This window comes from Myxocyprinus asiaticus, chromosome 33 (assembly GCF_019703515.2).
Source record: "Myxocyprinus asiaticus isolate MX2 ecotype Aquarium Trade chromosome 33, UBuf_Myxa_2, whole genome shotgun sequence".
NCBI lineage: Eukaryota > Metazoa > Chordata > Actinopteri > Cypriniformes > Catostomidae > Myxocyprinus > Myxocyprinus asiaticus.
Genome location: NC_059376.1, coordinates 18,672,216 through 18,744,304, shown reverse-complemented (window position 1 = coordinate 18,744,304; position 72,089 = coordinate 18,672,216). Strand labels below are relative to the sequence as shown.

The window sequence follows — 72,089 nt, the reverse complement described above, 5'->3', positions numbered from 1 at the left end:
ACTTTTGTAAACACTCAGATCACACTCAAACTAAGCACACCCACCTAGGCGGCTAAATAGGCAGCTCTATTTTTACCTTGCATTTTGATCCTTATGGCATACTTTAGAGTTATTATCTTTCTTTGTGTAGGTTTTGTGTGCCTTGAAAATGATGTAGACAGTAATATTAGAACTGATTTTGATTAAAACACTGATTAATTGGGTTAATTAATTCTATATGAATACAAACTGATCGCACTGTGAATTTGGCAACAGGTGACCGAAAGTTCTGCTGCTGAAATTGGTCTGTGCTTACCAAAATTTGAACCACTGCCCCCAGTGGCCAAAACTGAAAGTGTTGTTGAGGTGAAATATCCACAGGGATTTTCCAAATGCAAGTCAGTTGTAAACTATGCAATACAATCAATAGGAATGCATATTTTGTTTACTTTACTCCCTAACCTTAACTCCAACCCTAAACCCTACTGGCAGGGTAGTAAAAATGTAATTTTAGAGCAATATTACAACCTCCGATTCACACTCACCATTTTTTATGTAAACTAAAACCCATAATCCCGGATTGAATGTGATTACTTCCTGGTTTCCACAGTACCGGAACCCACGTCTCAGAGATTTCTTGTGCAACATGCTATCAGTAGCGCCACAGGCAAAGGTAAACATTTTGGAATTGGTGCAAAAATGTCTGATGGAGAATGGTGATTGTCAGTAATTTGTGAGAAGGGGAATGACGCTTGTCAATAATTCGACAGAATGGGGTTGATTTCAGTATACATGAACATTTGGAAGCAACATGTCGATTTCTTTTGCAATCATGGAGATCAATACATTGCGAAAACCCTTTTATTTATCAGAATCTCCATCTTGTGTGCAAGTAAAAAATGTTTAGAAATAATTTTTGGAGCTTTACAGTTTCTATATCGATTCACTTTTTCTTTTCTTTTCTTTATTTCTTTTATTTTATTTATTTATTTTATGGGACTTTATACAAAACATCTCCTTTTGTTTGCCACAGGAGAAATAAAGTCATACAGTTTGGAAGGAGGGTGAGTAAATAATTAAAATGATGACATAATTTTCACTTTTACATAATTCTCAAGATAAAAACAAGATAAATCTACATAAGAAGCAAAATTCCCAACTTTTGAGACTTAATTTTGAGATAATATAATAATATAGTATAATCCTAATAAAATCTTAACAGATATTTTAGCTGAATATACACAGGAGATGGTTTGAATAATGTCCAAACTGTTCCTATATATATATTGTATTGTTCCATTGACAATTTAGCTTTTCTGACTTGTTTTATGAAGAGAACATAATGATACTCCAGTGAGGGAGAGTTGTGAGTAGAGCATCCTCTGTTTGTTGTAACAGGTTAATAACATGGTTTATCCAGTGTGTTGGAGATCATAGGAAAGGAAATATTGCAATATTTAGCACACAGATAATATACAGTATTTGTGTGTGTGTGTGTGTGTGTGTGTGTGTGTGTGTGTGTGTGTCAGATAGCAGCAGGATGTCTTCCATGGTGATTTAGCAGAGCATGATTGTTGGATTGTAAAGGTCTTATCTGCCCCCTCTATAATCCTCCCAAAACACACACACACACACACACACACACACACACACACTAATCTGCCCCTCTTTCTAATCCTCACTGCAAAGTGCCCTGATAATAAAAAGCCATCTGAATTCCAGAGCTGAGGAGCTCAATTGTTGCTTACTGTTGAGATGAGTCTCCATGCTATACTCACACATGCACACACACACACACACACACACACACACACACACACACACACACACACATACACACATACACACACACAAAGAAAGGGCCTTATATGTTCACCAAAACACTTTCTCCCACAAAGCATCTTCAAGAAAACCCACACATCCCTCTGACCATATAATCTGTGCTCCACCACTCATAGAGCTAACAGACACCTCAAAGAATCTGTGATATCGAGACAGGAGCAAGTAGCCTTGTAGTATGTGTGATTTACTGCCAATTTCTGCAGTGTTTCTATTCTTTTTGTCATGCTTTAGAACACCCTGTACTTACAGACAGAGATACAGATGTGCTGAGTGGGCTCTGACTGACATGCTGTTTACCTGAAACTCCACTCCCCTCAGGTCACATGATGGTAGTCCTCAGTGATACCTTTGAGTGACCCATATTTTTGTATGGAAAAAGTATGCAGTGGCAGGGTCACATCTTACATAAGTAACAGTGATTGCTAAGGCAAGCATTAGTATTACATTAGAGTTAAGGATTTTTCTAAACTTTTTATTAAACTTCGGTGCATAACTTGTCCTACACTGTGTTCGCTATGGACACCTTGTTGAGTAGAGCTGTGCTTTTACTTTTCTAAGTGAACAGACTTATGATTTTCCCCTGCATGGTGAATGCGAGGGCTGGGTAATAAATTAGATTTTCAAATTTATTGTGATCTGCACTTGAACAATCCCGATATTGACTCTTAAAATCCCAAGATCTATCTTTTTCTTTTACTTTAAAATTTACATCAGTTTTGGTTGTGTTAATTATTATATCTTTTAAATAAATAGCAATTAAACTGCACAGTTTTGGCCCTGTTGTTAATTTTAAATTTAATGTTTTCGGAATCAAGTTAGAAGGTTCCCTGTTTAATTTACAGCAATAGCTGAGAAAGAATTTCCTTTGTAGGTAAAGAAAATGGATGTTATAACTGAAATATACCCAAATGACTTAAAATCGAATCTAATTGAATTAAGAGCCTTTGATTTGGAATTAAACTGGCACTGGCAACCATTCTATCATTGTGGCAGCAGACTGCAAACAGGTAAACACCACTCACATTTTCTTTAAGAAAGAATGAGAATGTAGTTCCTTTCCTGTTTTTTTGAATCATCTGTCAGTCTGTTTCAGTTCACATCAAGATGTTGGCTCTTGCTATAGTTTAGGGCATGTGATCATGTTTGCACACTGTAAACTGTAAATGCTTGATGTCAGTGATTGTAGAATTGTAGATTGTAGAATGCTGTTGTGACAGCTTATTTGAATATGTTTTGAAAAGTTTGCACATACCAAAGGGTTAACATGTCAGAGACATTTGAGAGTGAGAGATCAAAGCCACTTGTAAATTGCGTAAGTAGACATTAGGGAAAGAGGTAAATATTTTTGATAACATCAAAATCATTATATCATACATGCTCACATACTGTGAAACGGTAATGTGTTCAGAGGAAAAAAAAAATGTTGTGTGACAATACTCACAATTCAGTTCTACAACCAAATATGAAACATGACTCAATTTAATTTGGTGTAACCTCCTACCCACCGATGTGCCTCTCCCAAAATCAACAACCACAAAGTTAAAACCTCCAGGACATGTTTTGTTTCTCATGACAGTATAGCCATGAAAGCATTGTAACGGATGAAAAATTATTTGCCATTCGTGCTTGGGGGGTGTTGTCTTCATTGTGTCTCCAAAAAAAGAGTATCATTTAGATATAGCATCAACCACAAACAGAGGAAATCTGTACTAAGGGCAAAATTTGCCGCCCATTTACACAAAGAGAACACCTGCTTCCCCTTTCTTCAAATCAAAACAGTCTCAAGTGCAGTCCAAAAAAAAAAGTTTGGTTAACATTGAAGTAGTGGCAGGCTTTCACATGCCGACCAGGTTGTGTCATAACCCTAGTGTGAAAAACAGTCAAAACTCAGACATAATTTTTAAAGACATAATTAATGTTTAAGGCTAAGGAGAGATGAGACAGTTCATAAGGTCGAGAACAGCTTATTGTTAAGTTCGAGTGTATTACCTGAAAACAATGGAGGAATTATAGGCTTAAAAGTCTATAATTCCAAACAAACTACTATGTATGAATTAATAATATTTCATTCTCTATTTCTCTTTCCCTTGAAGTAATAAAAACATTCTGGTGAGATACATCCAATAAGGATTTATTGAAATTATTATACAGTGACCCCAATAATTATTTTGGCACTAAAAAGGACAATTCACCCAAAGATGAAAATTCTGTCATTATTTACTCACTTATGTAGTTCCAAACTCATATAATTTTCTTTCTTTTATGGAACATGGAATTCATGGAAAAAAGAGCATCATCAACTGTTTCCAAAAAGTTCCATGGAAAAAAGAAAGTCATATGGGTGTGAGTAAATGATGACAAAATAGTAATTTTGAGGTGAACTATCCCTTTGAGTCACTCAAAATGTATTTCAGTCAAGACAACTCCGAAATCATTTAACATGTTAATGTGAGTATGACATTTTGATAGGATTTGGTCTTGGCAGACTGGATCTGCTACGATGCTGCTGCTGCAGAGCAAGTACGAAGACTTGCTACTTCTAAAACATACACAGACATACTGTGTTAGCATTTAGACATGCTGCACAATTAGATAAACATACAATCCCCATGTAGCAGATCTAGACATGTGATGGTGGGGAGGAGGAGGGTTTCAGAGAAAAACTCTCGCAGCATACTGCAGTGAAGCTGACTTATCTGCAAAACGGAGCAATGTAAATGTTTGACGAGGAGAGAATACACAAGTTGATTGGCTAACTGTGATAGGGACCAAGATGTCACAAGGATAATCACACCGTAGAGAAGGAATGGCGTTCCTAAAGATGTTTTTTTGTTGGAGGTGCAAAATGTGCAAATAAATAAGTGTTTAAAAGCAATCATAAAAACAAGGTTACATAAAAAACAGACTAAAAACTAGACCTGTTTTAGGTACTAAAACAGTACCAACCCCACTCTCTCAACTATGGAGGCCGGAGTTCTTTGCACTCAAGCAGTGCTAGCATAACCTTGTCCATGTGCTCAAACACTCACCATCCATCTTGTCTAGCGCCTCTAGTGACGGCAGGCCTAAATATACAAATTGTTCCTGCCTCTGCAAATTGGAGCATACAGTTTTTTTTTTTGTTTTACAGAAAATTAACTCTCACCTCCCCAGTTTTTTTTTTTTTTTTTTACACCCTTTCTCCCCAATCTGGAATGCCCAATTCCCAATGCGCTCTAAGTCCTCGTGGTGGTGTAGTGACTTGCCTCAATCCAGGTGGCAGAGGACGAATCTCAGTTGCCTCCGCGTTTGAGACCGTCAATCTTATCTTAGGTTTCATTTGATTACTTCCTTCAACAAATCCACGAAGTCTTCGAGTATCCAGTGGGCGGCCAAGAAATCTCTGTTCAGCTACTACATCTACGCCAGGGTCATCGATCAGCAGTGGATTATGCAGTTCTGTTCAGGACACTAGCAGCTCAGAGTGGGTGGAATGATGTCGCTCTGAAGACTGTTTTCCACGAAGGGCTTAACCTGAAACTCAGGACGGAACTGACCTGCAAGGGTGAAGTTACGAATCTTTCTGAATACATAACTATGGCCATCAAGATTGATGCTTCAGAATGCTTCAGAATGCTTCACGGCCTCAGTTTCACTTCACCTCGAATTCTACAGTCTCAGTACAGGCCCAGACATCCACTGTATCACCCAAACCCATGCAAGTTGCATACAATCATGTTTCCATGGAGGAACACCAACGTCAACGCAATGAAAACCTTTGCTTTTACTGTGGTTCAACAAGTCATTTCAATGCTGCGTGTCCACACAAGAAATCAAGTTCAAGAATCAAGAGTCAAGGCAGCACGTGAGTACTATGAACATTATATCACCCATCTCACATAATTTTCTGTTGCCTGTAGAGATCTCCATTGGTTATCATGTAAGATGTGTTACAGCATTAGTGGATTCTGGGGCTGCTGTTAATCTCATTAATCAGGAGATTGTTCAAGAACTTAACATACCCACCACTGAATGCTTTCCTAAGATTAACATCACTGTTGACAACGAACCTATTGGTACTGGTATAACACAAAAGACTTTTCCTATAACCATCAAAATTGGACTTTTTCATGTAGAGAATATCTCACTATATGTCATCAACTCACCCAAGCACACTCTTATCCTGGGTCATCCCTGGCTGGCCATCCACGACCCATCGATATTCTGGAATCAAGGTGAGCTCACACATTGGTCAAGTTTCTGTCATAAACATTGTCTCCATGTTGCTGTTTCCAGGCCTTGCCTTATCATCAGTATTGAGAGTCCTGAATCACAGAAGGAGACCACGATTCCCAAGGAGTATGCAGAGTTCAGTGAAGTGTTTAGTAAGATTAAAGCTATACAACTTCCTCCTCATCATCCATGGGACTGTGCTATTGAACTTCTATCCAATACAGCTCCACCAAGAAGCAAGGCCTATGCATTGTCACGCCCCAAAACCCTCGCCATGGAGAATTACATTGAGGAAGCCCTTGCCTCCGGTTACATCTGGCCCTCCACCTCCCCAGCTGCTGCAGGTTTCTTTTTTGTAGAGAAGAGGGATGGAGGTCTTCGTCCCTGTATCGACTATCGAGACCTGAACTCTGTCACCATAAAATATCGTTACCCATTATCACTTATCCCCTCAGCCAACATCTATACCAAACTTGATCTAAGGAGTGCTTATAACCTCGTCAGGATTCAAGAAGGGGATGAGTGGAAGACTGCTTTCATCACCACCAGGGGGCACTATGAATATCTGGTCATGCCGTATGGACTTGCTAACGTCCCCTCAGTTTTCCAGTCGTTTATCAATGAAATATTCAGAGACTTACTGAATCATTGTGTGGTGGCCTACATTGACGACATCCTCATTTACTCACAAAACATGGAACAACATATCCAGCAGGTCAAGACAGTCTTATCACGTCTCCAGGAACACCAACTATTTGTCAAGGCAGAAAAGCGTGAGTTCCATTCCTCTCATACCACTTTCCTGGGTTACAATATCAGCAATCAAGGTGTGGAGATGGATGTCTCAAAGGTAACAGCAGTCACCGAATGGCCTCGACCTTCTAAAATCAAGGAACTACAGTGGTTCCTGGGCTTTGCCAACTTCTATCGCGTTTCATTAGGAATTACAGTACCATTGCAGCACCACTCACGTCGTTGCTCAAGGGAAAGCCAAGCAAGTTGCCATAGAACGATGCCGCACACCAAGCATTCATCTCCCTCAAGTCAAGCTTCACGACTGCTCCGATACTGAAACATCCTGACCCCAATCTTCCCTTTGTCGTTGAGGTAGATGCTTCAGATTGTGGGATTGGAGCTGTCCTGTCACAATGTCATGGAACACCAAGCAAGCTTTACCCTTGTGCCTTTTTCTCCAGGAAGTTGAACTCAGCTGAACGTAACTATGATGTGAGGAATAAAGAATTATTTTCCATGAAAGCGGCACTTGAGGAATGATGTCACTGGTTAGAGGGGACAGTCAACCCATTCCAAGTTATCACCGATCACAAGAATCTTGAATATATCAAGGCAGCCAAGAGATTGAACCCAGGTCAAACACGATGGTCATTGTTTTTCACCAGGTTCAATTTTACAGTCACTTACCATCCTGGCAGCAAGAACAGCAAGGCAGATGCACTATCACGCAGACATGATCCACCTCACCTCCAACCTCACCCTGGGTCCATCCTGCCACCATCTGTCATCATAGCACAGATTAGCTGGGACATCATGGAGGAGATACAATGAGCACAACAGCATGAACCATCACCACCTAACTGCCCCCCTACCAAGCACTATGTACCCCAAGCTCTATGTCAGAGGACTATCCAATGAGTCCACACTTCCCTGAGCACAGGACACCCTGGTATCCAAAGAACTGTTACCCTTGTACGTAATTCTTTCTGGTGGCCATCGTTGATTCATGATGTGACTAAATATGTGAAGTCTTGTCAGGTGTGTGCCCAATCCAAGACCCCCAGAGAACTGCTCACGGGGTTGCTTCAACCACTGCCCATACCACAATGACCATGGTCTCACCTGTCCATCGACTTCGTCACAGACCTGCCAAACTCCCATGGATATACTATCATTCTGGTAATAATTGATTGATTTTCTAAATCATGTAGACTTGTCCCTCTCAAGGGTTTACCCACTGCCGTGGAAACCGCTAATGCTTTGTTCCACCAAGTGTTTAGGATCTATGGATTACCAGAGGACATCGTGTCTGATCAAGGTCCACAGTTCACGTCCCAAGTTTGGCAGGCGTTCTGCAAACAACTGGACATTAATGTGAGTCTCACCTCTGGTTATCACCCTCAGGCAAATGAACAGGTGGAACGTCTAAACCAAGAGATTGGCAGATATCTTCAGAGCTATTGTAGCCGTGAACTGGAGAAGTGGAGCGACTTCCTGCCCTGCACCGAATATGCACAGAATTCCCTCACTCATACCTCTACAGGTTTAACCTGCTTCCAATGCATGCTGGGATACCAACCCACAATGTTCCCTTGGTCAGGAGAACCTTCTATGGTGCCAGCGGTGGATGACTGGATTAGGCAAAGCGAGAGGGTGTGGGACAGCACACATGTCCGGCTACAGCGAGCAGTCTGAGCACAACGCTTCCAGGCTGACCGATGGAGGTGCCCCCATCCCAACTATCAGCCAGGACAGAGGGTCTGGTTGTCCACAAGGGATCTCAAGTTGCAGCTACCCTGCAGGAAGCTCAGTCCAAGGTATGTGGGTCCTTTAAGAATTATCTGTCAAATAAACCCAGTTACTTAACGTTTAGAGCTTCCTGCTAATTACCGCATCTCTCCTTCCTTCCATGTGTCCTTGCTGAAACCCATCCACCCGGCGTCTTGCTCTGGAACCACGGATTCTGAGCCTCCACCTCCATTGGAGGTAGATGGAGCCCCAGCGTATATGGTCAGAGAGATCATGGACTCAAGACGATGAGGGAGCCAGACGCAATACTTGGTGGACTGGGAGGGCTACGGACCAGAGAAGAGATCACTGGTAGCCGCCAAGGACATATTGGACCCATCCCTGATCCAAGAATTTCATCATGCCCATCCTAATCATCCAGCACCACGACCAAGGGGACGTCCCAGCAGAAGAACACCAGGAGTTGTTCGTGGGTGGGGGGGGTCCTGTAACATCCAAGGTTGTTACCCCTCCTACCAACCACCAGAGGGAGCCTTCTCCCGAATACTAACTCTGTACCATTTCTTCTTTGGTGACTTCCTGTTTAAACTATATAAATACCATGCTGTTTCATTTTGACTTTGTGAAGTATTGCCAGTTTACCCTGCCTTACCAAGTGTTTTTCCATTGCCATTGCTGATTGTTCTCTTGTTATGACCATTGCCTGTTTTCCTGGATTTACTGCCTTTGGATACCCCTTTGTTTTGTTTGCTTTGTTGGACTGTCTTTTTGGTTTATTGGATTATACCGCCTGCTTAACAACTACCTCTGTTTGCCTGCCGATTTGGATTGTTTGCTTGTGTACTTTAATAAACTTCCTGCACATGGATCCTAACACCATCTCCATGGCCAGTTCATTACACATAGTAAAATTCCATGATGGGAGACTGCTCCACAGGTTCGCCATCACACTAACTGATAACATGTCAAAGGACCAATCAGCTTACACCATGTGAGCCGATTGGCTTCAAGGAATATTCCAGGTTCAATACAAGTTAAGCTCAATCAAAAGCATTTGTGTAGGGATGGTTCTAAATTATTTTTTGTGGTAATCAACATTATGCCATAAATGTCAACTGAGAAAGATAACATAAAGTAGGTTCAAAGAATCTAACAGCTTGCGCCATGACTTTGCATTATATAAGAAAATATCAAACCAAGTGGCATTTCTTTAAAAGAAATATAGAATAAAAACTGTAAAAAGTTTTACTGCTGTATGTAAAGCAGACTTTTGATTTTAAACCCACATAAAAACGGCAGTGTTTTCTCACAAATGTTTAACACTTACGTAGTTACATCTAAATGTGATTTTTATATTAGCCTATTGAGAATTTTATTTTGCAGTATACTGCAGCTCTTTATATACACCATTGGCATTCAGTTATGTGTTTTTTTAATTTTTATTTTTTTTAGATGCCCTTGTTGATTTATACTGCTTAAAAAGGATTTGATTCCCCTCGAGAACAGCGAAAGCATTTGGTGGGAAGATTAGTACACTTACATTGACACACAAACAAAACAAACCATGCGTTCCCTTGCAGTGGTCCATGACTGTCCCCTTTCCTCTTCTGGAGACAATTAAGAGAAAATGCTATGAGCAATATCAGACTTAACAAATGGTCTTTGTTTCATGCTCTTTGTCTTTCCATGTCACTGCCTATGTTTGGGATGAAATGTTAGCTTGTTACTTACTGAATACTGTGCAGTATATCTGTATACATGTCTACTAAAAAAAATGGTATGTTAAACAAAATGCATTGCACTATATATATGTATATATATATATATATATATATATATATATATATATATATATATATATATATATATATATAGTATATTTAAGCAATATCACGCGAGCAAGAGTGCGATATGGCCTTACATCAGCACTGCTGTGATTCGGCCGTAGGTAATCACAGCAGTGCTGATTTAGGGCCAGATAGCATGATTGCGAGTGTGATATTGCTTATATACAACAGTTCAATGAACAAGTAAATTTTAAAAAATTAGGAAACACTGAGTACAGTCATAAAAACGCATTTGTGCATGGAACTACTTTCTTATGCGACGGATCAGAATCTGCCATTGCTGGTTCAAACCAAATGATGCGTCCAAGCCTTCATTAGTATTTCAAAAATGTCACTTCAGAAATAGTATCACGGCTTGTGCTGTTTCTAACACGTTATTGGATAAACAAGGACGGATGTGTGTGTGTGTGAGAGAGAGAGAGATAGAGAGAGAGACGGAGTGTGTGCGATCACCTGTTACCACTCCCAAGCAGAGATGTTGTCAGCTTTCTGAAGATCAGCTTTCTCAGTGGAAAAATAGCTGTCCAAGCGGGGTATTTCTCCCTATTTCACGGTAGCCGGTGCGCAAGAGTCATTCACAGTAGAAACCGCAGTCTCCTCTGCCATTTTGTCCTCTCCGATGTGGAAAGTCAGGTAAGAGGTAAGCACCTTGAGTTTGTGTAATTAATTAGTCTGTTGTGTCTCTCAGCTGTGATGAGCCGTAATGCTGAAGTTGTTCGTTTAAAGCCGTTTAAAGCTATTTCCTAGCTTTAGTAGTGCAGTAACAAGTAGAGCTGTTGTATGTAAACGCTGGCTGATGCGGATTCACTTCACGTCACCTAACTGGCTCATATTACAGACAAAAAAGATCTTTTGCCACCACCTGCTGGCTAACATATGTAATGTCAAAACAAAAAATACATGTAAAAAGAGACATACAGTAGCTCTTAACACGTATGCACTGCTCTTACACTTTAGTTTAGAATGGCACAAACACAAGCAGAGTGATACACACACAGTGAAGCATTGGAATGCTGATGGTGTGAGACCATCAGTGCTCATGGAACGTCTCTCGTCCAATCAGATTCGAAGACCGGAATTAACTGTTGTATATATATATATATATATATATATATATATATATATATATATATATATATATATATATACACTGTGAAGTGTGCGATTTGGGACGCACTTTTAGACTTAGATCTGTTCTGTGACATACAGGTTTGGCTTAACTGTGCTCAGATTGCAGTAACTACAAAGTCCACACTAAAACAGTGTTAGTTAATGCTTTTTGTCATTGTAGCGCAGTTAGTGTGTATCTGTTGGTCATCATCACACACTAGACACCACAAAAATGTGTGTTAACTAAATTGGTGTTTTGAGTGTGTTTTTATTTTTATATATATTCAGGTTTCAGAGTTCAGATTGATAGCAATGGCAATATGGTGGCAAGCTTTTGTCTCTGATGGTCCTGCTCTTGAGTTCAAGCATGTGGGAGCAGATTTGTTGTTTGTAGGTCAGCAAATTTCAGAGGAGGGAGATGAACTTGGAAGAAGTGTCAAATGGGACTGCATGGTACTTTTGGGGTTTTCTCAAAAGGGACAATTTGGACAGATCAAGTTCATTGATATTCAAGGATTTGACCTTTTAACTAGTGGAGGGTCAGTAAGGTTGAAATTACCATGCATCTGTTTGGAATGTGTCTACTCACACACACACACAAATGGTGTGTGAATCAAAACAAAAGGCAATACTTTGTCACTGTCATATTAGACCCTTCATTATCCCCCTCTCACTCTTTCTACGTCAATAACAAGAACCATGCATATTGTTTAGTTCATGTCAGATGCATCCCTTGAAGAAAACTATTGATTCAAAAACATTTTGGTAAAATAGTGATGCAACAAAAAAAATAAATAAAAAAAAAACAGTACTTAAAAATGACTAAAAAGAAAATACTGTAAATTAATACAAAAATGGAATAATCGCTAATAAAATAGTGCACAAGTGTTCTAATTGTTGCAGATTCAATGGCAGATTCTGGGCAGATTCAACTGAGCTAATACTTTGCAAAGATTGTAGGTTATCCTGTGCAGATGTGGCTTTCTTCTTAATAATCTTGATTATTTTAGATGTAAATATAGGTGTGCTGAGTGACTCCAGCCAGGTCTCCTAAGCAACCAAATTGGCCCAGTTGCTAGGGAGGGTAGAGTCACATGGGGTAACCTCCTCGTGGTCGCTATAATGTGGTTTGTTCTCGGTGGGGGGCATGGTGAATTGAGTGTGGTTGCCGCGGTGGATGGCGTGAAGCCTCCACACGCGCTATGTCCCCGTGGCAACGCGCTCAACAAGCCACGTGATAAGATGCGCGGGTTGACTGTCTCAGACGCGGAGGCAACTGGGATTCGTCCTCCGCCACCCAGACTGAGGCGAATCACTACACCACCACGAGGACTTAGAGCGCATTGGGAATTGGGCATTCCAAATTGGGAGAAAAAGGGGAAAAATCCAGAAAGTGTGATAAAATTAGTAGAAATACTAAAGTCATAAACCTGTGGCCTTGATTAGTTTTAAGGATAGCCTACAAATGCACACTCACATATACACATACAAACACGTTTCACTAACAGAGCTGGCAATTGTTAAGAAGAAACCGTAACAGCTGCTGCTGTGTCATCTGTCACTGTATTCTATTTTTCACATTTTTCAGTTGATTAATTTCTCCTCACCGTGGACACAATGCAAACCACACACACACACACACACACATACACATACACACACACACACACACACAGAGACTAATTTTTCTGCTCTGTAATTTAGACTGCCGGTAGCTTAATTGCTGTTCATATGAAAATGTAAAACAATCAGGTTCAAGTTTTTAAGCTTCATTTAGGTGATGTTTTATCTATTAAAGATTGTTTCACATAAGGAATGCATTGTAACTTTTACACTTGGTTTTATTTGTTCAATGTAATAATATAATCCGATTCAACACCTGTTCAGTGCTCAACAGAAATTTTAACGCATTATTGTGGCTCTCAATTTCCTAGACCAGTGCTCACTTGAGTAGGAAACGGACCTTGAAGGAGATGTGTTTAAAACACTGTAGACTCAGCTGTTGTGTCATGTCATATCAAATTCTGTAGAATATTTCATAGCACTCCACAGGTGTCAGTTTAGCAAATGTGTTTCTCCATTAAACAGAAATCTATGCTCAATATCACTATTGTGAACTGTTGTGGTCATCCTGTTCAGTCCTTTGTGATCTTAGATCTGCTAGCTGACTAATATTGCTGTGTAATGTGTTAATACGTTTAAATGTATAAAGTCGAGAGTAATGGTACGTATGCACAAGTGCAAAGTTGTCCGAAAGTGCTGGAGTTTCTGATGTTTAAATTACATTGTTAGATTAACTGTATAACTACAGTATATTTGATTTAGAATTTATATGCCGTTTGTATGATTTATTGTAGCTAGCATTGTCGGGGAGTAACTAACTAAAAGTAATGAACTGAACTACATTTGTAGCATGTAACTGGTTAAAATAATGATTCCTTATATTAAGCGTAGGGAACAATTGTAGAGTAACAATTAATTTCAGTGAGTCGGTTTGTTCGCACGGTTCATGTAAATGAACTAGTTCACAATAATGATTCACTAATTCATTTGAGCCCCAGTGCAGCCTTAAAGTGACTTTGGCAGAAATTACTTTCTTCTTTTTTGAAGCAAAATATTTAGTCAGTTGCAGCTGTTTATTACTATGATTCGATTCATTTATATAAAATATGAAGCTTTCTATTAGTGTATATATTTAGCAAACTTATCATGCTCAATTTCATGTTGTTACCCTAATTGTTTAATATTACCCTATAATTAAAGAACTATATAACTATCAGTTGATAATATTTCAATAAATGAATAATAATGGATCATATAATCTGATTATAAAAACTTTAAATATTTTCTTCTTTAAATAGCTACAAAGCTGTTTTCTACTTTTTGTTTGTAATGTGTAGTGTAACTACTTTTATAAAAGTCTAGCTTCATTGTTGTTTAACATCTTTACGTTATGAGTAGCTTGTAGTTTGGGAAGCTACAGTTTCAAAGTAGCTTTAACAAAAGTGTATTGAATTGACATGGATTAGAACAGGATATTTGAGATAATTTCATTCAATTTTTCTCTTGTGGAATATACTAAATATCTCTTATGGATCTCCATTAAAAAAAAGAAAATTACAATTTTTATGATCTCTCATTTTAAAATGCTAAACTTCTTACAGATTCTGCAAGGGGTGTAAGAGCACACCTATAAATATTTTTTTTTTTTGACTGTGTAATCATAGACCATACTTAAGACAACCACACTTGCTGTACATTTTATATAAACACCCTCCAAAGCAGCATTAAGCATATTTCTTCCAGTGGATACGTCCAGTCGACACATACCGTAATTATTCCTCAGGAAACATGACACAAATATTAATCGAAAGCAGCGTGCCATCTACTTACACACAAACACACACACACAAGTCAAAACAACACCTATGACTTTCTCCTTTGTGTGTACAAAAGATGAGAGCCCAATTGATCCATAAAATCATTACAGCTTCTGCCAAGGAGCATTTTAACAGGTTCCAAGGACCACGGCTTACTTTTTAAATAAAACATAAACAAGGAAAATATCAAACCCATTAATCTTTCATTAAGCTAGCCTGGATAAAAAAGAATCACTTAAAGTATCATTCGTTACCATCACTGCGAGAGCACATGCCCCCCTGCTAACTTCAAAGGTTTTCTCAAAGAAAAAAATAGAGGAATGAAAGCATGGATGAGAGAAAAAGAGAGAGAGAGACAGTTAGCTAGCTGCTTGCTACTTTGTGTTTGGTAGCGAACCAGCTTGTGGCTGCGTTTTTATCTTCTGTGAGCGAGCAAGCGATAGAGACAGAGACAGACAGAGGGTGAGATTGTTAGCCCCATAGGAACATTATCAATGGCACACACCCACCATAAATATAGCATAGGCTTTAGCTCCCAACAGCTAAAGACAATCTGCCTGGCAATGCCACCGCAGCAATGAGGAGTCTTTGACACTAAAGGAGATATCATTTCTTGGCTTGGTGAACTACTTAATGGTGACCTGCTGAAAAGACCAGCTTAGACCAGCATGAATTTCCATGCAGGTCCAAGCTGGTTTATGCTGGTTTGGTGCTGGTCTAGCAGGTGGACAAGCAAATCCATGTTGTTCAAAATGTATATCAACTGGCATGGTCAACCTGATGAAGCTGGTTGACTAAGCTTTCTGATTAAGCTAGTTAAAAAGCCCAGCTTCTTATGCTAAAAACCAGCATCCAAAACACGACATTCAAAACATATGCTGGTGACCCAACACTATCACACAGGAAATGTTGCTTCATATCGACATGTTGCTTCATGTTAAGTTCATAAACCCTGAATTAAAGTCCAAATGACAAGCAGCATCCCCCATCAGACATTTTTGCATCAATTCAAGCTTTAATACTTTCTTCCTATTACTCCTGATAGCACATTGCACATGCAATCTTCAAGACACAGGTTGGTCCTCTGGAAACCTGGAAATAATCGTGTTCACATAAACAATGATGAGCGTGATTCGGACTCGGAGGTTGCATTTTTACTCTAAAATTATATTTTACTCAACTGACGGTTAGGTTTTGGGTTAGGGAGTAGGGTTAGTAAAATGCATTTGTAACAGGGTTAAAGATGGGCAATGAGGAGGCTGAAGCATCAAAGTAATATTTTAATGAAAACTTAAACAAAAAGACAGAAACACAAATGCACATACGGCAGCTGCGTGTGGCACTCTCTCTCCCGAACTGCTGCATCCGGCTCGGCCATATCCCTCTCCTCGGCTGATTAGCCCGATTGGGGGCTGGCCGTGTGCATTCATGGCCCGGCAACGCCCCCCTCATCACAACATTCTTGTCAACTGTTTAACATCATTTACAACTAAAAATACAAATCACTTTTAGCACCACTCTAGACTATGGACATTTCACCCAGAAATTGGAGCGGACCCACTTTATATTAGGTGGCCTTAACTACTATGTACTTAACCATTTGAAACAATGTACTTATTATGGACATACATGTTGTTGCATTGTAATTACATTTAAAGTACTTGCATTTAATTACATTTGTAGTTACACTGTTAATCTTACCCCTAACACAACCCTTACCCCAAAACCTAACTCTAGCCCTAATACTAACCCTACCCTTACTCCTAAACCTACCCGTTACCTCAACCTCAGTAGCAGCAAATGTGGGAATTTTGAAGAACAACATGTAGTTACACAGTAAAAACATAGTCTTGTATGTATTTAATGTTATGACATAGTAGTTAAGGCCACCTAATATAAAGTGTGACCATTGGAGCTTACTTCCAGCTTTGACCAATGGAGGGCAGTGATTCAAATTTCAGTAAGCGCAGACCGACCTCAGCAGCAAAACTTTCAACCTAGTGTTGCCGAATTCACAGTGTGATCAGTCTGCAATACTGGTCTTTTCAACAGGGTTGGTGTGTAATTTCTGCAGCACTAGTGGCATCAAATTGCACAAATATTGAGTGTTTTTTAAACAGTTTTTCCAAAAAATGCCATTTTTTTTAAACAAACAAATAGTCCAGCCCCAAAGTCACGCCATTGGTTGAGCCACTTTGGCTGACATTTTTTGGGGTAATCAACCTATGAACTGCTTCCTTATATTGCCCTACAAAATCAAAACACAATACAAACACTGAAACTGAGAAAAATGACTTCAAAGCTTTTTATTTGTCCTGCAAATGTAGATTATCAAATTGTCACACTCTGTTTTCTCTGAATCTGAGCGTAGTTGAGCCAAATCCATCAGTCACAGGACAATTCATATTCTAAGACCCCATTTACATTTGCATTAACATCACTATTGGATAGCAATTTACGACATTAAATGACAGGTGTAAATGCACCCAAAACACATTCACTGTAAACCCTAATGTTGTCATTACTGACCTAGAATCGGTTATAAACTTTTTTTATTTGAGCTGTGTTATTGTAATATCTAAATTTGAGTCAATTCAACTAAAATTATTAAGCAGAAACAACAATATTTGAATAGCAAATCTGAGTTAAGTCTATTTGCATCTAGTTACCTTAACTTAATTAGTTAAGTTCATTCTAAGTGAACACCAAGTTAAGTGAACTTAATTACACAGGTTTTGGAGATGCTACTCAATTCAATTGAGGGAATGAGTTTACTCAATCAATTGAGTAAACTTATTAGGGGTTTCAGTGTTGCTATCAGATCGTGATCGGATCACTGAAACTACATTTGGAGGTGGTCAAGGACAGATTCTGACCACATTCAAAGAAAGTGTAAATGCAAATGCGTTTTCGTTATCATAAATATTGAATTATATGATGAGGTTACGCTACAGTCCTCCTTTGTTTAATTTTCTGTGTTGCGGGTTCTTCCCTTTTTCTGTTTATTCTACCATTGCAATTTGAAAAACACAACAGACACTGCTGCCTTGCAATCTTGTTACCTGAACAACAAACAAAATACCCAATACACATGCAATATCTCGTCTCTCGCCTCATTTTTGACTAAATGTGTAGTTACTGTGTTTTGCCTTTGTATTACAGTATAGTTTTCTCTGTGTATTAAGCTGGGATAGGAAAAAGTATTTAACAGTAGGATTTTTTTAAAAAAAAGAGAGACATAAATCACCTCTACACTGAATGTAGTGTAATCTCACCATTTTACAATTGATGTGTACACTTAACACTATAATGTAAACCTAAATCTTGCTTCAAGAACAGCTTGAATTTAGTAGCATCAAGCCATACCTCTCTCTCTCTCTCTCTCTTTCACTCTCTCTCTCTCTCTCTCTCTCTCTCTCCACAATGCTTGCCTTTGAACCTTTGTCTCCATGTATCATTAAAAATGTAAATCAGACCCCCATACTCACATGATTCTCACACACCTCTCAACATGTTATGAGTTGCAGCTGTAATGGACTGGAAACTGGGATTCTTGCTTTGATTTGGCTCACAGACCAGAGAATGGGCAAATGCTCCAGCTATCACACCTGTGCCAGTCTGATACGAGCTGCTTAGAGTGCCCGCTTTGTAGCTGTGCCAGCCTGGGAGAGATAGTGGCTAATGCAGCAGTGGTCTATGCTGGTTAAGCGGGTCAGGTTTTGATGCTCCTAGGGTGCCAAGTAGAGCAAAAGTGCAATAAGATGATCATTGGATGAGTTGTCATCCATGTCAAGTATTGTACAATGTCAATTTAGTAAGTTTTTTTAAATCTTAAATGTCAGTCTAAATTACACCATTTAGGACACCATAAAGGACATATTCAGTACCATATTGTTTATATAGGAATACATACAGTAAAGCATACAGAATAGGTTATACAGGTACCAAAAAACAAGTCAGTTTTCTTTCTCCTGTCCACTAAGTTGTGAGGAGAATATTGATTTGTTATGAACAAAGCTTTGTTTTCATATGTCAGTGAATCGGACTAAATCTTTGGTAGAGTAAGATATAGCCTGCCTGTGAGCAAGATTGCCCACCTGTAAATTAGAACTACAATTTTCTTATGGATTTTTGTGATTAATTTTTAACCAACTGGCCCCAAAGTAATTTTTAGTAGACATAAGTCAGTTAACCTCAAGATCACACTAGCAGAGGAACCACAGGTGTATTTCATCACATTAACTATGGACATGTTCCATTAAGTTCGACAACCAGAAAGCATCCAAATACTAATCTCTTAATTTTGAATAGTGTGTATATATATATATATATATATATATATATATATATATATATATATATATATATATATATATATATATATAAGCAGGGTTGGGGAGTAATGAAATACATGTAATGGGATTACATATTTAAAAATAAAATATAAGTAACTGTATTCCCACTACAGTTACAATTTAAATAATTGGTATTTAAAATACATTCAAAAAGTATTTTGATTTATATTGTTTTAGAAACAACACTGCATAAGATATTTAGGTTTTTCAGAGAATGTATTTTTAACGTGTATTTTGTCTTACTGTACTGGCAGAGTTTTTATAGTCAAAACAAGTGAAAAAATCTACCAGTGCTGAAGAAGTAATCCAAAGTATTTAGAATATGTTACTGACCTTGAGTAATCTAACGGAATACATTACAAATTACATTTTACCACATGTATTCTGTAATCTGTAGTGGAATACATTTCAAAAGTAACCCTCCCAACCCTGAATATATATATACTGTATATATATAGTATATACAGCATATACACTGGTGGCCAAAAGTTTGGAATAATGTACAGATTTTGCACTTATGGAAAGAAATTGGTACTTTTATTTACCAACGTGGCATTCAACTGATCACAATGTATAGTCAGGACATTAATAACATGAAAAATTACTATTACAATTTGAAAAAAAAAATAAACTACTTCAAAGAGTTCTCATCAAAACAATCCTCCACGTGCAGCAATGACAGCTTTGCAGATCCTTGGCATTCTAGCTGTCAGTTTGTCCAGATACTCAGGTGACATTTTATCCCACGCTTCCTGTCTTGTTGGGCACTTCTCACACACCTTACAGTCTAGCTGATCCCACAAAATCTCAATGGGGTTAAGATCCATGACATTCTTTTCCAATTATCTGTTGTCCAATGTCTGTGTTTCTTTGCCCACTCTAACCTTTTCTTTTTGTTTTTCTGTTTCAAAAGTGGCTTTTTCTTTGCAATTCTTCCCATAAGGCCTGCACCCCTGAGTCTTCTCTTTACTGTTGTACATGAAACTGGTGTTGAGCGGGTAGAATTCAATGAAGCTGTCAGCTGAGGACATGTGAGGCGTCTATTTCTCAAACTAGAGCCTCTGATGTACTTCTCCTCTTGTTTAGTTGTACATCTGGCCTTCCACATCTCTTTCTGTCCTTGTTAGAGTCAGTTGTCCTTTGTCTTTGAAGACTGTAGCACCTTTGTATGAAATCTTCAGTATTTGGCTATTTCAAGAATTGTATAGCCTTCATTCCTTAAAACAATTATTGACTGTCAAGTTTCTAGAGAAAGCTGTTTCTTTTTTGCGATTTTTGACCTAATATTGACCTTAAGACATGCCAGTCTATTGCATACTGTGGCAACTCAAAAACAAAGACAATGTTAAGCTTCATTTAACGAACCAAATAGCTTTCAGCAGTATTTAATATAATGGCAAGTGATTTTCTAGAACCAAATTAGCAATTTAGCATGATTACTCAAGGATAAGGTGTTGGAGTGATGGCTGCTGGAAATGGGGCCTGTCTAGATTTGATAAAAAATTGCTTTTTTCAAATAGTGATGGTACTGTTTTTACATCAGTAATGTCCTGACTATACTTTGTGGACTCATCAGTGCTTACTAGATACTGTATTTCCTGTTGCTGATGGAGTTGAGAGTGAAAATATTATTTGTGATGGATGCCCAACCTCCATTTCAACACTATATAAAGTAATTAGGCCAGGGATGCCCCAGTATTAGGTTTGGTCCATCATGGTCCCTTTTTGTGTCAGAGTGAGGATGGTTTTTGTGGATGTATGGGTGAAGGGATGGAGGGATGAAAATGGAAGGGTGCTGAGATTTAATGAGATGCTGAAGCAGTGGGGGAGATGGTTTTAATTACTGCTGAGGACTTGTCCAGAGGGGTGGAGAAGGAGATGTGTGTGTGCCTCTCTGTGCAAATGGGCTATACTGTGTGTCTTAGGGTGGGAGTTCATACACTGCTACAAGCGCATGCTGAGATTCACTGCCTTTGATGCTCACTTCTCTGTGGCCCTTCGCCACTCTCTCCCACACTTTCTTCTCTTTTGCCCTGTCCTTCGTACCCTGTCTCATTACAGCCCATTGTAACTGTACAGTTCTTTCTACACCTTTATTAAGGCTGTGGTTTTGACTAAGAGAAGAGACATTAAACGGCTTTACTTCAGTGACCTACAGTTTCAGTCGGATCTGTGGAAGGCAAGTTTGTATGTGTGTAGAAAAAGAAATCCTATTGATTACTTTTAAAGAACTTAGGAAAAAGTGTGTATTTTTTTCCCCCTATCTCAGCTTAATATGCAGAGTGAGAACTATAAGTAAGCCATTCGAATGGATTCCCACAAAAGTGTGAACACTGTGGCTCTGCAGTGCTATCAAATCATTTTAATGTTTGTTTTAGCACAACAACAAGCTCGACAAAACGACATTGACTCAACCAATGATGTAAGTTTGGGCCGGGACTGTATTTTTATCCAACACTGCAAAAATGTTAACCTAAAAATGTGCTTAATGATGTGGTAACATCTAAATTGACTGGTTTGATTCAAGTCTTCAGAGTTTTTATTTACCATACTAAACTAACTGGACTACATTAAGTTGCATCAATAAAACTAATTTTAAAGGTAAGATCAAGTAGAAATAACTCCTTTGGCTAACAATTGCAGGTTACCACTTTTTACAGTGAACCAACAGAAGATGTGGCAGTGTTCGGGAAACCTGTTTGAAAACAGTGCCTGTGTCTGAGTATGTGTACTTTCTTATTAAATAATGTGCAAAAAGCATTACATTAATGGAGAAGTATTCATAAAACTCTCTGTGAGAAATACCGGAGGACCTACAGAGATTCTGAACTGCGCATCCACTGGACACTTTACTATTCTATAGTAAATCACAATTAAAACACTCAATTTAAGAAAACGCAGCAGAAACGCAAATCGAGCAGATCTTTTCAACTGTAAAAGCAATGTATACCAAGAAACTTGTTTCTTGTGTTTAAACTGAACTTGGTGAACAAAACCCACTGTATATTATATTATTATTTATGTATATTATTTTCTCGGTTACTAATACACATGTTCCCAGATGAAGTATGTCCAAGAATGCAATTCACCTGCATATAAAGAATGTATATTTTTAACGGCCGAGAAGTACAGTATGTTATTTATCAAGTGCTGTCTGAATGTACACAAATATGGAAGCAGCCGGTGATTATTTTTGAAATTGAAAACTGAATGGTGATGCTATAATGGTGCATAAGTTACACACTATGTAGAAATTACACACTTCATCTTTAAAAAGTGTAGAAGTAAAAACATTTTCATGCTTCGAAGTAACAATTCCAGTACAATTAATTAAATATTTTGAACTATGCCCGCACACACCATAATCAAATTCAGTGAGCCATTTCAGATGAATCAAACTGTCTCCTGTTGGACCAAAATCTCCCTAAACAATTTAGCTGACAGTTGATTCATGTGAATTTATTGAGTAGTTCAGTCCCAGTGCCCACAGCAGGAGTCTGTTGCTATGCTCCAACCCTCTGTTCCCCTTTGCCACCCAGCTGTGTCCCCACTCTTTTGTTGACTTTGAAAAAAGATCACATAGTTTCCCTGCTCAGCTCAGGGGGGTTGGGGGGCACGGCAGGGCTCCGCTATGGTCAACATGAGATCCCCAATCCAAACCAAAAACTCTTACTCCTGCCCCTTTACACAAAAGAATAACAGTGGAGTAAGCTAATGCTTGTGCATGCGGGCCTCTTTTTTGAGGTTAGAGAAGGCAGGGTAGATAGAGATCAGAATCATGCTCTAAGGTGAGGGTCACATGACTCTTTCTTAAAGTTCTGAATTGGAAAGGGCACAGGTGCCTGTGTGTGTTAACAAAACTTGATGGCAATTAAAGGGTGCGTTCTATTCAGAAGTGATCATCCCTATGTCCTAATCCCTTCGAAGACTTTAAAGGGGTCATGACATTTATTTTTATTTTTTATTCTTTGAGGTTCACCTATAATGTTAGTAAAATTTTTCATGCAAAAAAGTCATAATGTTGTATTACATTAGTTTTTATACCCTGTCTTTGGCCCTCTGTTTGAAACACTCTGTTTTCTGTGTTCTTCACCTTTAAGACATGTCCACTGTTATAATTGGTTTACATAATTTAAAAATAACCCTGTTTGATCTCCCGGCTTTAATACTGTGTCAGCAAATAAGTGATGTTTGCTGAATGGGGAATCAGAGTCACCCTCCAATTATTCGTGGGTTGACCAGTGATGGGGTCTTCCTCGGACATCGTGTCTTTAACGAGACAGATGAGAAAGCAGGCAGCCTTACTACCATTTACTTCACAACTGTTTTTCGTTGTGCTCTGCGTTCTTCTGCCATATTTAAATAATTTAAACTCAAACCAATATTTCGTTAAGAATTATACATTTCTTTGTTAAGTAGCATTGTAATAAGTATAATCTGCTCCCCTTTGGAGTCATGATCCTGGTTTATTTTGCGATAAAAATGGCTGTCTGTACAAATCCTTATCTATCAAACAAACAACAGGCAGATGAAACATTAGAATTACACTTGTTACTCACCTGCATTACTGTCAGGTTTCATTATTGTTCCCACTGCTACATCTTTCGATACAAGTTTCTTTGCAAAGCCTGAATCCTTGGTTCTCAGAAGAATTCATTTAATCTATGATTCCAAATGATCCAAACATTTGAATCCGAACTTCGTTTGATTTAGCCACTCAGGCTATGCAGGGATGCAGTTTTTCCACAACCAGGAACACAACAACATCTGGGGACCTAACATTACTCTTTTAGCTGTTTAAGAGGAAACTACAGTTACAACAGAACCACTTTCAGTATTGCAGTATCCCAGCCGCTTTCTCTCTCTGTCAACTCAGTGGCCGCAATGATTACGTATGTTGTGGAGGTAAGGGACTGTGCAAATTACCCTGCATTGTGATGTCACAATGTAGCAGATTTCAAAACAAGTTGTTTTGCAGGGTGGAAACAAATGCTCTTTTTGGGCTGGAGAGGAAGTTCTAAAACTTAAAGTATATTTTTGTAGTATAATGACCCCTTATATGTCAAAATATTATAGAAAATGTTATCCCTTATGTCATGAGGCCTTAAACATTCATTGTGAGTGCTTTGGAGGGCTGAAAGTTGTGGAGCACAAAAAATAACTCACTTTTTAAGTCATTTTTATTTAAAATTTGCATGGCTATCATGATTGTTCTCCCTTCAAAGTGCCCTTGGGAGGCTGATTTATCCCATTTGGAATGCAGGGAAATCTTTAGGGAATTTTATGGAGCTGCACAGGCCAGGTGAACTCAGATTTGTAACTGAGATTATCAGTTTGTTCGAAGGCAGGATTTTAAGGCATCAAGGTGCACTCTTGACATGAAGGCTGTTCCAAAATGTAGGCACTACGTCACGTGATTATAATGCCTCATTTTGGTACAATTCTAAGTGACCATTCACACAGAACAAATTCTTGCACTGGCACTTGCACTTGCACCAAAAGCAAGACGCAGTGCCACAAACATAACACAACAAAGGTGTCTTGAGATGCGTTATTAAAAGCTGAAGTTCTTCTTCAAACTACTTTCCTTCTACAAGGCATCTAAAAAGCATAGCTCTCCTGCTCGAGATGCTGAAAAAACAGCACGACGCGGCACAATGGTCAAAATTGTCCATCTAGTGCATATTTACATAGAAAAACTTTTGAAAAACAGTGTGTATGGATGCAAAAGCATGTTTAGTGTGAATGGTATCCTTCACGGAAAAGCATACAAACAACGATTGAGTAGGAACAGCTTTTTTTTAACAACCCTGCTGTTAAAAAAGAAGTTTAAACTGGCGTGTGCTGGCCTTAGCTGGACTCTCAGCCTGATCAGGCTGGTCTGTTGGCTGGTTTTAGAGGGGTTTGGGGCACTTTTCAGCTGGTCAGGCTGGGAGACTAAATTAAACCAGCTAAGACCAGCAAACCTTCTTAAGCTGGTTTAAGCTATTTTTTTTTTTTTTTTCAAGCAAGGTTGTCCAAAAATTTTGTTTCTACATACTCACTGTTACAGAACAGGGAAAAACAAATGAACGAAAAATCCCCACAGCCCTGTGTTTGTTGTCTCCTGAGGGATGTATGCACCCTTATCCAAGAGTAAGAGCACGACCAGCCCTATTGTGCACTTTTGGCACAAGTTTCAACACTGATACAGAGCTACCCTGTTTCTAAACCGCAAGAATGGCAAAACTGATCTCAGGTCAGCCTAAATAGGACACCTCCATAAACACAGGGTGACCTTCACTGGTCTTTATCTTCTGTTCCCCTTACTCAACTTCTCTATTCAAGGCCACAGTGCTGCCTGGCCTTGATATGTTTTATCAAGTGTGAAGGAAGTAGTGTGTGCCAAGAATAACACCTCGATCAAATATTGAGGAAAATGTGCACTTGAGAAAGTTGGCCTGTCTTTTGTTTTGAACGTATGATTAAAAACATTTCAATGGGTAAATCATAAAGACTGATAAAGTGCTTTATCTGTGAGTGCAACCCACAGATCAAACCCACCCCCCAGTGGTAAGAGCCAGCAGGACATTTTCATTAGCTGAAATAAATTCTCAAATGGAACAACATCTGAAAGTGGCGCTGTCCAAAGCTGCTATAACATGGAGCAGATTACTGTGTGGTTCTGTCAGCCAGCGCAGCTTGTCTCACAACCCCCTACCCTTACCACTCCTCACTTATGGGAGTGTTGCTAATCAAACTGGCACCCTGAAAGCGCAGATAGCAGAATTCTGTCATAACTGATCAGTCTCGTCCTTTCGGCTGTTTTTTTTTTTTTTTTTTTTTACTAGTATGCACTAGCAGGCATGATAGCAATACCAAACAACAACAAAAATTTTCCTGGACTAATATTAGCTCTTAAAGGGATAGTTCACCCAAATATGAAAATGTTGTCATTATTTTCTCACCCACAAGTTATTCCATATTAATTTCTTCTGTGGAACACAAAAAGCTGAATTTTTTGAAGAATATTCACCACTTTTTTCATATAAACCATTTCAAGGACTGGCCATTGGTTTAAGGAAGTGACGTCTCTGTTCCTTGAACATTTCCTGCTATTTGTCATACTCATTCAAAACAACAGTGGGAAACGCTTAATTCATAGTGACGTTAACATGATTAACATTAATAACGTTAATACAATTGTGATAAAATATCATTATAAAAATGTAAACCATGTTGTACAGTGGTTGGATGCTTCCTGGATGCCTGGAACTAACAGAAATTAAAGTGTTTTAATTGCTGAAAGAGCAACCACAAATGGACGCATGAATTGCATCAGTGAAAAGATACGGCTGGATACGTGCAGTACTAACAACTGTAGAACACATCTTATCTCTGGTACGTGAATGACATTTTTCTCTTAAAGTGACTATAGATCACCCTTATTATAATGAATGAAGCTTCACAAGGCATTTACTATTACATTTTGTCATTTAGCAGATGCTCTTATCCAAATCAACTTAGAAATGAGGAACATAACCAGCAATTTGTCACTCAAAAGTCAACAATGTCTGCAGTATGGCACTGCCAAGTTCTCAGAGTAGCTGGAGTAGTATAAAAGTTAGTGCAGAAGAAAGAGACAAACAAAGAATGTTTATGTATATATATATAATAAAAAAGTAACTTGTCTGCAAATCACGCCCTTGCAGCGTTAACAGCTTCACTGATTATAATAGGAGCGATCCAGTATTCTGGGCCTTGCTGAGAAAATAAATGTGAGCATCTAAACTTCGATACACTTTCATCGCCTCTCTCGAGTAGACACTCAGTATCAGCAACATGTCTGGATAAGTTGGGTCTGGAACCCATATGAGTAAATGCAGAAGGTTCATATGTGGTTGAACTAATAATTTAAGTATTGTTAAAGCAGCATCACTAAAAATTGCCTTTCTTACTAAATATCATTAGACCTATCTGTAATGCAACTTCTTTACATGTTCAAAACCATGCAAAGTCTTTTATGATTAACTTTAAAGAATGGATGCAATTTGCTTATCATCTGACTGACTCAAAGCATTTTGTTGTTCACCACATTTGAAAGTACAGCAGCAGCTCATAAGTGATGCAAAACCTCAGTGAAATTATTTTGTTTCATATATCACTGTGCTAATCTTCACTTTGTAACTGATTAAAATGTTTCCCCTGTACATACAGTCTCTGGTGCCTTCCAATCACTGACAGTGATTGGAAGGCACTTTTATAAGAACATTTGGTAACACTTTACAATAAGGTTCCATTTGTTAACATTAGTTAATGCATTAGGTATCATGAACAAACTATTAAAAATATATATTTTTACAGCATTTATTCATCTTAGTCAATGTTTGTTAATAAAAATACAATTTATCAATGTTAGTTCATAGTGCCTTAACTATTGTTAACTAATTTAACTTTTGATTTTAAAAATGTATTAGTAAATGTTTTAATTAACATTAACTAAGATTAATAAATGCTGTAAAAGTATTGTTTATTGTTAGTTCATGTTAACTAATGTTGTTAACTAATGTTAACAAATGGAACCTTATTGTAAAGTATTACTGAAAATGTGCTTTTAGGGTCATGCTAACATCAATCAAAGCAGAGTCATTTAATTCAACCAAGTGCATGGTGAATTAACTGAACTTGGACATATTAAGACTGGCCATTGTTGTCATAAGGTCCTAGAAGGATTTTTATCTCAAAGGCCATTTGTTTCCACTTATTAGTTCAAAGAACCCCCTTCATGTTGGCCATTGCTGTTCAGCATGAAGATAATGCAGTAATTTAGTTTTTATTTTTTTTATTTATTTTTATTTTTTTTGTATAGATTAAAGGCAAGGAGCTTTTGGCTTATCAGGCAAACTCTGACCCTTTTCCATGGATTTTTTTGTCCTTAGGTGTTGTCCTTATTTGACCAAAGAGCATTTGATTACACTGGGCTTAATCGGGATTATGAAGTGCAAAGGATGAACTCACTTGACAATGTGTTAGTATTAACTATGAGGATGAAACAAAATATAGCAAGTGTGTGTATAATAATTACTGTATAAATAACCTTACACACACACACACACACACACACACACACACACACACACACACACACACACACACACACACACATACACACACACAATATATGTCAGGATCATGTCACCTTTGTCAGTCATGTTTATTGGTTTGTGACGGAATCCTGACATCCATGTTCTGTGTTTGTGTTTGGCACATGGCTCAGGGTTTATTTCCTGGCCATGTGCTCTGTCTGTCTTTGTTTGTGTCTCTGTGTGAGCGCAAGGCTTCGGGTTTTGATTTCTTTGCCGTGCACGCTTCTGTCTATTTTGTGTTTCATGTTCCGAGCGTGGTATCTGGATCCTGACTTCTGTCTAGTTCGGTTTCAGTTCTGGAGTTGGGATCCGGACACTCATGCTCCATGTTTTGTCTTTGTGAGCGCATGGCTTCTGATTCAGTTCTGTTGCCATTCGCTCTTCTGTCAGTCTCTTGTGCTGTGATTTTTGTTTGAGCACATGGCTTATGATATTGTTCATTCGCCATGTGCTCTTCTGTCTTGTCTATTGTGTTTGGTGTGAGTACATGGCCCCTGTTAGGTTTGTTTGCCATGTGCTCTCCAGCCTCTCGTCCTGGCCTCGCCCCCTTATTACCTTGTTATCAGTTCATTTGCCTCACCTGCTTTCTCTCGTCACCCTCCTCGTTTTCTTCCCTATTTAACCTCATTGTGTTTTCTGTCCTGTACCAGTTCGTTGTGGATGTTTCTCTCTTTAGGTGTCATGTTTGTTTACTCCTGTTCTGGAAGCCTCATTCCTGTTCCCCTGCTGTCCTGGCCCATTTGGCTCTGGACCACGTGGGCTGTGGGGCTTCCTCTCTCCAGCCCAACCAGTCTTATTGACTCCTTGCCCTGGGACTATGTGTTTCCCCTTTGGGGTATTTTTGCTTCTTTTTGTTCATTTTTTTTATTAATAAAACCCATTCACTTCTACTCTGTGCTTGAGTCCCTGCCTCTCTACTCCCACACCTGACAATATAGGTCTGTGGTTTGTCTCATTTAGCATAATAAACATAATATATTAGATTATATAAACATAATATATTAGACAGAGATATACTGTAGTATGTGTGTACTTATAATGTGATATAACACAGACAACCAACAATTAAATGCACAGTTAAATTTTACCAGACACACAATATTGTGCCAGTATCAGATGACAAAAGCACCATATACGGCTAATAATGATCTAATTCCCATTACCCGATTAACAAATGTCACGTTACAATGCACATCATGCCAGATTCCTTGCTGCTAATCAAGCTTTTGCACTTCTTGGTGCATCACCATTACATGCATAGGCCCAGTTTGAATTTTATATTAGTGCATTTGGAACACAGATGAATATGATTTGTACAATTAACTGCCCACTCAGAGATCCTGAATATTTTATATGCAGACAATAAAACAACAAAGGGGACTGCCTAGACAATAACTTTCACAATTGTTTTAGTTAAATCATTTGGCTTAATTTGCTCTTTGGTGGAACAACCTCAGTCCAACATTCCTGTGTCTTTCTCTGTCTCACTCAGAATGGACTGGCTTGGGCCTAGGGGGCATTCATCAGCCCACCAGGCAGGGGGCACCTTAACTCAATGCCTACTGCTGCTCGCGCACTCTCCTCTGTGCATTTCTTCTTCCCTCTTTCATTTTCACTCCTATTTAAGTACTTGCCATTGCTGTGCTTTGAACATTGTTAACTTAAGTGAGATATATGTGTCAGCCAGAGAAGTATTTTGTGCAATACAGTATGTCTGCCAATTATTTAAAGGCAATGTGTGTAATTTTTTCAATGCTGAAAAATAATAACTAGCCATTTGTAGGTTCATTCCCTTGAAGAGAGTAAAAAACACTGACACCAACCAGACTGACATAAGCCCTATTCAGATGGGACTAGTTGGAAAAAAAAAATTCACAGACGTAGATATGACCCCCATGTATGTATTTTACTCACATTGTAAAATTTACAGAGCATATTACCTGTTTTTGTTTTTGTTTTTTTTGTTTTTGTTTTTTTGGCTAACTCGGACTCCAAATAGGAATGTATGTGATTGTGGCATACAATTTTTTACAACGGTTCTCCCTTGTTTATTTTTACCTTCATCGAATAACGGAACTAAAGCAAAATGTCTCATGGTGCACATTCATTATGGAATTAGACTTTTTGCCGACTTTCCATAACAAATAACAGTTAGTGAGTTTTGGTGATCATAAACTAGATATAACTGTTCATAAAGGTGTTGCTTGATAGTTTCGGACATATTTACTAGTGCAGTCGCTTCTCTCTCCGTATTTGCAGCAGAAAAGCCAGTAGGAAAGCTTGACGGTGTCAGCAACAGTAACTAAGGGCAGTGGGGCTTCACCAGAGGGTCAGTTTCACACCACAGAGGACGGAGCTTACACTGTTATTTATAAACTCTTCCCCATTTTCTTTCTTTATTAAGAAACAAAGTTTTATTAAGTCTGATTTATTTCTGTGGGTTTCATGATGCATGAATCCAAAACACATGAACTTCCGTAATGCCCATATCCAGACATCATACAATCCCATCTTTGTAAAAACTAAAGAGATCCCAATCCAGTCCAAATCAGTACATGAAATGACAGATGTCCCAAATAATCGTAACTCATACGTCATTTGGAACATGAATCCTGTTCAACTAAGTCCCGTCCGAATGGGTAACATTGTCTCAAGCAATAGTGTGAGTTTAGGGTGTGACTGTCTGCTTGTCTGGCGATTGGAAGATTATTTTTGTAATTTTGGTGACGCAAGTGGCACAAAAATGGCACACTTCACCTTTAAATCATGTTAAATGACCCATGTAACCAACCTGATTTCATAGAATGAACGTTACTCTATATAAATTGTTGCAAACTGACTTTTACATGCCGCTTTCTACATTTTGCTGCAGTTTCCTGGTGAAAGGAACACTAGAGGCGCTACAACAACTGTGTGTTTTATTCAATGTCACACAAATCACAAGTACAATAGCTGATTATGTATTTTTCACTCTTTTACTCATCCCCCGCTATGTTATGATATCAAAACACTTTTACTTTAACGCATGATTTGAAAAACGATAAATTTTAACGCTTGTATTACTGACCCACCTACATATACACACTTATTCCTATATTGTTAGCTTGTTTGGTAGCTCATCTGATAGAGTGTTGGACTTTGGATTCATCATCCACGGTTCAAGTCCAGTCAAAGATGTGTGAAAGTAGCACAGAAGTGAAACAGATCAACATGGCTGCTTCAGAAAACATGTTTGTTTGTTTTTCATTTAGAATTTGCATTTTTGGTCACACTATTGGTTGGGATTAAGTGTTGGAAATGGTAAGGATGTCTGTTTCATTAAACTCTCATTAATCTTTTCGGACACTACTGGTTAAATTTTAGTTTAGGGAGGTAAGTTTTACTTATTAAAACCTCCATATAATATTCACCTTAAAAACCTTGTCTGATTACACCCTCATTTCGTTTGGATTTGGTGCCCCCTGCTGGACATTTCACTTGGAAACTGCAGCCAAACCCAAGTAGGTATAGCTGCAGGCCGGAGACCTCCAAATGGGGGCAGAATCTCTAAAAGAGGGAAAGTTTACTCCAAAAGGGGACATGCTTACTCCAAAAGGGGTTGTGCCAACTACAAAAGGGGGCATCACTTCCACTCACAGTTAAGGTTAGGGAAAGTGTTAGGTAAGGGGCTCCCAATATCTTCAATGGTGGTTTGGAGCGACCTCCCCTTTTGGAGCAAAACCTGCAGCTATACCCTTCTCGCCAAACGTGCAAAAACGTTGCAGTGCTCTTTTTTTTTTTTTTTGAGACCAGGCTGCATGTAACACTTACTAATTAGTATTCCATCTAATTTTGATTAAATGCAACAAAAATAGATTCTTTGTATGTTTTTAAATGTGTTCTTCTGTTTCAGCTTTCCTAAAACATGCATTAAACTTATGTCTTTGTGATACTTTTTTTTTTTTTTTCGAGGATAAAGAGCCATTTGAAGCTAAGGAACATTCGTCAGCGATTCCCTCTCTCTAAAATCAAACAAACGAGAATTCATTACAAGATCAAATCTGTGTTTTCATCTATAACTTTTATCACCAACTTTGTTTTGCCTCATGTCACCAAGCAAAGAATTATAAATAAATAAATAATAAAAACTATATGTTTGACATAAATGGTAGGGTTCTTAAAACCAATGTATGTTTAGGTTACATTTATCTATCTTGTTGTTGGGCAGGTAAATAGTGATGGGAGATTATGTTCTCTCACTGAATCCCACCGGACTGAATTGCTAATCATTCTTAGATCTCAAACATGAAAGCTAACCGTAGATCTGCCTCCAAAATGCCCTTCAAGGTGCCAAGTTCCCAGTCGAAAGTGAAAGGATGAGGGTGAGTGCCTGAACTGAACAGAGGAGGGTGTGAGAGTTCTCTGGAAACAGTAGGGTGGGCGAGAGAGAAAGTGAGAGAGTATGAGGCTTTGCTGCACAATCTTTAACATTTTGAATCATTAATCTTTCATCAAAGTCTGAGCGGAGCAAAAAAGAGAACAGCCCAGTCTGGGAAATGGAGCATTACAGATGGACACCATTATAAAACAGAAAGCAACTGTTGAGGTTTGGTAAAGCACTGGAACACATTTTTCTGAGAATATCATGCTTTCAATAAATTGGCCAGTAGAATTTGTTCTTTTCTTTCATTTAAAGACATACGGTGCTGTAACTGTGACACATCTCATACAGTATGTCAGTGCAGAAACTACAACCATGAAAAGACTCTGTAAAAACAAAATCTAAATCAAAGCAGGGTGAACAGATAAGAAGCAGCTTCAAACACTGCGATGGAATGCATTTACTGAATGTGTGACTCCTTCAGCATCAAAACGCATTTATCCTCAAGCAGGACCGAATGTGCAGTTATGCTGCCTACATTCATTAGTCATGTGTCTTATTAGTCATCTATGCTCACAAAGCAGCATCAAGCAAATGTTACAGCCACAAAAACAACATATACAGTAGCTCATTGCTTGATATATGGCCAATCCATCCTGATACAGTGGAGATGATAGTTCACTGCCACAGTGAACAGCACTGTGGCAGCAGTGGAGTCATTCAGGTTCCTAGGCTCTACCATCTCACAGGACCTGAAGTGGGAGACCCACATAGACTCAATTTTGAAAAAGGCCCAGCAGAGGTTGTACTTCCTTCGCCAGCTGAGGTAGTTCAACCTGCCACAGGCGCTGCTGATACAGTTCTACTCAGCAGTCACTGAGTCTGTCCTCTGCACTTCTATAACTGTTTGGTTTGGTTCAGCTACCAAGTCAGACATCAAAAGATTTCAAAGGATAGTTCAGACTGCTGAGAGGAATATTGATGCTTCCCTACCCACCCTGCTAGAACTGTACACATCCAGAGTGACGAAAAGGGCTGGTAAAATCACTCTTGACCCCATTCATCCAGCACACTTCCTCTTCAAATTGTTACCCTCTGGCCGGCGCTACAGAGCACTGAGCACCAAAAGAGCCAGGGCACAGGAACAGTTTTTCCCCTCAGGCCATCCACCTCATGAATATTTAAAACTGCCCCCAAATACTATCCTTTGGTCAATACAACCGCAATATTCAATCCATCTATTCCTACTTATATCCATATTTAATTAATATTCTTTAACATGTCTTACCTCTTCTTCAATACATTACATCAAATGCACATAAATGTATATCTGTATATAAATATTCTAACAACATTATTGCGCTATTGTATATTTCTCTTTTTTTTTTTTTTCTGTTATATCTTATTTTATTTATTTATTTTTATTTCACTATATGTATATATGTTTAAATGTATATGTTTGTATATACATTGTATTCTCTTGCACTGGAAGCTTCTGTCACCATGACAAATTCACTGTGTGTGTAAGCATACTTGGCAATAAAGCTCAATCTGATTTGGTTTTTGATACATGCTGGGAGTTGTTTTTGAGGCGGAAATGACAGAAATTAGGAAATATAACCATTCAGGTTGTGTGTCAAAGCCTGTTTTTGTTTGTCCCAGATGTTTTTCTGATCTAGTTTAATCAGAACAAATGAAGGGTGATGCAAACAGACATTTTTTACACCACAGGAGCTGAAAAACTGGATTGTATCTGTCTTGCCTACCACTAACTTTCAGAAGCTTGATGAGGAGGAAAGAGCAGAGTACTAAACTAAGAGCACATCCCACGTAATGCAATGTGGCATCTATTAAGCATTATTTATAATACAGTAAAGCAGCAATATTTAAGGAATATTGCAAACCACTAGTTATAATAAATACGTGAAATAAGAAATGATTTCACGTGTTTTGTACAACTTTAAAAAAAATGTTTTACAATGTTATGGATGAGCCATTTGTATGTTGAGGGTTGACCCACTGTCACAGCTACAGGACAGTGGGATTATATGAGATTTGCTCATTGGTCACTTTAAAGTCTCAGGTTTGTTAAATCACAGGGTGAGGGACAGGATAAAAGAATACAATGTGTTTGCTGTTCTTTTTTGGTTTTTCTGTTCCTCCCCTCTTTTTAATACATACCCCATGAAATCAAAAGTCTTGCGGCTTTTAGTCCCTGACTGTTAGTTTTTAGGCCATCCATATTCTAGTGTACTCCTAAAAGTTGACAAAAAAATGAACTTTTAGCAGATTTAGGCATTTAAAATGTCTCTCTAATCCGTCAATGTGATGATGCACTCGAGGGCGTATACACATTTTTATCAAATAAAATGCTCTCTAGAATAAGATTGTTTCTCCTCCTAATACCACCTGCCACAGATGAGCAATAGCAAATCATAGTTCATGGCTGTGATGTAAACTAAAGGCCAAAGTATACTTGGCACGTCCGCATTGCTGACCGCTCCGCACACAGTATGCATGACGTAAATGTAGTCATAATCCAGTCCACGCAGCTTGACCGCACGCCGGACAGATTTTCTAGACTCACAGACGCGGTCATCGTCTATGTGCATTGTCGGCGCATGCGACGGCCATTGACTGTACTAAAAGAGTATCACAAAGGAGTTGTAGTGGGAATGCGTCAAACGTATTCATTTTCACTCACGGTCAGAAGAGTATACTCACAAAGGCAACACGGTCGACCAGGCATGAGCCGATCCGGAACACGCAAAAACAAAGTATACCTGGGCCTTAAAGGCTATTGTCTGTATTAAAAAGAGATGAGCCCTTGGATGTGTACAGCACTAACTTCCTGTTTCAATGGAAAATACATCAACACAGGAACGAAAACTGTGCTTGTCAAGCCATTTCATGGGGTCTTTGAGTTCTGCGCTCTTGAACAACTGGGAACACATGCAGGGCCATAGCAAGGAATTGTTGACCCCCTGACTGTAGGCTATGTTGGTCTAGGTCCCCTTCATATTAAAAAATACAGTTTAAAATTTGTTGTGGGCCCCCCTGGATCTATGGGCCGAATCGTTAGCACCTTTCACCCCATCAGCTACAGCCCTGGGCACGTGACACAAGCCACGGGTCATTCTGTCATCTTATTTTGTCCACAAGATTTGTTGCTATTGCTAATTGGTTTCCAATAGCCCCAGTTAATTGTATGCTTTCATCAAATTGGAAGTTATCTCAAGAGTTTAAGCTACTGTGAATAAAACCTTTTTGTTCTGTATAAAACATGCAGACAAGTACTAGCCTGTTTCATGAACCACTCATAATCACACATGCAGACTTAAATGCTACAATATGGTCACATTCGAGCAATGCTGCCTCACATGTTTGCTCATCATTTGATTATAACTGCAGTAGTGTTTTTATGTAGCTGATGGTGCTGGCAGTTGACAGTCAAGAAACATAAGCTACAGGTTGTGGCCACAATACATGGAATCACTTAATTGTTTTTCTCCATTACTTAAACCCTGCAGATTGGCCCCAAACTCAACAGATTTGTTTTTCCGAGGAAGATTTCTTTCTGCAAGGAACTTGGGTTAAGTTTGAAAGTCTTTATTTCTGTAGAAGCAGCCCATGGACACGGTATCCTAAAACAAAAAGTGCTAAATAAGACCTTTTTTTTTATTTTTATTTTTTTTTATTCAGGACTTTTCAATGTATCCTTCTTAAATATAGTGAGGTGTTTTGATCGTTAGCAACAGAGCACTAGTATTTCGTGCTGTATCGTGTTTTCTGTATTTGAGCGTCATCTGGTGGTGAACTCTGGCTTAAAATAACCTTAAAATAACTTTATTTGAGAAAATCACCCCCTGCAGGGACACTTTAACAGGTGGTGTATTCTTCCAAATAAAATAGTTTTCTTAACCATCCTTTTCTGTTTCATTTCAGCAACATTTTCTGTCATAAAATAAGTAATTATGACCTGGAAAGACTGTAATGCATGGACTTTTTTTTTTTAAATGGAACTTTTAAGATCCTGAATCTATGGAGCAGCAGAGTGAAAGTTAATTGATCATCATTTTGTGCTTTTTGGAAGACCGGGTAAGAGTGAGCTGTCGGGATTTAACATAAATGTTTCTGCACGTGTTTTTGTTTGTTTGATTGTTTGTGAGTGCTGCAAAAGTGTTCCTAAAGTCTTAAACATTAAAATAATGTGGAATTGAATTCGCCAGACTAAGTTTGTCAAATTAACTCATTGCTGGTGGCCAGTCAAGTTAACTTCGTCAGTTGCACATGCAATAATTAGGTTACATAGACGACGACGGACAACGTTAAGTATATAAGGTAAAACATGTGAATTTTCATAGTATTCACGTATTTTTATACTCGGTTTTCAGCCATTATTATTATTTGTTTTTTCTCCCCCGTGTGGTTATAAGTCATGCACCTGTGCAATGCACGTGCAAGGTCTGTGCTTTGCTTCAACGCAGTCAAATTACTTTAAAACAGTGTAGTACAATGGTATATTTTTAATATTTAAATTTGCATAATTAGTGCCATACAGTACAATTTCCCATTACACCTCTGTAATGAAATTCATGTGAACTTTGACAACGAAAGTGCACTTTATTATTTAAGGAAGCATTTGAGTTATATATATATATATATATATATATATATATATATATATATAAGTGTAAGTATTAATAGTGTTCAAGAATGTTTAACTTGTAGCATTAATACCCTTGTGGTAATTTCTGAGTGCAGAGATCAAGCGGCCCTGTCGCAAGACACGTGCAGTTGTATGTAAGAGTAAAATAGCTAAATGAGATTATAACATTTGAATTTTAAATGTGGTAATACGGTAATATTTCTCCATACGCAACATATATGCATTTTATATAAATTGGCAAATGAAGCTGTTTTTTTGTAAGTGCATTTTTTAAGGACAGTTCAGTACTAAAAATATATATTTCGTCATATTTAAGCATTTTTTTTTAATTTGGGTTAAAACATTACTAAAACCGTTAAGGTCTTTACTATCTGGTTGGTAACAAACTACGCACTGGACGCGTGCAAATTGTGTGTAATATTGCTTAATATTGTATTTTTACATCGTGTTGCACAGTAAGATTTCTCAGTACGCCTCAGCCGTTTACTTCGTCAGTAAGACCTTCAGATAATTAGTTGGACAGAGCAATTTCCTTGTAGTAAAGAAGGGGGGCTGTACAGTGGTTGCCATAAATATTGTCACCCTTAGTAAATATGAGCAAAGAAGGCTGTGAAAACAATCTGCATTGTTTATCCTATTGAACTTTAATTAAAAAAAAAAATCTAAACTTTAATTGAAGTAAAACAATTGAAACAGGAAATATCTAATTATTAAATACATATTTTTCTCCAAAATGCATTGCCCATAATTATTGGCACCTCTTTAATTCAGTACTTTTTGCAATCTCCCTTTGCCAAGATAACAGCTCTGAGTCTTCTCTTAAAATGCCTAATGAGGTTGGAGAACACCTGGTAAGGGATCTGAGACCATTCCTCCATACAAAATCTCTTCAGATCCTTCAAATTCAGAGGTCCATGTTGGTGGACTCTCCTCTTCAGTTCACCTCACAAATTTTCTATGGGGTTCAGGTCAGGAGACTGGGATGGCCATGGCAGAACCTTGATTTTGTGGTCAGTGAACCATTTTTGTGTTGATTTTGATGTTTGTTTTGGATCATTGTCCTGCTGGAAGATCCAACCAGGGCCCATTGTAAGCTTTCAGGCAGAGGCAGCCAGGTTTAGATTTTTTTATCTGTTGGTATTTGTTAGAGTTTGTGATGCCATGTATCCCAACAAGATGTCCAGGAACTCTGGCAGAAAAACAGCCCCACAACATTAAAGATCCAGCACCACATTTAACCGTGGCCATTGGGTACATCTTCATCTCTATGTGCGCCAAACCCATCTCTTGTGTTTGCTGCCAAAAAGCACTTTTCTTTTTTTGTTTGTTTCATCTGACCATAGAACCCGGTCGCATTTGAAGTTCCAGCAGTGTCTGGCAAACTGAAGACACTTGAGTTTGTTGTTGGATGAGAGCAGAGGCTTTTGTTTTGAAACCCTCCCAAACAACTTGTGGTGATGTCTGACGTTTTTTTTTTTTTTTTTTTTTTTTAGCTTTCTGATCCCAAGACCCAACTAATTTCTGCAATTTTCCGGCTGTGATCCTTGGAAACTCTTTGGCCACTTGAATCCTCCTCACTGTGTGTGGAGTCAATATATACGCATGTCCTTTTCCAGGCCGAGTCTTAAGATCTCCAGTTGATTGGAACTTGGTAATTATTGTCCTGATGGTGGAAATGTGTATTTGTAATGCTTTGGCTATTTTCTTATAGCCAATTCCCATTTTGTGAAGCTCAACAACCTTTTACCGCACATCAGAACTATATTCTTTAGTCTAACACACTGTGATTGATGATTAAGGGAATTTGGCTTGTGTGTTACCTCATATTTATACCCCTGTGAAACAGGAAGTCATGTATGAAGTCATTCCTTGTCACCCAAGTGCACTAAAAAATGTAAAATATTAATGGGAATAGACTTCAGATATATTTTACTCATAAGAATTTCTAGGGGTGCCAATAATTGTGGCCAATGTGTTTTGGAGAAAAATATTTAATAATGAGATTTCCCCACTTTCAATTGTTTTCAGTTAAAGGTTAGATTTGAGAATTTTTTGGAATGAAAGATCAAAAGGATAAACAATGCAGGTTTTTTTCACAGCCTTCTTTGCTCATATTTACCAAGGGTGCCAATATTTTTGGCCACCACTGTAGAATAGCTATCATTTCCAGTGTTGCCAGATTTGTTTGTTATTTTCCAGCCCAGTGATTGCTCAAAACCCGCCCCAATGCATAAAAAATCTCCCAAATAGTGTATATGAAAATGAAATGCACATTAACCATAATACTACAGCATTGCCTTTACAACCTTGAAACACAATTAAGCGACGCAAAGATAAAGTTTCCAAAAACAATTCCATTTACACATTTTTCTTTATTTACACATATAAACAAACACACGCACAGAAAAGGAACAAATATGCTGCCCTGGGATTTAAAGAAGCCAAATAATGAAAGTATGCCATTGTGCTATGATTACAGTTATGTGTTTGCCATTCAATAAGACTTCTTTTTAAATTAATATGTCATATAAAGGTTATATATAATCTGTCCTACCTTTTTATGCTGTTATGGCTCGTTTCAAATTCCAAGAAAACTGTAAATCTTTGTAGTTATTTAAGTAAGGTGAATTCACTAATACACAGAACAGTCTTAAGTTCCTAGACAGCTGTGATCGTGGACGTTACGCAGCTGATTTTTAATCATTCCGTGTTCCTGTGCGCACATCCATGAGTCACGGAAGAGAAGCAAATTCAAGAGTCACTTTTAAATCATGTTACTTTATGATACTACTGTCTATGATCACCATGAGTGCCAACTTCAGGATATATCCCGCAGTGTTCTCAACAGCATTAAACTTCTAGCCAAAAGGCATCAGTGGCCTTGTCATTGGAGAAACTCAAAGGTGCAACTGCTCCAAGAAAAACTACACGGATAAGTCCTGGCATTAATCACCACTTAATATCTGGGTAATTTCCCCATTTTCGATATGTTCTCTTACATTTTTACCACTTTGTCATTGTTAAGATTGTCTAATTTCTATCACAAAAATTAACGAGCAACACCTGCAGATCGCGCACATTCAGAACTCACTGGTGGGTGTGCCAAATCGTAGCTCCTCTGAACAGGATTAAACACATTTTCTGTCAATCAGTGTTCTGGCTATTTGATTGAATGATTGTGTGTGGAGATGTTTTCTTAATTTTAGTTGCATGGGCAATGAAAATTCTTAATTTTTTCATTTTAAAACCTGCCAAAAACATTCCAAACATTGAAAGTAGCCCATTCTGGCAACACTGATTTCATTTTGCATTATTCAGGAGTTTTATATTGAGTTTTCAATAAAATGATTCTTAGTTCTTATCTTGTTTTGCTGTCTGGTTTCAAAGTACACATTCTGTTCTATGCATATTCAGTAATATGTGATATTTTATTTTTGCAAAGCACCATACAGTTTTTCCAGTGTAACCCTGTGTTGCGTATAGCTACTTATCTTAATATGATTTAAATATTCTAGATTGTGTATGTTAAGCAATTTGAATTGCTGCTGAGAATGAAATGTGCTATACTTATAAAATCGTCTTACTTTGCTGAAATTACAGTTTGTAAAGAAGCACCAACATGACAGGGCGAGCGAGATCTCGAGGAAGAGGTCGTGGCCAGGAGGCTGCTGCTCCGGGTGCGGTGAGGTCTTTTTTCTTTCCATATTTAGTTGTATGATATAAAAATATATTGAAGTAAACCTATTAGTATTCCAATACCCTGCAGCAAGCATCTGCATCACAAGAGGGGGCAAAACACGTTTTGCCTTCTCAGTCTGAAGGAGAGCTGGTGGGAAGGGGGAGACAGAAAACTTCACCTGGAGCAATATCTGGAGAAGATGAAATCAAGTGTGCTGAATGAATTCTGATGTCATTAGTAAAGCTATTAGAATATTTATATTCTCTGTGGTCAGTGCATTAAAGCAGTTAGTGGCAATACTGTAAGCAGTATTATCAGCAGTGCTCAATGGTAAGGATGTTTTCTACTTTTCTAGCTTATGGAACATGTCAAAGAGTCCAAAACAGGTAACTCCAAACTGTTAATGAACAAGATCTTTCATGTAGTTTTCTGATTCTGAGATTTGAATTCAATTGAAACCCTTTAACTTAGTGCATTAGTAAAAGGAATAGTTCACCCAAAAGTAATTAATCATTAGCTGGGTGTCCGTCCACGTATTTTTATGCACATTTTGGAATATTGCATTAAAACTGCTGGATGGAAACATCAAGATGCGAATAAAATCCAAAAATGAAAAAAACAAAAACAAAAAAAAAACATATATGTTCGCTTCAGGTGAATACATTTTTTATCCGATAAGAAATGTGCATAAACTATGGTGAAACACAATTACTGAATAAACTCCTATTGAATTTATTAGGAATACAAGATGCACATCTAAAAAGTCATGTGACTGATTAACTCGTTCATAACTGGACTAACCAGCAGACCAATTATCGCATCTGAAATGTCGTTCTGGTCATCCTGAAATAACGGTGTCTAGAAAATCCAAAACCTGCTAAGTGTCTGTAGAGCAAATAAGTCGAATTCAAACTTGAACTGTGCCCAAGAGAGGGTTTTGAAAAATATTTTATAAATCCGTACGGCAAAGTCATAAGAATGGAGGAACGCACACACATAGTGCTCCAAGAACTGTGACGCGCTGCCGCTCCCAGACATGAAACAAGTTCTTTACAGTGTTTTGTCTGCATGCTCCAAACTGAGTATTTTATTAATAAAAGCGTCAAAGTGGCTATTTTGTTCTTTTGAACACATGGGATGGAAACGCGGCTTTATTCGCACATTGTTTGTGCCATAGAATGGTTGATCGCATAATTCATAACTTGGATGGAAACATAGCTGTTTACTCACAATTATGTAGTTTCAAACTTGTATGACTTCCGCAGAACACAAAGCAAAGCTATTTTAATGGAGAAATGTCTTTTTGCATGTACAGTTCAAAACAGTACAAGTGAATGGTGACCAAATTTTCAAGCTCCAGAAAGGACATAAAGGCAGCATAAATGTAATCCTTACATTTAGACAAAGGGATAGTTCACCCAAAAATGAAAATTCTCTCGTCATTTACTCACCCTCATGCCATCCCAGATGTGTATAACTTTCTTTCTTCTGCAGAACACAAAGATTCTTGGAAGGATATCTCAACTCTGTAGGTCCATACAATGAAAGTGAAATGGCGGCCAGAACTTTGAAGCTCCAAAAATTCAAAAAGGCACTTTAACATTCAGAAAGTCAAAGAGATTTGGAGATTTATAGTAAAAAAGGATGTTGATCAGCAAACTATCCCTTAAATATGGAGTTAATTTTATGGTGGATGATACGTTTCTTTACCTTTTTTTTTTTTTTTATAGGAGACCATCTTGTGCAGTGAGACCTCATCACCTGTGTTCCTGCAGTTTTACAATATCCTCTTCAAGAGGTAATCACAGTGCACAACAGAATGTTTCATTTTAAATAGTGTTGGTAGTTATGTGGTAGGGATGCAACAGTACTGGTATCGGAATCGGGTCCGATACCGCGCTCATGTACTTGACCTTATAAAAATGCTCCAATACCAAAAACCGCTACCATCTGACTTACTAATGTCATTACGTAAACATTCAGGGCACAGATTAAAATCATGCCATGACCTAGTGAGATTATTTAAGAGCAAAAGCTGTGATTTAATGAGATAAATAGATCATTTGCATGTGCAGCGTTTTAAATGTTTGGAGCCTGTGTTGACACAAACTGCTCATACATTTAGAGATCCTTGGCTCATACACGGAAAACACTATTATGAGCATCGCATACTCTGTTTGAAACCTATGACAGCAGGCAGAGTGCTAATTCTCTTTTTAGCACTAGTCATACACAGACTACGTATTTATTTATGTAGTAGCTTTTTGTGGTTTAATAGTTACTGTGAATCACGTAGCGACCTGCTTTTCCGGATTGGGAATCTGCCGTCATTATGTCAGAGCTCCTTGGTCTAACAACACGGAAATTTAACACTTAAAAATAAAAGCTCCGCCAAAATAAAAGCTCAATTTAAATAAAAAAGAATGACAGAAATAGATCACTACTGTATAGTTATGTAATATACACTGTTACACTACTACTACTACTACTACTACTACTACTACTAATAATAATAATAATAATAATAATAATAATAAACCGATAGTAACTGTTATATTTAAGCAATATTTCACATCTGTGATGCTCTGTTATGCAGCACTTTATTTGACAATTAACTCCAATTTTGTATTTAGGATAGTGCTGTGAGGTTCTGTATAAAATCACTTCATTTGATAAAAATGTTACAATGAATTGTTATACTTTCATTTGATTAAAATTTTAATTTATTTAAACACAATTTTGATGATACAATTGAAATAAACTGCTGCTATTGAGTTCAGAAAAAAAAGAACAGGTGTCAAACTCTGTATCGGCGAGTACTAAAAGTATCGTTACTTTCTCAAAAAAATGGTATCGGAACATCCCTATTATGTGGTATTTTAGCCCTGCTAATTTTGTGTTGTAGAATCCTGCAGATGCTAAACATGCAGCAGATTGGTTGCCATTATTACAATCCTGATGATCCATTCAACATTCCCCAGCACAGGTTTTGAAACCACTTGTGTATGCACGTATCTAACAGCTGTTGGAAAATGAATTACATTGCATAAACCCTGTCTGACTGTACTTGTAGGCTGACAATTTGGCCTGGCTTTGTGACAACCATCCTTCAGTATGAGTCCAGTATTATGTTGTGCACCGATGTGAGCCACAAAGTTCTGCACAGTGAGACATTTCTTGACTTCATGTACAGTCTGAGGCAGCAGTGTGGAGACCAGTGCTTTCCTGAAGTCTGCACTAAGAAGCTTGTGGGCCTTATAATCCTCACCAAGTAAAATGAGAGCACAGCCAGACCTACATAGTGGATTAAATATAAATTGTGGATAAACCAATTAAATGCAGAATTTTTAAATAATCATTAAAGGCTATTTAAAGAGGATTGTCAGGTAATGATTGACTAACAAACTTGTTAATTTTAGGTACAATAACAAGACCTACAGAATTAATGACATTGCCTGGGACCATACCCCCAACATTTAAGAAGGGAGATACAGAGATCACTTTCAAAAACTACTCAAGATGGTAACCTAATGCTATAGGACAAGGGAAATGTAACCGGAAATTATTTTTACACCAGTTTCTGACTTTTGTTTCATTTTTCTCTCCAGCAATGTGGTCTGGACTTAACAGATGGGAACCAGGTTCTTCTGGTTAGTCATGTAAAGAGACTTGGTCCCATAGGTCGGCCTCCACCCAGACCTGCAATGCTTGTCCCAGAGTTCTGCTAACTCACAGGTAAATCTGCAACCACAGAAGACTGAATTCGCATCTTTCCTACAGAGTCAATAAAATGGCTTGATGAGCGCAACTTTCTTGTGTAGACAATGTAACAGGAAGTTTGGTTGAGACATATCAAAGTTTTTTTTCTGAGAACTAGCGCTTTAATATACATCTCTTGTCTAAGCAGGATTGAGTACAAGGATCATCAGGAATCTCTACTCAGAGCCCTACAACAGAATATCACCTGAAACTCAGATGGTGAGTCCAAAAGCACATCAGAATCAGAATGAGCTTTATTGCCAAGTATGCTTACACATACAAGGAATTTGTCTTGGTGACAGGAGCTTCCAGTGTACAACCATACAAAAACAGCAGCATGACATAGATGATAAAAAATAAAAAATAATTATACACATACCTACAGACACATACATACATACATACACACATACACATGGGTAGTGCAAATCTAATACAATCTGTTATGTACAGTGCCTATGTTTTTGTTGTTTTTTTCCCAGAGGAATGAAATTACAGAAGAGGTTGGATGTGTTGGATAAATATAAGAAAGACTAAACTGTGTATTGCACATAGTTATTGCTCAATGGGGCAATTAACTGTTCATGAGATGGATAGCCTAAGGGAAAAAACTGTTCCTGTGCCTGACGGTTCTGGTGCTCAAAGCTCTGAAGCATCGGCCAGAAGGCAACAGTTCAAAAATGTAATGGGCAGGGTGAGTGGGGTCCAGAGTGATTTTTCCAGCCTTTTTCCTCACTCTGGAAGTGTATAGTTCTTGAAGGGGGGGCAGGGGGCAACCAATAATCCTCTCAGCAGTCCGAACTGTCCTTTGTAGTCTTCTGATGTCTGATTTCGTAGCTGAACCAAACCAGACAGTTATTGAAGTGCAGAGGACAGACTCAATGACTGCTGAGTAGAACTGTATTGGCAGCACCTGTGGCAGGTTGAATTTCCTCAGCTGGCGAAGGAAGTACAACCTCTGCTGGGCCTTTTTCACAATGGAGTCAATGTGAGTCTCCTACTTCAGGTCCTGTGAGATGGTAGTGCCCAGGAACCTGAATGACTCCACTGCTGCCACAGTGCTGTTTAGAATGACACCCCTCACCAGTGTTGGGGTGTTCCTCCTAAAGTCCACAATCATCTCCACCGTTTTGAGCATGTTCAGCTCAAGGTTGTTTTGACTGCAACAGACAGCCAGCTGTTCAACCTCCCTTCTGTATGCAGACTCATCGTCATCTCGGATGAGGCCGATGACAGTGGTGTCATCTGCAAACTTCAGGAGCTTGACAGAGGGGTCCTTGGCGATGCAGTCACTGGTGTAGAGGGAGAAGAGTAGTGGGGAGAGCACACATCCCTGGGGGGCACCAGTGCTGATTGTACAGGTGCTGGAAGTGAATTTCCCCTGTCTCACAAGCTGCTGCCTGTCCGTCAGAAAGCTGGTAATCCAGCAGACAGATATACATGGGAACAGAGTGTTGGTGTAATTTATTCTGGAGTATAGCTGGGATGATGGTGTTGAAAGCCGAACTGAAGTCCACAAAAAGGATCCTTGATTATGTCCCTGGTCTGTCCAGATGTTGCAGGATATGATGCAATCCCATGTTGACAGCATCATCCACAGACCTGTTTGCTCGATAAGCAAATTGAAGGGGATCTAGAAAGGGTCCAGTGATGTTCTTCAGGTGGGCCAACACCAGTCTCTCAAATGATTTCATGACCACAGACGTCAGGACGACAGGTCTGTAGTCATTAAGTCCTGTGATTTTTGGTTTCTTTGGGATGGGGATGATAGTGGAACGTTTGAAGCAGCATGGGACTTCACACTGCTCCAGTGATCTACTGAAGATCTGTGTGAAGATGGGGGCCAGCTGGTTAGCACAGGATCTAAGACATGCAGGTGAAACACCATCTGGGCCCTGTGCTTTCCTTTAATCTTACTGGGAGTTTAGAAATCCCAGTAAGACACTTGAAGACTAAAAATAACTTGAATTATCATATGCACAGTTCTGTTGAAGTGTGCTAAATACACCCCCATAATGTTTTTTGTGGGAGTAAATGCAGATATCTACTCAAATCGGTTTAAATGATTTTTTGTCTTTCAGTTGAGGCAGCTGATGATTGTAGGCATTGGCTGTTACCATGATACTGCTGCTGGGAAGAGATCCATTGGAGCATTGGTGGCCAGTTTGAATCAGGGCATGTCCAGGTAATATACAGTTTGAAGACGGCACTGTTTAAACCGAGAATATATAGGATTGAAAAGATCAAATTGTTTTGTCAATATTTTTAAGCAGTAGAACACCAGTGGAAGTGTTACTGCAAATGGTGTTTTCAGACTTATAGCTCGTTAGATTTGTTCAGAAACGGGGACTAAAATTGTTACAATTATGCATTTTCCTCATGGTTCGATTCACTTTCACAAGAAAACATTTCTAAATGGACCAAAACTGTGTTAATAAAAGTCACATGTGTCCAAGCTGTCCCCTCATTGGTCACATTGTTTGTGCGCTGTTCCAGGATTTATCTCATCCGTTGATATACCGGTTAAAATGATACACCTGTAAAAATGTATCAACCGTTACAAATTTGAGTATTTTTTTGTCACTATGCAAAACGTCACCACATGGTACAGAATGCAAGCTCCAATCAGAAGTTGCGCTGCAAATAGACATTATCAGTCACTAGGATGATTATGAGTTGTAAAATTTATGACATAGTTATTTTTATCCACCATTAGTTTCTTTTGCATTATGTCTGCATTGAAAACTGCCTATTCTCTCATCCACTGATCTCTCCTTCTCTCCCACGCATGTGCACACACATATACACAGCAGAAAGAGTAAAGCCACGTACAAAATTGTTTTTATCTCTCAAAAATTCCTAAAACCATCCGACATCTGTTCTGCCGCCCCATTATCCTAAAGAGAGAAGCGATCGTACTAACATTACCTCAGAAATTATAAAACAACTCATATTGAGTATATCTAATATAGTCGCTAAAAGCTATATCCACATTTTGATAATGAATTGCAGTGAAGAGCTGACTTGCAGATGTCTTCTTCAAAGATCCATCATGTATATTCATGGTTTAAAGAGATATTGTTTGGTCCGTTGGGTCGGTATTGCATTCTTAGGAAGGAGACTTATTATATTTATATTTTACAAACATTGATCCCAAAAGGCCTGAGCCTGAACCAGGCCTGAAAAAAACAATTTTTGTGATTTTATATTATGTGGATATAGTCAAAAGTACTGTAAAAACTTTAACATTTCAATGGGTTACATCTGTCCATCATCTGATATCTGTCTGTACCTATTGATGTATGTATTTTCATTAATGCAAAAAATGTGGTTGGATACTGATGGATTGAAACATTTAGAATATGTGTTCTTTTAAAAAATGTGGTTTCTAAAAAAAAAATCATTCTTGCTTTGTAAATGTATTTTAACATCCGGGGATGGTATTGTAAGGAAGTATAGTTATACCCAGTAAAGAGACCAGCATGTACAGTGATGACCCAGAGTCAAAGTTGTAGTTTCAGTCAATGAAGAGTTTACTCAAGACAAAGTTATCGACATTTCCAAAGACAACAGACAGAAACAGAAAATGAGTCAAGGATCTAACCTCTAACTAACTTCAATTACAGAAATAACCGTAATTATAGGCATATGCAAATGAATTGACGAGTACGGAGATCTGATAGGTGAACAGTATCAATTCTAGAAATCTTACAACCACTGTGTTCTGTTTAACTATGTGAATGCAGTTATTCAAAGATTATATTTTTAAGACACCAAGTCAAGTTGGTTAGCAGAAATGGGTCAGAGGTGAGCCTTCTCTTTAGATAAACTGGCGTCCAGTTGTCACATGATTCTTTAAACTACAAACAATCCTGCAATGACATTAGACAGAACACAACATTTTCCTCAGGTTGTCACATCTCACTGGGACTCGGGCCTTATCCAGCTGGAACAAAATAGAACAATACGTACAAATGCTACAGAGCAAAGTTAGGCAGAAATATACTTTTAGTGATGAATGTATTTGTGTTGGTAATTAATGACCTTAAACTTAAACACAATACAATTCTTATTTAAACTACATGAGTGATCAGTAAAATAGTTAATTGATAATTCACTTGTATGTTTGTCCTCTGGGAGCCGGGCTAAATGAGTAAGCACTGTTAACTGCATTCCTGACATGGGTCAGACCCTCAGTCACACCTCAGACAAAAATACACAAATGACCTGCAACATTCATGATTCATTATAACATAACCGGAATAAATGCACATGACTAAAAATGCTTTGATTAACAATTGATTGATTTTAACAATTATTAGTGAATGCATTCAACTCATCAATAGACCGAAGAGACAAGTAAATCTGCCTGTATCGGGTAAGGGATGGGCAAGGAGGAACCGGTAGAACAGTCAACGTAAACTTTAATGACAAACTCAACTTAAAACAACATAAAACACATAGACACACAGCGGCCACGTGTGTCTCTCTCTCGAACTGGCGTCTCTGGCTCCCCTTCATATCTCTCTCCCGCTGATTAGTTGTCTCAGCGCCAGCCATGCACCATCACAGCCTGGCCACGCCCTCCTCCTCGTTACACCGCCCCCTTCACTATACTCCACCCACTTGTATTTCCTCCATTTTAAAAAAAGCGTATGTAGCATAGGAGGGAAAACTTGACTAGTTTGTTAGATTTGACAAAGACCTAATTTGGGTCGAAACATCAATAAATTGGAAGATCAGCAATGTGCCAGCATTCTTGTATTGCTTCTCACCACAAGGACGAACCGCTCCAGGGTTCATTTGCAATCCCGATTGTTTTGGTGCAGATCCGAGTGCGATTAACATGTTCATATATGCATAAACTAACCTGACTAAGAGAGAATGCCAGGTTCTGAAACAAATGATCCAATCAGGTGTGAAGGCACCCTAAGAAACCCTGAACTATCTTTTCAAATATGAGTGAGTTTTTATTATCACTGTCAAAAAAATAAGTTCCCAACAAGTAACTTTTGAGTGCAACAAAGAAACAGTGTTGCATTGTAATAAACGGATTTTTAAAAATGGCTTCTGTTTGCAAGGAGTTACCAGAAGGTTTACATCATCAGTAAGAATGATGCAGTCAGTGATGAAGACTCTGCTGTTATCATGAATGACAGCATAGTTTGAATGATTTTAGTCAGTTAGATTGTGTGACTGTACCTAACTGGTATATAATGTCACTTTTGTATTCTTTTAGATGGTTCTCCAAGTGTGTCTTGCAAAACCGTGGTCAAGAGATTATCGATGCCCTGAAAGGATCGTTGCAAGGTGTGCAGTGGGGGTATATTCCCACATTTTGGTCATTAATGCCAACTATTGGCTCTGCCTTTTGCTTTTGGATGGCTTCTTGATTTGTTCAGTTCTTTAATAAAGGACTTATTTTTAAAATGGTTTATCAATACTGACGCTATCGGTCTCCTCAGCTCATTGTTTGTCAAGATGGAGTTGGTGATGGGATGCTGCAGAGCGTGGTGGACTATGAAGTCCCACAGATCATGCAGTCCATTAAGGCATGGGGCAAGACTGCGAGTGAGCCACGCTTTATGTAGACTGATGGAATACTTTGGGGAGTCTGGAATTCCCTCTGTTGTATTTACATATACATTTTGCATGCAGGCCCAAGCTGTCTGTAGTGGTTGTGAGAAAGCACATCAGCTCCAGATTCTTTGCTTGAATTGACGGCAAAATTGCCAGTCCTCCTCCTGGAACAGTCATCGACACCGAAGTCATGCATCCAGAGTGGTGTGTATTGAGAAAAGTCATAAGGACTGATCTTCATTAATAAATCAGCCTCTTTATGTTCCTGTGTCGTGAACTGCTCATCTCTATTCCATGTTAAATCTGCTTTTTCACAGGTATGATTTCAGGCTGTGAGTTTTGGATGTGTTGCCCCTTCTCACTACAACGTGGTGTTTGACAGCAGCGGCCTCAAACCAGATCACATGCAATGACTCACCTACAAACTCTGCCACATGTATTACAACTGGCAGGTAACAACCTCCTTAGATCATTGCACAAGTATTGCCATGTACTATGTAAGCTTCTCAGTTATGTGCTTTCTCATGTATACATCATGGCTCTCTGTTTTTCAATCTTAAGGGGATTGTCTGAGTGCCTGCACCATGTCAGTACACCCATAAACTGGCTTTCCTTGTTGACCAGAGCATTCACAAGGAGCCCAACATGAACCTGGATGACCTGTAGTCTGGTGTAATGATATGATGCAGGGTTTGGAAGGGTAATAGAGCCTTTTCTTAGTTTGTGTCCCAGTTGATTCAGTTGAATGAAAGTGTACAATGTCAGCAGAACATTTGATTAAGTAACCCACATGGTGTGCATTTAGAAGCAAGTACTAGATTGTTTTAAGTGTTAAAGGTGAAATGCTTAAGCTCTTTATATATATATATATATATATATATATATATATATATATATATATATATATATATATATATATATATTATATTCACTTCCATTGGAGTATGTTTTTGTTCAGGCATCTTGCTTTTATGGTCAAGTTCAAGGTGCTCTTTGATGCTAATAATCTGATTCAAATGGCAGATTTCTTGGTATGTTAAGTGTTTGGATTGCTAGTGATCTGTTTATCTACTGTTAATTTATCCTCTGATATCTGATCTGAAAAAATCAGATCGTACCTGATGTGTAAACAAGTATATTGTGTAATCAGCATTCATGTACTGCGTACATGTGTATTGTTTCCTTGTTTCACACAGTTAATAGTGAGAGTATAAAATAGACTGGTGACTATTGTTCATGGTCGACAGACTTGGAGCAATGGACATTTATATGTTGGGACAGAACCATTTTGTTAAAATTAGTTAACACAAAAACTAATGTAGAGGGGAATATTAATATACAAAATAGTCAGAAATATGACATCAAAAGAGGACATATAGAAACGGGGTTAATGTTCAGTTTTGCATTAACACAAAATCATCTACATTAGCTAATGCTGATGATGAATAGACACAATATAGAATGTCTTGTTGGATTCTTTGTTCCAAATACCATTTTAGTTCTAGTCTTAAGACTAGTTTACCCAAACAAAAAATTCTTATCTACTCATTCTCATGCCATCCTAGATGTGACTGACTTGCTTCTGCAGAGCACAAATGAACATTTTTAGAAAAATATCTGTGCTCTTTAGGTCCATTCAATGCAAGTGAATGGGGACCAAATCTTTCAAGCTCCAAAAAGCACAAAGTCAGCATAAAAGCAATCCATAAAACTCCAGTGGTTAAATCCGTATCTTCAGAAGCAATATGATGGGTGTGGCTGAGAAACAGATCAATATTTAAAGTCCTTTAACCACTGTAGTTTAGTGGATTACTTGTACAGTATGCTGCCTTTATGTGCTCTTTGAGCTTCATGGACCTACAGAGCTGAGATATTCTTAAAAAAAAAAAAAAAAAAAATCTTCATTTGTGTTCTGCAGTCATACACTTTTCTCTCTCTCTCTCTCTCTCTCTCTCTCTCTCTCTCTCTCCCTCTCCCTCTCCCTCTCCATTTTTGGGTGAACTTTTCCTTATAGAATTCAAGTTGGATCAGCTTTGCAAAATAATGGCACTATTGGGCCGGAAGAGATCCTGCAATTCTCTTCCTGCCGGAGGCGCACGTGAGTTGCAGAATTCTCTTTTGAGCCGCATAGAAATCTCAACGTTTTTCTTACTGCAGACTTCATATTCAAGCGTATAATAGTTTCAATCTCATAACTGCATGGTCTGGTACTTAACATAAATCTAAATCTGGTTTTGCAGTCGCTATAAAATGCAGAATCCAGTCATCACAAACGGCTGTGACCGGTCCATCCTGGCAAGCGCTGACAAAAGTAACAGGCAGCACGTGAAAAAGTTGTTCACGAGCTCCTGCAGTGGTCTGGATTACAATTTACACCTAGATGCATGATAAAGAAACTTGAATAGCCAATTAATTGATCGCAGTATGTAGTTTAAAATTATACAGAAAAAAACGATGTATTGTAGACCCATTGTGCACGCCCATTTTCAGGACGCTGTTGCCATGGCATTACCGCAGTGTTCAGTGTAGATGCGCCCACAACATTATTCAGATGCGACTGTGGAAATAACAGACCGACAAAGCTTCATAGCTGGATGACTCCATGAATATTAAACACCTCATTTATAAGCTGCTGTTGTATTTTTGTTTTCAAGGTACTGAAGTCAATGGTTACTTCATTCATGTACGTAATTTACTTTATCCTATATATGGTAATTTGTCGCGATCTGACTTGGACTTGCAATGGACTTTAACACGTACGAACCGCAGCGGACGTGCACCAATACTTACAGAGGATAAATCGACTTTCCATACAACATTGTTATGAGGGACCGACTGGCTGAATTGAATTCAGTAAGTAGAAAAGGGATTTAATCAAGGTCATCTAAACCGTACCTGTTTATCTGTGCATTCTCGGACGAAGCACTTAACTGCTTGCACTGCATTATTTCCCCCTTCTTTCATACTTTTTATTCCATTTATTATTTGTTTTAAACCATTTCACATTAAACTTTTATTTAATTTTTTCCCCTTATCTCTTTTGTTTCAAACTTGTCTTATGTTGAGTTTGTTTTCTCTTTTCATAAAGTATGATCTTAAATGCTTTTAAATTATGTTTTTATTTCTTTTTTTTTCTTTCTTTTTTTTTTTTTTTACTTATTATGCCATGAATAGCACTTAAATAGTGCCACTGTGTTTGAACTGTGCTACAAACTTGCCTTCCCTACTGTAATTTTGAATAGGGTCAATAATGTCATGTTGTGGATATAAATGGTTATAGTCACTGAAACACCAGATATCATATGAAATAAATGCAACAAGCTTTCTCCATTATTTCCTGTCTACTTTCCATACTTGTATCAAGGTTAAAGGAACAGTTCACCCAATAATAAAAAATTCTCTCTTCATTTACTCACCCTCATGCCATCCCAGATGTGTATGACTTTCTTTGTTCTGCAGAACACAAATTAAAAATTTTAGAAGAATATTTCAGTTCTGTAGGTCCATACAAGTTAATGAATACCAACAAATTGAAGCTTCAAAAAGCACATAAAGGTAGTATAAAAGTAATCCAGATGACTCCAGTGGTTAAATCCATGTCTTCAGAAGTGATATGATAGGTGTGGGTGAGAAACAGATCAATATTTAAGTCCTATTTTACATTTTGGTGATCATGTTGGAACTATCCTTTTAAGTCATCTTTTCTTTCTGTGGTTTACTGTAGGGCAGACAAGGCACCAGTGAAGATGGGGGTGTCACTGTGTCCATGGAGAGAGATGGCTTCATGCAGGTCTTTTTCAGAAAGGTACAATCATTAATCTTTATGAAAGGTGCTTATGATCCTCCTCTGTGTCCCATATATTCCTTTTTAAATCAATGGTGATCAATAGTCCACAACAAGTGTAGTCCACTGAAGTGTAAGAGAAGTGTCTGAGCTGTGCTCTGCTTTATTCCAGGTGGAGGAGGTCAGAGGTGTCATCGATAAGATCTCCTCCCTCGTGAATGAGGTGAAGAAGAAACATAGCCTGATCCTTACAGCTCCCAACCCTGACGAGAGTAAGTCACCCTTACTCAAAGCCTGTTAAAGTGGTAGTTCACCCAGAATGAAAATTCTGCCATCATTTACTCACCCTTATGCTGTTCCAAACTTGTATGACTCTTTTTTTTCTCTCTCTCTCTCTCTGGAACACAAAAGGAGATGCTAGGTAGAATATTAGAGACCGACAGACATGGAGTCACTATTCACTTTCATTGCATTGTATTTTAATTAAATTAATATTCTGCCTAACATCTCCTTTCAAAAGTCAGTGAAATTTGAGCAGATGGAACAGATGAAACAAATAAGAGCCTGTTTCTGAATGGCCATGTTAAAATAATTGTTCCCCCAAAAATGAAAATTCTCTCATCATTTACTCACCCTCATGCCATCCCAGATGTGTATGACACAAACGAATATTTTTAGAAGACAATCTCACCTCTGTAGGTCCATACAATGCAAGTCAAGAGGGTCCAAAACTTTGAAGCTCAAAAAAGCACATAAAGGCAGATTAAAAGTAATCCATACAACTCCAGTGGTTTAATCCATGTCTTTAGAAGTGGTTTTATGGGTGTGGGTGAGAAACAGATCAATATTTATGTCTTTTTTTTTTTTTTTTTTTACTATAAATTCTCCTCCCTGCCCAGTAGGTGGCGATACACGCATAACCGTTCATTCATTCTTGTTCAAACTTAATAAACAAATAAAACTCAGGGCTCTGTCACAAACTAAGACATCATTGAAAAAATCTCTTTCTCCAGCTGCACAAGGCCTTATAGCAGTAAAAGAACATTGATTTTCTCTGCCCAGTTTTCCTTCTGCTGGAAATACCACATCACTCCATTCAAGTACACCTGTGGAGCAGCCAGGAAACTGCTGTGGGAAAACCATTCCTCACATACACAGATATATACATATTTTTGAATATGTGTTTTGGCTGTGGACACAAGGCACAGGCAGTCACAGTCATGCTTATATTCAAATCAACAGCATGATTATGAGTATGATGTTGCTATTATACATTACAACAGTTCTCTGAACAAGAAGTACATTTTGAGTAATTTACATTTTAGACACAATGTGGTCAGTTATTTTGTCTATTTTTGCTCCTATTTATCCAAAATAGTTCAAAACGAAGCCAAAGAAGGACATGCAAAACACAGACTGACAACCTGTCTTGAATGCCACGAACACAAACAAGCGGAGTGATACAAACAGTGAAGCGTCCCACTGCTGTTCTAATTATCAGCTCTATTGGGACATTGCTTATCCAGTCAGATAAGAGTATTAGAACTAACTGTTGTTTAATGTATAATATCGAACTATTCATAATGATTCGGCCAGTTAAAAGGGGTTTCTATCCCTTAATTTGGGAAACATACCTCCTCGGGAGTCGAGTTTGGGCATGCAATGAATTTGTGGTTTCACCATCACATTCTTAATTTTTAGTGTGTGTGTGTGCGGCTCATTTTTGCTGTTACTTGGAGGGCATGTATGGGACATGCAGAGAGGAATGTGAGACAGAGATAAAGACATCTAGGAGGGTGTGAGTGTATCTGCTCCTTGCTTTTTTTCTTCTATACACATGTGTAATATACTGTATCTGCAGGAGTCAGAAAAGTATGTTCAGGGTATTTATAATTTTTTCAAGAAAATGTGTCAAATGTAACGATGCAGTTGAGCATTGTGCTCCATGCTTCCCTCGTAAGAGACAGTCAAAACAGCCCTCTACAGTAACGTTTCCTTTTATATAACAGTATGTATTTATAATCACCTATAAAACACCACATTATTTTTCCAGTATAATATATCATATTGTAGGTAGGGCTTTACCAAGGCATTATTTTATCTGTAACTGTTATTTGTAAGGAAGAATTATTACTTTTGTTATTTTTTTTATAACCGACTGTTTCTTTTTAGAATCTTAGAATTTTTTTCTGTTTTGATGCCAGATGTTGTTCCTAATCTAACTAAAGTAAATTTACACAGTAAATGAGCAATCTGCAGGCCTTTCAATGGCATGCAGTATATATTTCAGTAGTATGATCTTAAATCTCTCATCCCTAAATATGACTTTGCTTTCAGGAACAAAAGAAGAGCTGGAACAACTTACAGTAGAAATCAAGAAACATGCCAATATTGCCCAGACCAGCCTTAAATGTGAGTAGGATGTTCTGCTTTTGTCTGTGCTATCATGACAGGTCAGGCATGAGTAAAGATGAGTATATGACAATGGTTCAGAATTATGGGGAAAAAAAGTTGGAGTTATTGTTTACAATGGTAAAATACTTTCTCCTATCCAAGCTTAATATGCAGAGACAACTATAAGTAAGCAATACATAGTCTGATTTCCCTTGAAATGTGTAAACACTGAGACACTATTGGATCGATGCTCTGTTTGTTTGAGAATCTCCACCAGCTTGACTCAACAACGCTGGCTCAAGCAGTGTTGTGAGTTTCGAGCGGGACTCTTGCTTTTTCCGACCAGTGAAAGATGGGCAATATTCGGGAAACCTTGTATATAAAAAAAATCATTATTTTTGCATTTCATTTTGTGACGCTAGTGGCGCAGAAATGGCATACACCACCTTCAGTAAAGATTTGATGTTTATTTTTGGTACAGCTGTTAAAGTAAATGGCCAAAGAAATGATTTGAGTTCTCTCCTAATGTCTCTTTAGCAATGCAACAGAGTCTACCTCCAGACGACCAGGTTAACTGTGCTGCAGTGGATGTGCGCATTCAGAAAACTCAGGTGCGGAATCTCTCACCTTTTTTTCCTGCTGCTTTCCTGTGCGGTCATGTTTTCATTCCAAATTTAACTGTCTCTTGTTGTTTCTCTCTTGTTTTTTAGTACTCTAACTTGTCTCGTAAGTTTGTGGAGGTGATGACACAATACAATGAAATCCAGGTGTCCTTCAGAGAGAAAAGCAAAAGCAGGATTCAGAGGCAGCTGGAAATCAGTGAGTCACGCACGCATATCTATGTTTATAAAAGCATGCATACTTATAATGCCTGTGGACTAGACTTTTAACAGTTGTCTGTTGTCCACTTAATCAAATAGATGTTGGTTTCCTTTTCATATATTATGGCAAGAGCAGTAACCCCTATAAAGCAGATGCCCAAGTGTGGTCATCACAGTTGCATGTTCTATAGCTCTAGAGGCTATAGATTATTTACAGTTTAAACATGGAAAACACAATCAAAATAATCAATATTGGAGTTTTGTGGCTTTTTAGTCCATGTCTGTTAGCAAGTGTTCTCTTTAGAAGTTGACAAATCTTTTAGCAGATACAGCAAACAGTATGTTGTCTTTCTCTTTTGGGAAAATGGATCAAAAATATATTTTTTTCATCTTGTGCATGGAGATATCAACAGATTTTTGTCCATAAAATGCTCTAAAATGAGAATGTTAACTTTAACTAGCAAGTAGTGGTAGACCGATATATTGGTTTTCTGACTGAACAGTGCCGATAGTTACTTTTTGTAACTATCGGTTATGGGCAGAAATCTATGCTGACAGTTGCCGATGTGTTTTTTTTTTTATTTTTATTTTTTTTTACTGTGCCTTTAGAGGTGGACAATTACATAGGGATTTATCGTATCTAAATCGTTCATCATTGACAATATCAATCACATTTTTTATCCTCACTTCATTGGATGTTGCTTTTTTTTTTTTTTTTCACTTTTCTCCCCAATTTGGAATGCCCAATTCCCAATGTGCCCTAAGTCCTTGTGGTGGCGTAGTGACTCACCTCAATCCAGGTGACAGAGGACGAATCTCAGTTTCCTCCTCATCTGAGACTGTCAATCCGCGCCTCTTCATGGCTTGTTGAGTGCGTTACCACGGAGACGTAGCGCATGTGGAGGCTTCACGCTATTCTCCGCGGCATCCACGCACAACTCACCACGTGCCCCACCAAGAGCGAGAACCACATTATAGTGACCACGAGGAGGTTACTCCTTGTGATTCTACCCTCCCTAGCATCCGGGCCAATTTGGTTGCTTAGGAGACCAGGCTTGCATCACTCAGCACACCCTGGATTCGAACTCACGACTCCAGGGGTGGTAGCTAGCATCTTTACTCGCTGAGCTTCCCAGGCCTCAATGTTTTGTTATTTTTATCAGGTGTTGTAAATTGAAGCAAGGGTATGCAAAGACATATGTGACTATATGAAAATGTGCCACGTTAGCACAAACATTGTCTCTTCCAATCTTTTGAATAATAAACCTTATTCCTCAGTAAACCTCATCTGGTCAAATCATATAGAGAATATACTGTAAAGGCTACAAAAAGCCTAATTTGGTAAATTTTTAAATAAAGAGCATTGTAATGGAACCAAGTCTCCTTGTGTGTTTTGGGCTTGTTTATAGTTAAAAATCCTGCGTCATACACCAAAAAAAAAAAAGTATGGTTATTATTGGGATTTTGGTTGAACAATAAACTGCATCTTAGCCTTTATGTTTGTGCTCATCATAGTAAGGAAAGACTTAAGAAAAGTTTCTAACATTCTATAAATCGATTTTAAAAACTATCGTCTGAATAATCGGTTATCTCCTTTTCCACCACCTTAGTTATTGGTACCATCAAAATCCACTATCGGTCGACCTGTAGTTCCAAGTAGTAAATCATGGTTTTGCTGGGCTATGACTAAAGGCTCCTGACAATTTAAAAAAGTACAAGCCCTTCAATAAATTCTGCGACAACTTCCTGTTCCTGATTCAGAAAAAGAAAGCTCTTGTTGGTAGGTTGTGTGCTGTTTTATGTGTCTTTGTTATGTTGTGATCCACAGAGGGAGGTTGCCAGTGCTTTGATTTAGAGTGAACTAATAGCAATGTCTTATGTTGTAAATTAAATATAATTTAAGCTGTGTGTGGTTAGTCATGAGTGAAATACTATGAGCAGATGGAAGTGTTACCCCTCAGTTGGAGTTGTATGCATCAGTGAATTAGTCCCAGTGGTAGTGGATTAATGAAGTACTTTTTTTGCTTTACGACACATGAGATGAAGCAGGTTGTCACCGGAGACTGTAAGGCAAGAGTTGCCTGGGCAACAGGGCTCCTGAGATCCTCCTTTAACTCTGGATTATTGGGCAGAAACAGACTGTCATGTGACCGAGATAGTGAGTCATAAGTCACGTGACTATTGTATTTGCTAGGGATGTGCGTAAAGACTAATTTCACTGGCGTTTAATCATAAGTTTTGGAGTTGACTAGTCTAAAAAGAAAGAAACCGTCAGAAAACAGTCAAGAAACATTGTGTTTATGCGACCCATTTTCTTAAAATATTTAATCTATTCCAACAGCCTAATCCCACACAAAATTCAACTGAAAAGGGACATTTATCTGCAACGTGCTTGCCTTGCAGTAGGCCTGTGAGAAATGTACAATTAACCATATGTATTGTTCTAAACATGATGTGCACACAGAATAAAAGACAGTTTAACCTGTTAAGCAGTCGGCACATCATTGAAAATAGCCTTCTTGATCAGTAGGGTCAAAGTAATAATAAAAAAATGGCATACCTATTCTAAAATTGTCATTTTCAAGGCTACTTACTCAGAGCATACATTTTTGATGAAGAAAATTAACATGTCAACATGGTCCGGTGAAAGACGGGACCTGACTCAACTGAGGTGATTGTCTTACACTTGAAAAAGTAGCTCAGCAGGAAAATAACTTGCAAGCACGCACAGATTTGAAGAAGACTCAAATGTGAAAACATCCATAACGACTTGCAAGCCAACATTTAGGAAATCCGCTTCCCGCACCACCACCGAAGTGATTTCCATAGCTACTTTGCTTGTCTTGCGAGAGGACATTTTCTTGCACACGCTGCAAGTAAGAGAGTGGGTGAGGGGGGTGTGGCGAGCAACCTGATGTGAAATTAAACTCTGTATACCAGGGCTCTTCAACTACTTTCTTGCGGGGGCCAGATTATCCAGATGAAAACTTAGCAGGGGCCAAAATGTTTTCACTATTCATCTTAGCTAGCACTTTCATCGCAAAAACATCTTTAATACTGTGCATTTATTCATATTAAAATAGTCACAGGGTATACCATATATTGAATTATAATTTAAGGTCTGGCCATAAATTCCTTCATAAGATCTGTCTGAAGAACAAACATGACCTATACTCTTAACTAACAAATAATTTTTGAACAACTTTGGGGAAAAAAAAAAAAAACAATAACAAAACATAATCATTTTAACATTCTAGGGCTATTGTTTACAAATTATGAAAACTGAGGAGAAACATAAGTATCAGTTAAGAAAAAATTGGTCCTGCAAATATTGTAAATTTGCACACAATAGCCAGTGCAGGATCCAGATTTTGTGCAGATAATCATTGGCAAAAGAAGAAAAAACTGAGTTGATGCTGTTCGCGAATGAGAGTGCTGACTCACAGCGTCACGTTATCATTTATTCCCAAGCCCTACAGACCCTGAACAGATGAGCCATGCCCGTTTGACACTTCAAGAATAGTGAATAAAAGCAAACTTTTCAGCGCATTTTCTTTGAACGTTCAGTTTTCATAATCGATTCATCTTTTGTTGCCTAAGATGTGCATTAGTGCTGACAACATTTGATTTCTGTAACAACTGCGGTGATCATTTTTTTACATCTGTAGATTTGACCACACTTCACACAACTACGCAATTTATATAAATACATTTGATTAAAAAAAAAAAAAAGATGCTATCAAATGCTCACCTAAACGGTGTGATCTATGTTTAGAAAAGCAGTATAACTGAACTATCGCCAGAAAAGCGTGCACTCCGGTCTGGACGACTGATGACGGCTGAATGCTGTTGCATGTGCCATTGAGCATTGTTAAACTCAACGCTGATTCCTGAGGCTTGCGCCTGTGAACACTGAGTTTTGCACAGATAGCACTCTGGTATTTCAGATGGTGAGACAGTTTGATCAAAAATCAGTCGGAGGGGCCAGACAAAGATGATTGGTGGGCTGGATTTGGCCCGCGGGCCACCAGTTGACTAGATCTGCTGTATACATCTGGTCCAGATATCCTCTTTTTTTAATAATTGTTTTATTAATTATATTTAAAATGTAACATAAACATGACAGTAATTTAAGCGCAGCCTTTGTAAAAAAAATATAAAACAAAACATAAATGTGAAAAAAATTGTTGAACATATTTATGGGGAAAAATATTGATCGAGTAGTAATTCTAGTTATTCTCGCACATCCCTAGTATTTGCGTAAAGACCTAAGCCGCTTTTCAACCATTGGGCCGAACAGTTCTCATTGCATAACCGTACTGTTCCGTGGCGATCCGGGTCAGCTGGGCTGGTTACGGTTTCTTTTTCCACTATGGTACATTCCAGATCTGTCTTTTGGTGACGCCGTGAGAGGTAAACATTGGAGCAAGTGTGGCGCACTGCGGAGGATGATCGCATATTCCAGTTTTTAGGACTGTTGTTCCCTGGTTTTACTATGCTAACAAACAGGAAAGACACGGACCATGTCGCAAAAAGGAAAGTAAAGAGAAAAAGGCATGAGGTTTTTCATAATTTGCTGAGGGCTTGTGTTTACCACCGGACACGAGCATGCAGAAAGGTAAAACAAAGTATATTTATTAACAAAATATTACATATAAGTATTATATGAAAATAGTATATGAGAATATATTGATGTGTTTTGAGTTTAAATTAGCTAGTAATCTACTCTCCTGACAAAAAGGCATGTAAAAAAAATAGTCTACAATACTAGTTAAACCATCATCATAAAATCATGAAGATAAACTAAACGAGTAGCCACGTACTAAAGCCATTCTACCAGCACGGTTGAGAAAGGTTAGCAAACCGTGCCAAGAATTCCAGGCCAAGAACGGTTTATAAATGTGCTGTGCCAAACCGTGCTCCAGTGGAAATGCTACTTTAACCGTTCTGTGCTCAGAACCGTTCGGCCCGATGGTGGAAAAGTGGCTCTAGTTACATCAACTTTACCTTTTTAAAAACATATCCCCTGACCTTTGTATTAACGATTTATGTAGCAGAGAAATGTATAATTAATTGATTTTGTGATCTGAAGTCACAGAGATGGAGGGAGAGTGTTCATATGCTCAAACTGTTTGTCATATTTTGGGTTCAACTAGCAGTGTATAGTTAGATTTGGCCTGCAGGGATACTTAAGCAAGAGCTAAACTCTGGTTGAGGTCCTCAAAAAGTGTAAACACTGTGGCTCTATTGGTTTGAGAATCCTAGCCTGACAGCTACATTGGCTCATCCAGTGATGTGAGTTTGGGGTTAGACTATCTGTTTTTCTTCAAATTTCAGACAAAGGAAGTGTTCAAGAAATCGGTTTGCAAAGAGTCATTACTTTTGCAATTTCGTGTAGTGACTAGAGGCACAGAAATTACACAGTTCACCTTTTAAATTTTTTTTTGCAAGAGGTAAAATTTGTATGAAAGTTGATTACCCCCCCAGTTTGTGAGTATATTTATGTGCACTAGTCATTGCTTAGGGGCCGTAATGTATGAGTTTGTGTGTTTTCTAATGACCTTTACATTGGTTTCAGCCACTGTTTTGTTCTCTCCCATTTTCCCAGCTGAATCGATACCATCCCAAAGGCATACTTAGGATGAATACACAAGCACACAGCACACAGATACACCAATCCATGACACAAAGGCAAACAATTATACAAATGGACTAGCCTATTAGCAATTGCTGGTCACCGTTTCATGTTTACCCTTGACAAACTTGTGCATAGGAAGCCCCTTAACAGGTGAATAATGGACTAAACAGGATCGGGCAGTTACCTGGAAGCCCATAGATAGCAGTACCCTTGACTGGCCTCCCACAGTCATGGAAAACATCAATATCAGGAAATTTTTTAATTGCGACTGCCAGGCCTTGAAAAGTCATGGAAATGAATAAAATCTTAAGTCATGGACAAGTCCTGGATATGTCTATATGGAATATAATTTTTTCCAGTTATATCGGCTAGATTTTGCTCTTGTGTTGACCTTGTGTAGAGTTTCGTGAGCAAGGTGTTCTTTCGAATCGGTTCTTTGCAATGAATTAGTCATACTGATTCACAGATAGGTCTGAATGATTCTTTTGCACACCAGTCTGAATCAAAATGATTCGCAAATGTTTTTATCCTGCAAGCAGTGACTGGAATAGTCATGAAAAATGAATTGGTCAAAAAGTGTGGGAATACTGCCTGGAAAAGTTGCAGATATTTTTTAATCTCTTAAATTTTCTGAATCTTGTAGCTGGAAGAATCACAACCAATGAGGAATTGGAAGAAATGCTGGAGACTGGAAACCCATCTGTTTTCACTTCTGATGTAAGTTTCTCTCTCAAAATGACACTTTCCAATCTTAATTTGATGGCAGGAAAATGTTGACCTGACATGAGAGTAGCACACCTTTTCAATTGTTCAGATCTAGCACCTTCCGATGGCTATGTTTTGTAATGGTCCTTTTAATTTGTGTTAGTGCTGTAACTGTCTCCAAGTTCCTCCAAATGTAGAAGATAAAGACAAGTGCAATATGTTAAAGATCTCCTCTGTTTTCAGATCATCTCTGACTCCCTGATAACTCGTCAGGCCCTCAATGAGATCGAGTCAAGGCATAAAGACATCTTACGCCTGGAGTCCAGCATTAAAGAGCTACATGACATGTTTATGGACATGGCCATGCTTGTGGAGACTCAGGTACAGTATGTGACCGCCATGCATTGCACTGAAGTCATTTATTAATTCCTACAGTTTGCATAAATTTTCTCATTTGTGTTGGACAGGGTGAAATGATTGACAACATTGAAAAAAATGTAAACAATGCAGTGGAATACACATGCCATGCTAAAGAACAGACCAAGAAAGCTGTGAGGTACCAGACACGGGCCCGCAGGGTAAAAGAATATTAGTCTTTTGAAGGCGCACGGTATGATCACTCTGTATGATGAACAGACCAAAATGTACCAACATTTTAGTTATTCACTCTGAAATTAAATAACTGATCAGCTGATCAACATGTAAATAACATCAAAACTCATCAGTTCTTAGTTGCATCTCTTTTTAAAATGTCACCACATACTAAAAAACACTTTCTCTTTATTTGTCTTGTACAGAAGTACATAATTCTTGCTCTTATTATCTTGGTCGTGCTTGCTGTGGTTACACTTATTGTTGGTTTGTCTGTGGGCTTGTCTGCAAAAACCACCACTAACTCCGCCACCTCCTCATCTGCTGCAGCCAATCCTGTTTAACCATTATTTCCAAGGTAACCCCCATTTCCCAGTCACTATCAGTCTTATTTACTTTATCATCTAAAGCTAATTGAAAACCATAAAATAAATGTAGTCACTTAAGTGATTGAAAGCTTTTACCTATGCCACTTTATTTGCTTCTAACAAATAACAAGAAATCACGGTACAAGGTAATGTAAAAATGCACATTTATTATTTATTTTTTCATACATACTGATATTTGTTTGTGTTTGTTGATTTGTCTGTCATAGAAAATGGTCCATATTGCCATTTGTGGAGCTGTGCTCATCATCCTATTTGTCATCATCATCATCATCATCATCATTGGAGTTTACATTGATTAGTCACCTACAGCAAAGAACTATGTTCTTCCCTTTGACGTTAGGGCACAGTATTTTTAATATTTCCAATATCTTACTGCATACAAAATGTCGAAACTCACTGAGTACATATGAATACATAAATAAAACTTTATTACCTGTGAATTGTGTAGAAGTTGGCACTGATTTCTGGTTCAAGACCGTCCTTTTTGACTGATTTTCACTTGACTTAAATGCTTTGCCTCTTCATAACAATGAGAGGTAATTATCTCAATCTTTTTATTTATTTAATGCTGTCATACTGATTTTTGCACATGTAAGTAATGTTTTGTAATCTTATAACATGTAACCTTAGTTACGACATGTGCCTTGGGAGATCTGACTGAATAATGTGGAGTCAAACAGAGTCTAAAAAAGTGCTCAAGATATATTTTTGCCTAAGGAAAGTGTCTATAGGGAGAACATATTTGAAAGTACTTCTTAAGGAGGAGGAGAGTGTTTGCACTCAATTATCAAGGGTTCAGCGTAGTTTCTTTCGGCTTATATTCTGGTTTGACAGTGATGTTTGGTATGAAATCACACCCCCCTCTGTATTGAACAACTGGCTCCACACAATATGACGTCAGATCTCTGAGCAACGTTAATAAAAACATGTTTTAATCACTTAATGATGTTAGCTTTTTGGCTTACATATGATTGTTTCTGACAGGAATGTAACCATGGAACAAATGTTCACACAGAGTATTGCAAAATAAATATGAGTTGCTTACTGCTCAACGGTCAAACTGTATTTTTCTATCATTAGTTGTTAATCTATGAATTATGTATTCTAAAATAGAATAATTCAATCCAATTTTAAATGAAGTGAGCTATCTCAAAGTCTCTCTAGCAAGTCGGTCCACTGTCGGCCATCTTTGGAATGCTCTCAGGATTTCCAGTCATGAAAGTGCAGCTCCCATCTACTTGAATGGGGAAAGACCAAAATCTCAAAAACGGTTGGTCAAGATTACAATCAAAGAACATGTTTGAAATCAGCCGTAAAATATGACAATAATGGTATCATAAATTGTGATTCTTTACCTCATATTATGCCTAAAAAAAAAAACATTCCTGGCTTGTATAGCTAATGCGCATGCACGTTCTAGAATTGATTGACAGGCGATGTCTGTATCTAAAAGGTGATTGGCTCTTTCACATGTAAGGCGGGACTTCCATTCTGCAACCGTTGGGCGCTAGAGCTTCTTGGTTGAGCGTTCCAATTTCTCCCATTCATTTAAATAGAAGTGGCCCATCTCTGCTAAATATTCTCTGGATATCTTCAGGCACCCTTTTAACACCGTGGGATAAAATCTGTGCAACTAAAAAGCATGTGGTTCCTCGATTGTTAAAATCGCATTTGATCTAAAACAGTGTTTTATCCGTATGACTGTAACTGCATTGACAAGTTGTATGTAAATGTAATATAAAATTAATGTTCTACTTTATGAATCTTAAACTGGCTTCACATACAGTACGAGTATCACATACAGTATAAGCAAATATAGGAACTATCTAATACTTTGGTTTTAAGGATGTCGATGATGACATCGCCGTCACAACAAGCAACTTTATATGTGTGACAAATCGGACAAGTGCATCCACATGGGATTTTACCTAGGACACATAACAACTGTGAAAATCTCCCTCAAACACACACAGATTAGACAGTCTAAATACTGTCCCTTTCATTCAATACTTTAACTGTATGTATGCATGACTGATTTAAGCTGTTTTAATGCCTAGCGTGCCATGACACATTCAAGACATCCTATCTCTGCTATTGAGCTGTGAGTGGGTAGAGGCACAGACATTATATAACAGAAATGTTCCTGCCTCAGAGACAGTAAGTGAGCATCCACACACACACACCCACCCACACACGAGGACAGTGAGAAATAAATATATTAAATCTCACCTGAACTGGTCAGGGTGAGTGAATAAAGAGACAAAGCTGACAGAGGAGACAGTGAGTGTTTGAGACAGTGATGAAACAGTCAGTGCTCATCTCCCCTTCTGTGTGTGTGTGTGTGTCAGCGGCATACTGGAAACCACAGGCCAGGACAACTAGTGAGAATGTGAGTGTATGCTTAGGTATGAGTGAACATTTTCAATTGTAACATTTTTTAAGAGATTATCAATTGTATCCAACAGATAATGAATGATATTTGCAGAGGATGTTTGTTTAGATGCAATTTTGCCAGTTTCTTTTTAGATTATTTGAAGATTCTTGCTCTCTTGATGTTCAGCAATAGAATCTAGTCCTAGAAAGGTTTGGACTGCTTGCGATTACATTCCTTTGTGGGATTTTAAAGGGATAGTTCATCCAAAAATGTCTGTCTTTCTTTTTTTTTTCCCCATGGAAGTGAGAAATTTTGAAGAATGTTGCTGCTGCCTTTTTTCCACACAATGAAAATCAATGGGGACTGAGGCTGTAAGTCCCTAACAATCTACTTTTGTGCTCCACAGAAGAAAGTGAAATAGTTTTGGAACAGCATAAAGATGTGTAAATGATGACAGAATTTCCTTTTTTATTTTTGCTGAATTATCCCTTTAAGTTAAGCTAATAAAGCCTTAAATGACAAGTATTTGTCTAGTAGCAACTTTGCAAAAAGAGCATCCTATTTATAAATTAACAGGTTGCGTTGCACAGAGTTCCAGTCAGTAAGATCTACTTTACAATGTGGCATGTAGAGAAGTTTTTATAATTGCTGTAAGTAACAATATAGTTAAAGGGTACATACAGAATGTGTGTAATTGATTTGTAGAGGCCAGCAGGGTTTTCTGTAGGCTTGGAGGGAATGGATTGTTCTACAGTGTTTGCCTCAGGCAGCATGGACTGCTATCGAGTAACTCTATTCATAGCCCTTGCTCTGTCCCAGGCAAGTCATGTGGCCTCTCAGCAGCACTACTACACTGCACATCAGTTCAGCTGTTGTCTTTCGAACTCATTTAAGATGCAACATTATAAGAGGGGATTATGGCTACTCTCTGTGAGGGCATCTCTCTTTTCTGTCCCTCCTCAAGCCAGTCTTCATGTTCATTTTCCGTACAGTAACAATATAATCCAGGATCCATTCTTACATAACTCTAGCAACAGACATTAATAATCCCATGCGGCCTGTGGTACGCTGGCTCTGTGACATCACTGTTAGCCTCAGCGGAGTTGTGGGTAAACATGCTTATGAGCTGGACATGGAGCGGTTTGCTGGAGTTCACAGAGAGTAGGGCTGCCAATGTGTAGTTTATTCATAGATTATGGGCCATGGTATGTACTGCTTCTGCTTCACAGATGTGTGGATTAAGATGTAAATTATTACTTAATTATTATTAAGTTTCGATTTTATTGGACTTCTGTATTCTATACTTCTATATATACTGTAGTGTCAGTATGTGGATGTAGTGTATAGCCTACAGAATCTTGGCTGATGTCTTTTATGCACTGCAAGAAATATATATATATATATATATATATATATATATATATATATATATATATATTGAGAATGTTTTAAGAATGTTTCGAAAAGTTATTTTAGGATTTAAGACAAAATGTATTTTATTTTATTTTTTTTGCAGTTAGTGTATATGTGTATTGCTTATGTTTGTTACCTACATTGGATGGGATTATTAAGTTTAAGAGTGTTTTTGCTTGTTAGATAGTGTGTGAAATATTATGAATACATGAATGTGCTCATAATGGTTTCTGCTATTTTAGGGGTGAACATATGCATGATGTAAAAAGTTTGTACTGTATGTACGTGTGCGCACGTTTTTGTGTGTGTTCTGCTTGTATGTGTATGTGTTTGTATACATACCTAAAGTAAGTGACATGTGACTGTTTGTCCTATAGGAGATGATGGGGGTTGAAAGGCATTGTGAGGTGGAGATTCTCAAACAGTCGCAAATGGAATTGCAGTGGGGCCAAAAACAGCTGTCAGTCATCCCTAATAGAACTAATGGACCAGGCAGGACCAAGGATAAGGTGAGCCTGTCAGCTAATCAAAAGCCCAACCAGCACATGGGTAAATCTCATGAAACTAAAAGAAAAATAGCTTAGCTAATGAGCTAACTAATTAACTATATAAGTAAATATATAAACTTTTTTAGGACCATATTTTTTTTATTTTTTATTTTATTTATTTTTTACATTGTTTTCATAACAAATAAAGGCACGGGTTCATTATAGGCTACAAGTTAAACTCAATCTACAGCACTTGTTGCACAATATCGACTTCCACAAAAAAATAATTTTGAGTGGTTCTTTTTTTTTTTTTTTTTTTTTTTTTTTTAAGAAAACAAAATTCAGGGTTTAAGTAAGGCACTTATAATGGAAGTAAATAGTGATAGCATTTCAGTCTTTCATTAAAGCACTTACGCAAATTTTTAAATAATAATAAAATAAAAAATAAAAATAAAACGTTTATTGTATTATTTGACCTGTGAAGATGTCTAAATTGTCATTTTGGTGGTCAGAATACTTTTCTAAGTGGATGAACTTGTAGTTGTTCATCGCTGACGTAATTCCTGTAGGTGGCGCCAGTACATACAACAAGGTAAATATGAAGCAGACAGCTTCTATTTGACTGTTTCTGGCTGTTTTTTTTTATCATCTGACATCTTGAAGGTATGCAGACTACAGTTAGGAGACCATTTTTTTTTTTTTTTTTTTTTTTGCAAACTACTGATCAGCTCTGTGTAAACAAGGAGGTTACGTCAACTCTCTTCTTGGAATCCTTGTGCAGATATCACACGAAAATGCAACATGATCACACAAGTCGGCATGTTGTTTCTGAGAGTTCCAGAAACCTAGGATCGGCCACATTATGCCAACTCACTGACAAGTGGCATCTCCCGTCAGACATTTTTGCATCTGCTCCAGCATGTTCACTTTCCCTTGTGGTGCGACCGAAAGCGCAATGCATCAGCAGCATGGGAGACCCGGGGTTGGATCCTGTGCTTAAACCAGGAAGTAATTTGAAGGTTGCATTTTTCTCTCTAACATTACATTTATATTCCTCTGATGGTTAGGTTTAGTTTTGGGGTTTGGGGGTACAGTTTATAAAATATGCATTCCTCTTCACTGTATTACAGCCTGTCCAGCTGAAAACAACTCGCTTCACAACTCACTTTTGGCACCCCTCGGTGGCCACTGGGGGCAGTGTTTTGAATTTTGGTAAACACAGACCGATTTTAGCTAAAGAAAAGTCAATCTACGGTTTCCGATTTCACTTTGAGATCAGTCTGGAAAATTACCGGGATTTCAGGGCTTACCAACATTAAGTCATCATGACAACGAAGTTGAAATATTGGATATAACACAGATGAGGTTAGTAAGTAAATTTATCAACCTACAGTCATGTTAACACATATTATATTTATGTTCTGTGGCTATACTTTTGTGTATTGTACTGTTTTGTGGACTGGCCCCAATTTACGTAACTTTTTTTTTTTTCAGTTTTGCTGGAGAAAAACAAACAAACCAAAAAAAACAGTCAAAATTTTTTTTTTTTTTTTTTTTTTTTTTACTTTGAGGTGAAATATGACCCGAACATGTTTCTAACAGGTTTTGTGACATTCACCCACATATATTATGTTCGTGATTTTATGTAATTGTGGCAGTGTATTTAAAAAAATAGTTATATACACCTATATTTGAATGTTTGCCATGCTTTTTTATTTTTGAATTGAAAAGGATTTATTAATCTGGTTGTTGTTTTTTAACTTTTAGCTCAGTTGTGGTCATGAGTAACCACAGAGCTATAGCCTATAGGTATTATTGGATTAGTCTGTGTCCTGACCATGGTTTGGTTTTCTAAGGTCTTGGCCTTCTCCTCGATCTGGACCAAATGCTTTCTTCCTCTTTTACCCTTTCCACCCCTCCTTTACCTGCACCCCGTCACCCACCTCCTCCATCTGTTCTTTCAAAAAATTCACTCACTGACCTCCCTGAAATCACCTCATGACCTGTTGCAAGCTTTATGCTTTCACTGAGCCAACTACTAGTTTCAATTGAACATGTGATTGGTGTATTTGTGGCAGAGCCACTCATTCTGCTTCAGTCCATTATTTAGCAAAGATTGCATTGATCCTTCACTTTAACCTGCAGTGCTTGTGAACAGACACCTTTTCTGGTTCAGACTTGAAGAGAATGAAAATTGCTCACTTATACTCATGTGCAGATAACATTGATTTGACTAGAGTGTTTAAGAGATGTTAATGAGTCCTGGAATGCAGAGCATAACAGAGCAAATCTGTTGGAAAGGCAAAGGCCAACCAAGTAGGCTCGTCTGAGATGCCAAAAGGCCTCGTCTTGAAAGTACACGAGAGTCGACTGCTGTCAGATAAGGAGTGAAAAAAGTGCAGTCAAGTCAGACACTTCTCACTTCTCGTAGTGAACTGGCCACCTACAAGATCAAAGCAGATATCACGTGATTCACGTTCATGTGCTTTGTTGCTGATAAAGTGGATATCATTTAAATTTGGTTGCTTTTTAAAGAATATGATGACCCACCCAATGAACCTGTTATTTAATTCCCCACATAACGCATAATTCACACACGTAAAAACATGATATCAGAGTAAAAAAATCTAACATTTCAGAAGAGAACAATACATCGTGGTTGTTTTAGCCAGTGACCATTAAGCTGTGTCGTAAGAAAGACGTTTCCCATCGTGCTTGCATTTTGCGCAGCTGGGAGAAATTAAACTGCAGTGCATGGCTCTAAACACAACGGCCTCCTCACTCTCTCTCGTATTTCTGACATACATCGCCATGACATCACAGTAAATCGGACAGATTTCTAACCAGCATGCACCTGCTGGTGATAACCAGTGATTGGTGTTGTGCAGAACTTGCTTAACTCAAACGAGTCTATTAACTACTAAACGTTTTGTCAGAACTGAGTTATGATCGAAATCGGGTCTCTTAGACAATGATGTGTCCTTTGACAAACAAGTTTAGCTCAACTACACTCCGATATAGCGGGAAATTGAGTAAAACTGTTCAATTTGGCTGACCAGTCGAAATATTTTGAAGTCATTTTTCTCGGTGTCAGAAAGACCCGTGTTTTGG

General features: G+C 38.1%; 1 protein-coding gene and 1 pseudogene across 3 annotated transcripts; both read left to right on the top strand.

The window, feature by feature from the left end:
* The first annotated feature begins 40,982 nt into the window (after positions 1 to 40,982).
* Positions 40,983 to 51,047, top strand: LOC127424595 (piwi-like protein 1; annotated as a pseudogene).
* A 1,885-nt stretch (positions 51,048 to 52,932) lies between these two features.
* Positions 52,933 to 65,755, top strand: LOC127424152 (syntaxin-2-like). 3 transcript variants are annotated; one of them, XM_051669097.1, is made up of 11 exons: positions 52,933 to 53,234; positions 54,106 to 54,186; positions 54,338 to 54,437; positions 56,503 to 56,577; positions 57,097 to 57,170; positions 57,270 to 57,378; positions 63,662 to 63,735; positions 63,967 to 64,104; positions 64,191 to 64,301; positions 64,521 to 64,672; positions 64,910 to 65,755. In XM_051669097.1, exons 1-10 carry the CDS (start codon positions 53,205 to 53,207, stop codon positions 64,656 to 64,658), a joined length of 930 nt encoding a protein of 309 aa, XP_051525057.1. In that variant the 5' UTR covers positions 52,933 to 53,204; the 3' UTR covers positions 64,659 to 64,672; positions 64,910 to 65,755. The 3 variants fall into 3 exon arrangements, with proteins under 3 accessions (XP_051525057.1, XP_051525058.1, XP_051525059.1); XM_051669098.1 differs by lacking the exon at positions 64,521 to 64,672; XM_051669099.1 differs by lacking the exon at positions 64,910 to 65,755 and having other exon boundaries at positions 64,191 to 64,333; positions 64,521 to 64,651.
* The last annotated feature ends 6,334 nt before the right edge of the window (positions 65,756 to 72,089 follow it).

Coding starts and splice junctions, on each gene's coding strand:
- LOC127424152 (XM_051669097.1), top strand. CDS start 53,205: ATGAGGGACCGACTGGCTGAATTGAATTCA. Junction 53,235..54,105: donor GACTGGCTGAATTGAATTCA/GTAAGTAGAAAA, acceptor GGTTTACTGTAG/GGCAGACAAGGCACCAGTGA. Junction 64,105..64,190: donor CCATGCTTGTGGAGACTCAG/GTACAGTATGTG, acceptor TGTGTTGGACAG/GGTGAAATGATTGACAACAT.